Raw genomic sequence first — 72,089 nt, forward strand, 5'->3', positions numbered from 1 at the left:
TGGAACTAAGATCCTTTTAGAAAAAGTCATACAATAAAATTCTTTTAAATAAAGGAATGCAATTTAATACCTCTGTAGCTTTAACAGGGTTTAACTATGTATAGATTTAAGAGGGATCATCTTCTGTCTCTAATTTCCTCATAGATGGCATAACAAAATTTCACAGAATGGGTAGTTATCTGAAAAAACTCTTGTAACATTTGCAATACCTAGAGAAGTCTAAGGCGATGAAATTTGAAATTTGAAAGGCCTGAGAAGAGTATTATGACTTATTAAGCTATTTGGTTCAGCACTAAATTTCTGTGTAAAATGCAAGACTCTATTTCAGATTCCTCCTGCTATATTGGTTTACAGGACACTTCTTTACCATGAATACACTTTACTGCCTGATGAAGACTGTTATTCTATCCCTAGTTTCAAATACTTTTTAAGGAATAGCTGTGAGCCACTAAAATAAGTGATGAGGGATAACTGATAACTTGTAATAGGGTGTGTTTTTAATTTAACTGATTGAATATTAGTTTTTGCTTTTGCTCACTTTGTATTTCCTCCCCATTCTCTTTTGGGCAGCTGTAAGGTACCCTGGAATGGTCACCATGGAATGGTCACCACTGCCCATCATCTTCCCTCCTGGGGCTGCCACTGCAATGTGCTGGCTGAGGGTCCAGTCCCCAGGGCTTTTCTCAGCTCAGGCACCGGCAGGGAACATGATGCCAGGAGGGCCTTGGTCTCTTTCTTGCAGGTAATCATTGCTTGTTGCCCCTCAAAAAAATGCCCCAGCTACCCCCAAAGGAATGACTGTTCGCCATTGAAAAGCCAGTGCAGGAGTTCAGTCTCCAGCAGGTCAGAACCCCGCTCCAGTTTCTGCCCTGCCCACGCTCTCAGCTGGCTCTTCTCTTCTCCGGCTTGCTGACCAGAGTTCCCAAAGGATCAAGGTTTATGTGATTGCACAGCCCACAGCCTTCACCCTTATGGGTCAATCTATTTCCCAAATCAAGCAATTCCATAAATGAGCTGAGGTCCACGTGAGAGTGTTTCTTGTAAGACTGTAAAGCCACGCTGCTTGCCGGCGGACCCACGAAGTTAATCCAAGCTTGCCAGCGCCATCCAAACGCGTTTCGCTTGGCAGAGGCGCTGCCACGTAGCTCCGGAACGCGGGGGCGAGGCTTTGCCTTTTGTCTGCGCTTCGGGGGGAGAGGAGGTCTTCTCTGTGGGGTGGTGAGGGGACCGAGGAACGGGGCCGTAGCTGGAAGCACTAGAAATGTCGCGGCCAGAGAGGACGGAGAAAGGCGAGAGGCTGTATCCTCTCCCCTGCGGGCCCGCCATTCCCCGGGGGCCGGCCCGCGGCGCAGGCGGGTGCGCAGCGCGGCGGCGGCCGCTGGAGGGCAGCAGAGACCCGCCGGCCGAGCCCGGCCCCGCGGCCGCACCGACGGACGGACGGACGGACGGACGGACAGGGCGGTGTAAAACCACCCCGACAACCCTGGAACACTCTTCTCCACGGCCCCAGGGCCCTCCGTCCTCCAAAGCGGCAGCACGGAGAGATCTGCTCACCAGCAGCACCTGTATCTAAAGAAAGCTCTAGAACGCGTCATATGTAGGCACTTTGCTCAGCCATTGGAGAGGGAACGTATCAAACTGCATCAAGAGCAGCCGCAGACACGCAAAGCAACTCAGAACTCAGCTGGTTCCTTCAGTTTCCCAGTCCAAGTCTGCAATATGCGGGGCTGGGAAATTCAGAACTGAAACTTCTGTTCTTGCTGTTTTAGATCCTGACTGCTGTCAGTGTATGCACATTTTGAAAAACAAAGACTGTATTTCTCTTTTTTAAGTGCTCTGAATGCTTACAAAGTAGTATGTTTTTACCCTGGAAGCCAAAATGTTCTACCCAATAGTTTAGCTGTACAGAATGCATTCCCTGAGTTTAGCAGACTGTACTATTGCATTATTGCAGCCTATAGAGTGAAAAAACCCCACATCCACTTGTGGGTTAGTGGCTATAGTTTTATCAATATCCTGAAAGGGAACAGGAGAAGCTGGTATGTAAAGGTACTGCAATGGCTCAGAAAGAAATTCTGTTTGTCTCCAAAAAGTGCCCTTCTTCATTTTCAACTTGAATTATCACTGCTGGTTTTCCAGCACAGTGTATTTTTACTTTTCGGGGTGTGCGTGTTGGAAATTATATAACTTTCCTAATAACTTCCCCAATTAATTGTTTTAATTCATTTTTATAATTAATTGTTTAAAATAATAAGAAATCTCATTTTCCATTCTGTCATATGCCACTGTAGCTAGCATTTAGCAAGTGCTGGGAGGAAAGGGTTAAAACTGGAACATTTGGTGAGAAGGGAATAATTCTGCTCAGGATGTCAGTGTGGGATAAACCCATTTATTATGCCTAGTGTTGTTTATCCTCTACCTGTTTTGAGGAAGCAGGGGTCCTGTGTAGGGATAACACATTCCCACACACAGACTTGAGCCTCCTGCCGGGAGAGGGAGAGATCATGGAAAGCACAGCCTCGGGATGAACTGTGCATGCGTGAAGCCCTTTGATCTACTGGGGCAGACATTGAGCCCTTGCCCATCCTCATGGTCTGCCCGGCTGAACTGAGTCCGACAGACCCTGTGTCTTTGTGTGCCTCTATTTCCTAGGATGAACTAAGCCTGACAGAGCTTGTGTCTGTGTCACCTCGTGTTGTTAGTAAGGTAATGAAATAAATCCACTCTTTGCACTTGAGCTGGGGCTTGGTGATCACGCTGGTTACCTCTATGCATTGGTTTGCATAGGTTTGCCTACAAACATAGGTTGCCAACGAGGTTTGCCACAAGCTGCTCTAGTGGGAACACGGTTTGGGAAAATTACTGAAATTTCAAGTTTCACTAAAACAACTGTAATCAACCTTGATGTGCTTCAGCGATCTCAGAGCTGGGCGAGAGATATATTGCTGAAACTGGACACTAGGAATGCAGAACTGTTGAACCATAAGGACATTTTGCAGAACTCTGAGATAAAGATGAAACTAACAAAAACAACTCAGCAATTGTACTGAAACCCTCTGTACCCGGGAAAAAGATAATAAAAAGACTGAAAATGTGGGCTAATTAGCATGAGAAGAAACAAATCAATCAACAACCAATAGAAAATAGAATAATAATTCATGAAGAGAATTATATAAATTATAGCAAATTAACATTAATTTCTTTGTTTGCTAAAATGTACAAATATTTTGAAACAATTTTGAAAGTGCTTATGCATGTTCAGGGAAAGATCTGGCATGCATCCAGTGCTGTAACAAAGTAATGCCTGCCATCTAGTATTAAAAATAGTGTTAGAGAGTTTGATTTATGCCAACATTTTCAGTGACAGAAGGGCTTCTGAATTTAGTAAGACACAAAGCAAAACTGTTCCAAGAGAAGTACTTAGAGCACCTGATTTATCTTGTAGCTCATTTACTCATCCTCTTTATTTCCTTTTTTTGTGGACCTTCTCTAAATACAGCTGTTTTGTAGTTTTGTAGTTAAGCTTCAAAGCTGAAGGAGCTGGGCTTGTTCAGCCTCAAGAAGAGACAACTGGCAGGAGACCTCACCAATGTCTGTAAGTATCTGTAGGGAGGCTTCATGAAGAGGATGGAGCCACGCTCTTCCCAGTGGTGCCAAGCAACAGGAAAAGAGGCAATGGAGAGAAATTAATGCACAGGAAATTGCACCTGAATATCAAGAAAGAACTTCTTTACTTTGCAGGTGACTGAGCACTGGAACAGATTGTCCAGAGAGGTTGTGGAGTCTCCCTCATTGGAGATCTTCAAGAACCATCTGGACACAATCCTGTGCCATGCGGTCTGGCATGGCCTTGCTTCAGCAGGGAGGTTGGACCAGATGACCACTGTGATCCCCCCAGTCTCACCCATTCTGTGATTCTGTGATTATGTGATTCTGTCTACCTGTGGTTCTTGTGGATGTACAAGCAACAATCAGTATTTCATAACAGATAATTTTGTTAGAGGATGGAAAGGAATGCAGAATGGCAACAAGACAAGCAGTAGCAACAGAGGAGCCTGGTGACAGGACCAATTTCATGGACAGCAATGCTGCCAAAGATGCAGAAAGTTAAAGAGGCTTCTTGCTTGGCTGCTGCTTCTGTTTGCTAATGAGCAGCAGTGCTATCAGTGTTTCCTACTTGGATAACAAGTCTTGGCATTACCAAGTGCCTCCTCTCTTTAGGAGCCTCAGCAGGAAAGTTCAAAAACGCCTAACTGGCACTGCGGGTGGCTGAACCACAGGACAAATTGAGAGGGAACGAAAGACCAGCCAGGAGCTGGGAACTCAAAGGTCACCAAAGACAGCTTGCAGATGGCAAACCAAAGGCGGCAGATAAGGTGGAAACTGCAGGGAATTGCTCCGTTTGGTGTTCTAAGTCGGTTCAGGGCTGGAGCCTAAGTGAGAAAGAGGCGCTATGATCTGATCTGATCTGATCGGGTCCAACCCATGTCTGCAAAGAAGAGAGCGTTCACGTGACATGGAAGGGAATCGAGTCACTTTGAACACAAGGTTAGAAAATGCAGGGCAGGGACTGAATTAATGTGGCTGTAAAACTCTGAGGAAGATGCAAATTGTCTCCCAAGCATAACAAAGTTTTTTCTGGATTACATTGCTTCATTTGGCCATATTTTACATACTGAATAATCTATTTGCATTTGTGAGAGGAAATTGCCATTCTACCTCAGAGCTGGCTAGCTACATATATCTAAGAAAGCGGTAAAAGTGCTTAATCAGTGTTGAGTATCAGATACTAATCAGCCTACTGATATGAAGTATATTTATTGCAGTCTGGACTTTCCCAGATAGATGAGGTGAGAAAACCTGTTGGTTAGCAAACTATTTCTTGAATTACTGTGTAAAATATTATAATCTTGTATTTTAGGAATGTTCCTAATTTTTCTGGTTTTGAAAAAAAAAAAAAGATCTGCTAAGTGCAGTTCACTTTTATGAAAATTTGCAACAATTGGTGCAGACCAAGACAGGCCAGGAAACAAAGTATAGAATTAAAGAGTAAATATTTATTCATGTGCATGAGATGTCCTAGCCAAACTGGGTTACCGTGAATGTGGTTTTACACAGGGTCCTTATATCCTTCAACCACTCCAGTACAACATGTTTTGACTAATAACTAAGACCCACACTACTGATTTTTAATCATTGTAAAATTTTGCCAGGCAACTGTATTTCTGCAGCATTCTTGCTGCTTGTCTATTTATGTCCCTGGGGTCAGTTTTGCCAGATACACTGGAAGGGTTTCATAGACATATTAGAGTGGCTAGAATTCTGGCTTTATCTGGGTTGCCCATGGGTGTCCTTTATCTTTTGTGGACAGTTCCATGCTTCCAAGAAGCAAAGTCCTTATTTCCAGGACTGGGCTGGGCTAGCTAGTTTTACTTGAGTATGAACAAACCTCAAAGTCTCCAGTAAAATTCACAATCTCATTTCATTTCACTGTATTATGTGAACTAATACATAGTAACAAAGTGAGTACATGTTCATATTACAAAGGCTGACTGATTTAACAGTTAGGGAAGTAAACTTTCATAACACTACATAATCACCTTTGCAGAGTAGCTGACACCAGTCAGCAATTGCGAATTGTCCTTGGTGGCTTTCATAGGATCCACACACTCGACTTCCAACTGTAACTGCTCACAATTACAATGATCATGCATGATTTTTAGCCCTTTGTTATATCAAGAGACATTTTTTTCCAGATAGAAGTTTCCTTAGCTGTTCCTTTCGTGCAAGTTGAGAACAAAGTACCTTTGATCATCCTTTTCACCTTCCACTGAACCTTTTCCACTACTATTCTGCCTTTCCTGAGCTGAGGGAACTTAGAAACTCAAAGAGCTTTTAAAATGTGTTAAATCATGAATTTACACAGCAGCATTAAACTGCTTTGTTCTCTGTTCTTTTTCAAATCTCAACATAAGACTTATTTTTATCAACTCAGATAAGTTCACACTGAAGTGAGATTTTCACAGAAACTTTTTCTAAGGCCAAGATTTTGCTCCTGTACAGTACTAGTCAGCTTAGAGTTGATGATTTTTTATTTGAAGTCAGGATGTTTTTCCTCACTGTGTATCACCTTTGTCTATCCAAAATATAATCTGCCCTCTTAGTATCTAGTTAGTCAACTGCATAATGTCGTTCCACAGTTGTTTATTGCGTTTTTGTCCTCAGGTCCCTCAACAGCTTGGTACGAGCAGAAGGCTGTCACTTGAGTGCCCAGCTCCCTTTTCAAGTCACTTGTATGTTGAACAGGTCCAAGCAGAGATTGATACAGCAGTGCACCCATCATCTCTATGCTACGAGGACCACTCACTCCACCTTTAACCAGCTATTACCATGCAAAGGTATTTGGTCGTATGTCATTACAATTTAGTTTCTTTGACAATTTTTGTCAAAAGCCTTCTAGAAATCCCAACAGGCTCTATCAGCCAGAAAACTTTCTTTACAAGTTTAAAGACACTCAGTAAACTACAGTGTTCCAAACTGCCATTGAAAATGCTTTCTTACACTGCTGATCAAAACAGGTAACAAACTTGAAGGCAAGATCTCATTTTGGAACTTAAAATGTTATAACTGAGAGGATTTCCTCATCCAGACTTCCCTGTCTATAGTTTTCCCTTTTCTTTGTTGTGACCTGAAGAGCCTATCCCAAAACCCAAGATCCCTGAGGATGTATGTCCATGCTTAGACAAGATCAGGCACTGTCAAATGATCCCAGTAGAGAACAGATTGGAAAATACGTCACAGCAACACAGAGTTCAACTTTGAAGACACGTACGAAAAAGCTTCATTTCAAAGACCTCATCTTGCAAGACTTCGGGCCCTGTGGTTTGCTTTTCAAGTGGAGTGATATGATATCGCAGTGACATCAAGGGTACTTTAGAGGGCAACATGCAGTCAGTTAACGCCTCTTTTTCTCCCTTCAAATTTTGCTAAGAACATTTTACTTCAAAAGACATCTGGATTTCATAGGAAGGATATGAAAACACACAACAACGTCATTGTAGTACGTTATGCCCGTGAAAAGCCCACATCATGCCCTAGCAAAACACAACGGGATCGGGAGGGATGTAGAGCGGTTGTTGGGAAGCACAGCGCATCCTCTGGCCTTGTGTCGGCGCCGAGGGCCGGCCAGCGGGGAGCGGCCCGGCCTCGCAGCTCCAGCGGGCTCCGGCGGGCCGTGCCCCGCAGGCGGCGGGCAGGTGCCGGCTCGGTAGAGCTCTACGCGCGGCGGGCGGGGCGCTGAGGTCAGTTCCGCCGCCGCGGGGCGGGGGCCGGGCCGGGCCGCCGCCGAGGGGCTCGCTCGCCCTCCCTGCCGGGGTGAGCGCCGCAGGGCGGGGCGGCAGCGGCCGCGCAGGACGCGGGGCGGCGCTGCGTTCCTGCCGTGTCCGCAGACAACGGGAGCGGCGGCGGCCGGCGGGGTCAGCGCCGAGGGAGGCTGCCCTGCCTTCATCCCCCTCGTCCCGCTCCGAGCCAGGTAAGGCCCCGGGCCCGCGGCTCCCGCCGCCCTCCGTGCCCGCCCGCTGGGGGCCGGGGCGGGCCCGGCGCGGTGCTGCCCCCTGCGGGCCGGCGGCGGCAGTGCGCGGCGGGCGGAGGGTGCGCGGCCCGCGCAGCGCCCGCCCCGCGGCCCGGCCCAGCGCCGCCCGGGCCTGCCCGCGCCGGGGGCGGCAGCGCCGGGAGGGCGGGCTGGGTGCCCGGGAAAGGAGGGGTTTGGTGCCTGCTGTCTCGTGGACGCCATCAGGCCGCTTTGGACTCGTCTGGGCTGAAGCTGTTGTCCAGGTTTGTCGTCTTGGTCATCCTCCTGAAGAAAGGGAGCTCTCGGGTTAGTAATTGTCTTCATGAGCAAAATAGAACATCCTGTGTTTTGTGTGCAGATGAGGTTCTTTTGATTATTTGGGCACAAGATTGGTTTCATTGAATTCCATATTGGATTTTGTTGCAAGACAATCTATCATTGAAAAGTGTTACATTGGACACTTCAGTAATTTAGACGTATAAACCGATTTTCTTCTAAATAAATAATGCAGTGTTACTGTAGATGTAGCCAAAATGTCCTGCAATTGACACTTAATCTAAAAACTCTGTTTTATGTTTAAAAAGACTAATGGTGTTTTACAGGGTTTTTCTAGCAGTCTGTTGTGCATTGTTTCTGCAGTAGGTGGTTACAGTCAAGGCTCTTTTCTTGCACGTACAAACAGTATGTGGCTAATTTTAGCAGGAAAGAAATCTGTGGAAATCAATTTTAACATCTACATGAGTGCTTTGAGATCTGGGCATGGAGGGATATGTGCTTTTAATGGAACTCTTCCCCTCTTCTCCCATTTTCTTCAGTGCCATACTTCCTTGCTATATTTCCTACAGGCCTTAGAACTCAAGAGTAGGATAATGCTTTATACTAGTAAGAATGCTCTCGCTGTACAGAAAGACTTTGCAAATCATTGTAAATTGTGTGAAATGAAGAAATGAGCAGCACAGATTTAAAAAAAATTATCATACATGTAATGATAAACGACTCTATAAACGTCTCTGAGCACTCTCTAGAATACTACTTTTGATACAATAGTTATGTGGTAATGCCTCGTTTAGCTTATTGCAGGAAGACCACCAAGCAGTTGAATGATATGACAGAAGTGTATGTCTTTCAGCTACAAATAAAGCCAGACCTTGTTCCTAGAGCTGCAGGGAAGCAGACCTCCATTTCAGTAGAATGCTGCATGGTACATACATTTACCTGTGTCCATACAATGCCAAAAAACATTAGTAGATTGGACAATTTTTCACTTATGCATTCAAAAAATAGTGATTTCCTTTCGGTTGGTGTTTTGCATGACTTTATAAGTAATAAACATTTTAAGTGTAATTGATTTTTTTCTGTAGAGTGAAAGAACTATATATTTTTTAATAAAAATGAGCTCTAAAAACTTGATGCATGGTCCTTGCTCTTCTTAATTGTCTACATTGTCATTGCTCATTCATTTTGCTTTGAAAAACCTCAGGTAAATTTCAACTAAAAACCAAGAACTGTTACGATTATGATCAGCTGTTACTGTGAGACAAAATGGCTTTTTAAGAAGAAATACTTGTAGACAGAATTTCTTTGATGTTTTTGAATTGTTTATTTTTAATACAAAATTAATTAATTAATACAATATGAAATACTTGAGTGAAGCACTTTGGCTCTTTCCCAGTCATTAGGCCTAAAATTAGTGACTGGTAATTGGCAGCTGTGTAGTTGGGTCAGTAGAACAGTTAACTCTGCTGAACAGATAGTTGATGTTAAATGATCAATATATGTATATATAAAAATATATATAATTGTAAAAATACAGGCAAAATAATTTTAAGCATGCACAGAGATTTAAATTTTGCACAGTGGCTCAAATTTTATACCCTGCATCCTCTTGATGTGATGATGCACAGTGTCTTCCAATTCTGTTTAAACTTCTTTTTCTTAGGGATGACTTATATGGGCTTTTTAGTACCAAAGCACACCCTGATTATTGGCTGCAGTCTGTGACCTTTGTGCGTGAGAAGTGTGTGCTTTGCTGAATAAAAACTCATTTATTTGATCACATAGGCTGAATGCATCCTGCTCATCACACCCTTTTCCTTGATAGCAGCATATTGTTTGAACTAAAGGAAACTAAAGCCCTGCAATATATGTATTCTTCTTTGAAATGATGAACACATTTTCAATGCCTTTGAAGTAAATAAGAATTTCTAGTCTGACAGTGGCCACATCAGTGGTTTGTAACCTACTGCAGTGCAAACCCCCTTGTACTGGTTGAATTTGGCATAGTCAAGCTGCAGAGGATGTTTTGTCCTATTTTCCTTTGTTTTAATGGACCTTTGTTTCTTAACCTTTATTTACATGGGGTATCCACGGTTTGGAATGCCTTTTAATTCCCGTGGATCTGTTAATCTCTGTCTTGAGCAACAAAGTTCAAGATATGATAGTGTTGTGTGAAAGACAGAAGTTTGTTTCGTTGAATGCCTGACCTTTTAATGTCACTGAATTGCAGGTGTTTGGTAGGAGTGAATGGGAAAATTTGGTTTATCTTTCTTGTGATGTCTTTTTTCCATGTGCTTTTTTTTTTTTTCAAACTGGGTCTCTAATTTTTTTTATGTTTCCTAATTCAGGTACTTTGGTGTATTTCTGAATATTTTTATATTTTTTTTTCTGAATTTATTCAGGCAGTGACTGGAATTGATTTTGACACTCTTACTCTCTCTTTTTTCATTTTTCACCCATCCCATTCCTGTGTTAGTAGTTGAGACTCTGTGTAGACTTTGAGGTCTTTGGGTTGGTCTGTGTGCACTGCATATGATTCTAACTTGAAAAATCAACTATCTATCTTTTAATTAAATCATCTGAAGCATGTTTCTGCCAACCCTTCCAATACCAAAACAAATCTTTAGGGGAATTCCTCCCCCAGTGACAGAGTGGACCGAATGCATGTAATGTTCACTTCCCTGTGTACATTGATGATCTTAGCTTTTTGAAGTAATTTTTTTTTAATACAGGCATGAAATTACAATATAATTTTAGTCTTGTTTTATCCAAAATAAGGATAAATAGGAGCTGTTTGTATCAAAACCTGTGTTTTTAACTGGTCAGTGTTCAGGGTACATGATGAAAAACTAGCTAGGAATACAGCAGAGATGTTACTTTGACATCAGCTGGTTATTCAGTTTTTTTTATCTTTTACTGGGTCTGGCTGGGATGGAGTTGAATTTCTTGAAAGCAGCCTATACAGTGCTGTATTTTGGATCTGTGGCTAAAACAATCTTGGTTTTGGTTGTTGCGCCCTCCCACCTCACTCTAGTGAGTAGGCATGGAGTGGGCAAGAGACTGGGGGAGCACAAAGCTAGGCTAGCTGCCCAGAATTGGTCTGAGGGATAGTCCACGTCATACAATGTTATGCTCATGAAAACTGGAAGTAGAGGAAGAAGGGCAGAGGGGAGTTGCCTTCCAGGGTGCCTGCTGCTTGCAGACTGGCTGGGCTTTCTTGTGGAAGGTGGTGAGTGATTATGTCATCCTTATGTCACCTCCCTGCTTCTTTCCTTCTGTTAAACTGCCTGTGTCCTGACCAGTAAACTTTCCTGTGCTCCTTCTCTACTTCAGTCTCCTTGCTGCCCAGGGAGGGGAGGGTGGGACAGCAGCAAGTGGCTCTGTGGCTGCATGGCTGCTGCTGCATGGCTGCTGCTGCATGGCTGCTGCCTGGGATCAGTCTGGGCACAGATGGACACGGGCACACACCAGTGCTTGAAACTTGCATTCTAGCAACATGGTATTGTCACAGGTCTGCATGAAAGCGTGGTTTTGGGCTTGAACCATGGCAGACTTTCCTGCTTATAGCTGTTTGAATTAGGAAAATTTGGAAGGATTACTAACCTGTTCTTTGAATTGCCTCTGTTACATTTTTCTGGCATAGCCTTGGACTGAGAAGTCCAGAGCTGTTAAACTGAAAAGTTCTGAAAATATTGGATTATGTTTCTTGTACTTTCTTGCCCTTTAAAGGTTGTGGATTCTTTTTCAGGTTCTCCCATAAAGTGAAATCTACAGAGTTTAAAATTACAAGAAAATTCTCTGGGTTTATATTTTTTTTTTGTGCTCAAGAATGTTGATGGCATAAATTCTTTGTACTTAGCTTTCAGTTAGTTCACAGTAGTTTCAGTATTAATGGATAGATGTTAACAGCAGAAAAAGGCAAATACTGATATATCTTCCCCCTTTCCTTTCAAATACCATATGACTTCTTTCTTGAAGCTGTGTAGAAATGCATAAAGCATCTTTGGTCTGGATCTTGAGCTTATTAAGGTCTATCCTCTTTCTCCTGAAACAAAACATTGGATGTCCTGAACATAGGCCTACCACCACATTTGTGTGTCAGTGGGTTAATCTTAAGTCTAGAAAGTGGTAGTAACAAGGTAAGGATGTTCCATCTGAACTACTGCAAACGTTTTGCTTTTCTTTCCTCTTCAGAATCAGGGTAATAGAGTGTATAATGTCATCCACATTAGAATTGCTTGAAGAAAATTCTCCAGATCATGATACAGCAGTCAAGTCTCCCCCTTCCTGCAAAGCTGCTGTTGATTTGTTTTTCACGTTGTGTGTATTTTTACAGCTGTCTGCATTGCAATGAGATGAGATTACTGCAGTTCTAGAACTACCCACTAAGGAGTTTTAGTGTAACCCCATCCATCTGCTTCATCGAGAGTGAAAAGCTTGTTATGTTGTCCTTAACCAGTTTTCGAACTTATTTTTACTGTTGTTTGTGGTTACATCAGAATACTTTGAAGAGCCCCATCTTTAGGGCAGCGTTGCTGTAGCAGTTATGGATATTGGTGGAGTACAAGGAAGATCATGGAATCACTGGTTTGTATTGGAAGAGACCTAGTTCAACCTTCTGCCATGAGAAAGAGTGCTTTCCACTAGACCAGATTGCTCAGAGCTCCATCCAACCTGGCCTTGAAGACTGGCAGGGACAAGGCATCCACAACTTCTCCGTGCAGCCTCTTCCAGTGCCTCACCACCACCCTCACATAATGAATTTCTTCCTAATATCTAATTTAAATCTACCTTTCTTCAGCTGGAAGCTGTTTGAAGCTGTTCTGCCTTGTCCTATCACTGCATGCCCTTGTGAAAAGACCCTCTCCAGCCTTCTTGAAAAGAAAAAAAAAGCTCCATTTTGGTACTGGAAGGTGCATTAAGGTCTCTGTGAAGCCACCTCTTTTGCCTGAACAACCCCAGCTCTGTCAGCCTGTCCTCACAGAAGTGCTTCAGCCGTGTGATCAGCTTCAAATGGATCCAGAGGAGAGCCATTAAACATCTTCCTTGTGTTGAAGACCCTAAAACTGGATGCTGCAGCAGTCCAGGAGAGGTCTCATGAGAGCAGAGTGGGATAATCACCTCCCTCAGCCTACTGGCTCCTCTGCTTTTGATGCAGCACAGGGTATGATTTCTGGGTTGTGAGCACATAAAGTGCAGGAAAACCTTCTTGGATCAGATGTTTAGTCCTGTCAAGCCGTTGGGGAGATCACAGAATTGTTTAGGCTGGGAAAGACCTACAAGATCATCAAGTCCAACCTGTAACCTAGCACTGCCAAGCCAACCACTAAACCATATCCTTGAGTGCCCAATCTACATGTCTTTAATATCATCAGGGATAGTAACTCCACCACTTCCATAGGTAACTTGGTCCAATTCTTGACAACCATTTCAATGAAAAGCTTTCTTAATATTCAATCTAAACGTGCTCTGGTGCAACTTGAGGCAATTTCCTCTCTTTACTTGTTACGTGGGAGACGAGGCTGACACGCACCTGGCTACAGCCTCCTTTCTGGTAATTGTAGAGAGGTCAGGTCTCCCCTGAGCCCCTTTTTCTTCAGGCTTGACACCCCGGCTCCCTCAGCCAGTCTTTGTAAGATTTACTCTCTAGACCTTTCACTAGTTCTGTTGCCCTTCTCTGGACTCATGTGGGCACCTCAATGTCTTTCAGTACCATAGTTTAATTTCTTGATTAGCATATGATTATTGTGATGGGAAGCTGGTTAAGTGAACTCAGCATTGTGCTTTTGGAGTCCAAATCAGGCCCTGATCTCTGTAGGTAGACTTGGTGAGGATCTGGACTTCAGAAGCAGAAGCCTTTTGTAGGGTATTGAAAACCAGAAATAGCCTCATGCATTTAAGTCTGTTTGTGGTTGCAAGTGTGTGCAACAGCATGTCTATAACTAATGATGCTAGAATAAGAAAGGTGTTGATTGGACTTCATGTATGTCTCAAAAGCTTATTTTGATTGTTTATTTTCCAAATAATAGTGATCTCATAGTCTTGCCAAAAGCTTAGTGGCTGAGATCCTTTTCTTGTTAAATATAGTAGAGAGACAGAGTTCTGAAACCTGTGTGCCAAATATATTGTATGTGTTAATTTGGTGTTTCACATTGATATTACTGATCTCCCTCTGCCTTATGTTGTATTGTTTATTTTGCTTGAGAGATGTTCTGTTTTATTAGAATGAAGTGAATTATTTATATGCTTGTCCACGTATATAGAAGTGATTACATTGTAATATTAATAGAAGAGAAAGTAATTAATTTTGCAGCCACAGATTGTTTTGACTTCATTACTTTGTGACCATATGAAGCATAAATTACATGTTGTTATGAATTAGTTCTCAAAACTGTGTCTGAAGCGTTGGCACTGATTAGAAAAGAACTTCCTTCTGTATGTCAGGAATTTCCGTGCTAACTTAAAAATTCTTTTATTTAAAAATTAACTGATAGTTCTGTGTTTCTAGTAACCATCATAGCCACATTCTGTTTTCCTGCTCTTGACATATGAATGGCACTTGCAATGTTTCATGGTATCTTGTCCTGAGTGGAGGGCTATTTATGAACTGAAATCATACTCTGCTGCTCAGTTTTGTTATCAGGTATCTTGTTCAGCTGATAAATCTATTTCTTAAGTATAAAACTTTTCATGACATGGGAGAAATACCATGAACTCTTTAGGTTTTGATGCATTGCAGGTAATTATACAAATTTGGGAACATTTGGAATGAGAGTAAGTGTTAAAAGTTTATTTGATTTGGTTGTATGTGCAGAATGCAATTAGTGGTGTATTAACAGTAGACTTGCACTATGTAATTCAGCTGTAGTCCACTAACAGTTCAATTATTAGTTCGTTGTATTTCAGTGATCATTGAATCTTAATTGACTTAATCTTCTGCTTTTTATTCTTTAGTGCTGCAAGCTAATTGACTAAGAACATGGAATATAATATGGATGCCGTTGCTTGAACATCATTTCTTCCAAAGCTTGTATTCTGCGGATTGGTGGCCTGAAGGATTGATTGATAAGCAACATACACAAGACTAATACCAAGAAAACATTCTGTCTTTTGCTGCTGTGTTTAGTGAAAATGGTGCAGAGTTGCTTCTTCTGAAATGCAGTTGAAAAAAATGAGGGAAATTTTACCAAGATTGTACCCTGGCCAAATTAATGATAAAAATAATTCTTTAACTACATCCCCAAAGCAATCTGATGATAAAACAAATCTGTCAAAAGGGGCAGATGACCAAAACTGCTGCTACCAAGGAACTGAGGCTGAGAACAATAAGTTATCCCTGATAAGCTGTATAAAATGCAGAAATGTTCAGAAAATTTCAATGCAAGATGTAGAAAAGCATAAGAAGCTTGAGTGGACCGAAGACAAAAATTTCATCTGCAAGAAGTGCAGTCATATCAAACCACCAGCTTTTGATTTTATTCCTGAGGGTGCCAATGCTGCAGACTATGAAAAACATGAAAGAAAAACCCCAAGTAAAGCCCAGAAAACATTTAAAGTAAAAAATTTTCTGCCAGGTAAATACTACTGTGATAAATGCAGATTTTCAACAAAGGATCCTTTACAGTATAAAAAGCATATAGGGCAACATGAAGAAATTAAATTTCTTTGTTCCCACTGTAATTATGTATCCTACACCAAAGGAGAATTCCAGAGACATTTGGTGAAACACACTGGAACCTTTCCATATCAGTGTGAGTACTGTGAATATGGTGCTGTTAGACATGACTATATAGTTAAACATACGAGAAGAGTACATGAAACACCCAGAAAACGGCTGTCAAATGCTCTTATGAACCACAAGCAAAAGAAGCAGAGTCAAAGCACTTTATGTAAAAAGCAGAAATACAATAAAATTCCTTTCCAAAATGAACTTTCAAATTTGTCATCAAATATGGTTTATGAGATTCCAAGTAAAGCAACTCAAACAGTCTGCTCATCTCAAAATGTAGAATGTAGCATAAACACATCATCAGTCCAGGATAAGACAGTATTGGAGCCATCTGAAATGAGTGTATGTGAGAGTCAAAGTGTGGAGGTTGAGGTTTATTCTCCAAAAACAGAGCCTTTACAACCTGGGATGCCTTTAACAGTAATTGCACCGTCTGAACTTGTAGTTCCTTCCAACTGTTTAGCTCAGATAGTAGAGCTTAAAATAGTGAATGGAGCACAACAGCTGGTTCTTAAACTAATTCCCATGAAAGAAGCAGCTTACAAACCTGTGAACTGTGCTGAAGAGGAACTTGAGAATCAAGGTATAGAACGATCTGCAGAAGTAAAAAACCCATCTTCTGTGTGTCAAAATGAATTACTAACTATGGAAGTGAATGTAAACAAATTATCCAGTGTTAGTAACCAGCTTAATTCGGATAGTTCATATGACAAGAATTCTGAATGTTTTTGTTCTTCTGATTCTCAGCTCTCAGACTGTAGCTCTGTATCTATACAGAGGGAGGATACATCAAAATTATGCTTTCATTTGGTGAAAGGTATTGATGTCCATTCAGGTGTTATAGAACTTTGTTCTCAGTCTCTGGTGATGAACAGTACTGAAAAAAAAAGTGATCTTAAATCCTCAAGGGGGAAAGTAGATGGAAAAAATAGCTTGCATAGTGATCTGTATTGTTATGAGGAAGGTGAAGGTACATACCATCCCAAACACACTTCTGTTTCTGAAGGTAAAAGTTCAAAAAATGTTTCAGTAGAAGCTGCTCAGGAGGGCAAAAATTTTTCTGCTTTCCGTAAAGAAAAGGATACATTACCTATGAAGAGGATTGACAAAGAATGTAGTAGTCTACCAGTCAGCTCTACCGAAGCACATTTAGCTGGAAAGGGTTTTGATAAAAAATCTATTACATCTTCTGAAGCAGGAAAAAACTTCCACGTTACTAAAACTCCACCTTTTGAGGATATAACTTCTGGCTTGAGCAAAGTAAAGAGAACTGAAACCATGAGTCAAAAGAGTAGTCATCTTCCGGAATCACTAGAACTACAGAAGATGGAAAATAAAGGCAGTTCTTTTGAAGGACCTGTTATTTCATCTGTATTTTCTCTTAGCTCTGGGGCCGAAAATGTTCCAGAGGATGTCAGATGGGATAACACAACGCGCAGGAAGAAATCAGCAACATTGCTGTGTAGAAAGATTGCTCAGCTCATGTCTTCTGCTGAATCTAACATGAAATCCACGCCCTTGAGATGCCAGGCTTCTACTAAAAAGTTGCATTTGTCTCAGGAAAGCTCAGCAAGCTGTGAGGGAGCTATTTGTGCCACTGAAGTGGAACAACCTATGACGTTGTCTGAAGCGCATGGTGGAAGAAGTGTGATTAGCAGTGAAGAACACAGTGAAGATCAGCTCTTGACGTTTGCAAGAACTTCTAAAAATAGGGTAACTAAAAATTCCCATGTTGCTACCCCAGTGTTTATCCCCAAAGGGACAATGCTGAGAGTGCTGAATGCTACTAGCAGTCAAAGCTCATATGGAATAGAAGACAGGAATGAAACATCAGCTCTTGTGCATAGCAATGAAATGTTTCTGCCTCGCCCTGTCCCCATCAGTGTTTCTGAGACACCTAGCAGTAATTTCCCATGTTTGCCTAATCAGACTGAACCAAGTGCTGAGTCCCAAACTATATCACTCAGGCAAAGACCAAAGCGAGAGGCAAGTGCTAAAAATCAAAGCAAGCAAACTGGTGTACTGTTTCAAAAAAGCATTGAGGTGAGCAAGCAAAGCAAGCCGTATTCAAAAAGTCAGCAAGGTCCCAAAAATAAGGCAAAACAAGCAAGCTTCAGAGAACTTCCTAAGAGGAAAACAAGAGCTCAGCCAGAAACCACTTCAAGTTCTGATATGTCATACCTGTTGACAGCAAGACGTCTTCGACTTGTTCCTCTGAAAATGAACCAGTTGATAAAATGCCCTCGTCGTAATCAGCCAGTTGTGGTGCTAAACCATCCTGATGTTGATTCACCAGAGATAATTAATGTCATGAAGACTATCAACAAGTATAAAGGTCAAGTCCTGAAAGTAGTTCTGTCAGAAAGGACTAGTAGTTGTCTTGGTATCAAACGTTATCGAAAGCGTCTTACTCTTCAGAATGTTGAGACAGGAAACCAATCAAAAAAGCAGAGTATGCTAAAAATGAAACTAAAAAAAACGCACAAAAACAACTACCAAGTGGTGGAAACATCACCAGCTGAAGCACTTCAGTGTCTGTTTAAGTGTTGGTTTTGTGGAAGAGTATATATGGACCAAGAAGAATGGATAAGTCATGGACAGAGGCACTTAATAGAGGCAACCAAGGGTTGGGATGTTCTTTCTCTTCAAGCAAAAAAACATTGAGAGCCTAGGGGAGGTTTACCCTCTTGCTTTGATGAATGACACTAACTTGCTTGGAATGGAGGATGGAAATGACTTGCTTTATTTTGCCAAAAGTCCTCTACTGTTAGCAAACTGAGGAAGAGAGTAGAGGTACCGAGAGATAGAGAAGCTGATAGTGAGAATTAAGCACTACTTTGCACTCTTGTATTTGAAATTTGTATTGGAGGTCAACTTCATCTGTTCTATAGGAGAAATTTGAAGAAGATTTGCTATGCAAACATCTTTCTAGTTACCTTAGGATACTGTGCTGTATGTGGTTTGTGCTAGGTCTGTATGAATTAAAATCTTAGGTGATGAGATCTTTGTAAATTTAACAGGATTTAGTTTGCTTTATTACAGCATGGTGTTTCAGAGATCGAGCACATCTGTACGGAAATGCATCTTTGGTCCTCTGTGGACAGCGAGTGTATGTCATAGGTTTTAGTGCCAAATTAGGCGCTGTGCATAAAAAGTAAAATTTAAATGCAAGTGCCCTGTTTCAGTGAAATAAATACACTTCTGCTGACTTCAGAGGAGATACAAGGGTGTAAATGAAAAATCTATGGAAACAGTTACTCCTGCTAGATCAGATAGCACTAAAAAATTTAATTTTGTTTATTATTGAGTCTTTACCTAGACTGTATTGTGTAGATGCGAGGGAGCAGAACACTGTCAGGGTCCTGTACCATCAAGCCAGAGACATCATCAGGGCTGATAGTGAAAAGCACTTCTCTGTACGGCCTCAAGGCTGTTCTGAAATAGTATTAGCCAAACATAAACCCTCTACCACCTTGTGTGATAGAAGCATTTACAGACTTGGTATTTGGTTAGAACTCTAGTTGGTGAGGTTATTTACTGAGGAACTTGTTGAAGACTTTTCAAAATGAAAAGCCACGTTGCACAGCTTTTACATTGACAGTGTTGAACCAGATTTTCAGTGCAATCTTTCACTATGCTTAAGAATTTGGATGTTGTTACAATTTATTTTTTGTAGGCTTCAAATTCATACAAGCATGTGCCTAGTTACAGATTATGTCTGATGCATACTGACTTTGGTGCACTGTAAACATTGCTCAGTTGCTTAAACACTTCTCTAAATCAGGGCCAAATTACAGTTTTTAGTAAAAAAGAGGGATGGATGACACTGAAGTTACTGTTTCTGTACGTGAGCTGTGGATGTTTCTCTTCATCTTGCCAAATTAATTCATTTTAGAATCATATAGAATGAAGTATATTTAAGCACATACAATTAAAATAATATGTTACAGCTTTAGAAACATAAAAGTCAATACTGACTCCAATGCTGGATGTGTGTTCTGTGTTGAACTGGGACTTCTCTGATGAACTGGTTGTCCCTAACTCTTTTCACTGATGGTGCATTTTTGTAAACAGTTTAGCTGGGAATATTTTTTTATATACTCCAGCAGATTATACATTGTTTTGATAAAATATTTATCATATCTTTGTTGGAATGTAAATATTTTAAAACTACATCTGACTGAGGTTTATTTTCAAAATCAGTTATTGCTTTCCCATATTTTTGCAATACAGTGTTAAAATCCTTCAGATGGCTGGTGCTTTAAGTCAGATCTTTTTCGTCGTGTACACATGGAAAATTTTTCTATCATTTGTATCAGACTAACCTATTCCACAGAACAAACTTTGTTTTTCCTGTTTTGTCAATAATAAGGAAATGACAGTTCTCATTTTGTATTCAAATGGAATTATATTTTTTTAGATGGGTACACTAGAGGGGTTTTTTTTCCACTTCATATACTTTGATGCCAAACCTAACAGTGCTATTTGCATTTTCAATGGTGAAAATAGTTTCCATTTTAAAATTATAGCATATCATATACAATAAATATTGAGATGATTAGCACTAAAAACCCCATGGTTGGTTAGCCTTCCTCATTTGTTTTAATTCCTTCAGTCCAGGTTACTGGTTGAATTAATTTTCTTTCTGTAGAAGCTACCAAATAAATAGTTTTGAATTTGCTTTGTAAGAGTCGTCACTGGCAAAATCAGAACATTGCTCATGAAAGCTGTACTGGGGGGGATGGGGGAAGTGTTGCTGCTCAGCATTGTGAACCGGGTGGTTTAAGTGTACCAGTAATGCTTGTCTTCTGTAAGCAAGTTTACTTCAGTAAACATCTGCAAAGCTCTGTATGTCACTGCCATAATCTGTTATCTAAATTGTTAGGCCTTGGGGTTTTTATGGGTTTTAATTCAGATTTGTTTGTTTGTTTGTTTGTTTCAACATGGAAACCTTTTGTAAGTTAAATTGTATTGTGGTTATGAAATTCTTAAAGCAGATTATGTCATCTTCTTTTGTGAACTCTGCTAAACTCTATTTTCGCAGCTTCTGTTTTGTTACTTTTATTAGATAAAATTGTGTCAGAATAATTTCCTTCAAGTTTAACAGTTTCATCAGTTTGAGAGAAACAATATACAGTGGATGTTCTCTTCCCTTTTGATGCAGCATTGAGAAATAAAAAGGTCGCAAGAAAATAACAATCAACTGCTAAATTTTTTTAGAGCTAGTTTGTGCCACTACATAGTACGTCATAAATTCGGTTGGAATGTTGTGGTTTTGGGCTTGAGTGGTTTTGTTCTTCTTATTCCTATTCTATAAGGATAAAGTAACTGAAGTTCCTTTTTTGATATATTACAATAACCTAGTCAAACTTCTGAGTGTGGCTAGGAAGATTATCAGTGCTGTGCAGAAAAACCCCTTCATGTACATATGGAGTTGTAGTTTACCTTCATATACATACAGAATTTAGCTAGACTTCCAAAACTCAAATTGTATGAATAAATATTTCTGTATTTTTTTCTGGAAAAATAATCACATTCTCATATTCTTTGCTCATACACACTGGAGCACATTTTCTTGCTGATTTAGAAGTACATCTGCTCTTCCTACTTATGATTTTTATCTCTGCCTTTGCACATGGTATGAATTCAAAGTGACTGTATAATGGTCCTGCTACGTAAGTGTTTGAAGGCTCAGGTATGGAATACAAGTATCTGCTACTTAAAGCTAAAGAATAACTGCTCATTGAATAGTAGAATTTACATAATTACAGCTGGCTTTAAAATCTCCAATGCCTATAAGCATCAGCTGACGCTAACTTCGGTGGCAGCTGAGCACAGCTTGTTGTTGAGCAAACATATGCACACCACATGAAATTGTTAGACAGTGAGAACTCTGACACACAGTATTTCATTTGTATTTTTAAAGTCAAGAATATTTGTTTAATGACTGCGGTATACTTTATTAGGTTTTGCTACTTAGCGGAGTTTCAGTGACATTTAGGTAAGCAAGGGTGAGTTTCATTTTCATCTTAAGTTAGAGGGTAGAGTGCACGGTAAGCAAATTGATCAGTCGTCAAGATACCAGGAGTCAGTCTCAACACCTTCCTGTGAATTAATACATACTCTTGTATCCTCAAAGTGAAAATGCAACAATCAAAAAATGGAGTAGACTGTAGAATGCTTCATCGTATTATGGGGAGCTCCTTGCTCAAAAGGTGAATCTGATTCTTGGGACTTTTTAATGTGTGTGCTATTTATATCCACACAGATGAATCAGGGACAATAAGGCAGAAAACATCAGCATGACTTGAATGGATGTGTGAGGTAGCATTGTTCTCTGTGGTTTCCTGACTGATCCTTCCCGTCAATGAGTGTTATGGGAACGGATTTGTAGAAGTCAATGATCTCTTCCACGGAATTAAATTTCTGGAGGGGGGGAAAGATAGTAATCAGTGACTGAAAATGAAATTGCTAGATGGTTTAATCTATAACGTTAAAAGACTTGCAAATAACTATTAAAATAGGTAACATTTTGCATGGAATCGTGATTAGATGAAAGCAATTGAAAAGGAAAAGCACCATATTTTGATCCTCATATTTCTATGTGTCTGTCGTGTGCAGGACAAAGCAGCTAGATCCTTAGGGCAAAAAGGGAGCATGTCTAAGCCTAAGGGAGCATGTCTAATGCAATATAAAAGGTTGTGATGCCAGATGTGATGATAGATCTTGAAATGATGAAGCAACTATAAATTGTTACTAGCTTTTTCCTGCCACAAGTTACACTTAATTAGCAGTACATGATATTTTACACTGCAAGTATCAATGTACCATATTAAATGTATGCTTTGTTTTCCCATTCAGTTTATTGAGACAGTTGCTATAGAACCCCTTTGAAGTATGGAACAAGAAGCATCTTGTTCTCTAACACCCCAAAAAATCACATTCCCCAATCAACTCATAAAATGATAAAGGTATGGTTCAAGGTTGCTGACCTGATAAAACGGCAACAGAAAGCTACCCAAGGTGTTTATTCTCATCTACCCTAGTGGAAGAACCCCATCCCAATGATTAGCAGTCCTTTAGTTTAAATAGTTCTCTTCCCTGTGTATATCTTCTAAGCTCTCATCACACCTCAAAGCTCTTGTCATATTAGTGTTTTCCTCTTGAGCTGGTCTTTGTACTTACTGGTATCAAGCCACCAGAACTGCACACAGTAATGAAAGCTTACTTTGACATTAATACTTATCACCTACTTATATAACATTTAGTGTAAGCATGGCTCTTCATTGTACACCTGGTGGTGTCTCATGGTAGTGTCTCTCACCCCCACATGATTCACACCTAGTTCATAACAACAGCATAAGGATGTGATTTGGTGAAACTGTTTGTGTATTAAGATAAAAATTATTCAATCTCAAAGCCAGTATGGTAATTTTTTAAACTTTTGCTTTGATAATATTTACTTATAAGCTTTTGTTTTACTTTACTGTTTTGTTTTTGCTTACATTCAGTGTCATTGATGCTACCGAAAATTGGTGCAAAACTGTGGTCTGTATTTCATGCCTTACAAAAGTAATCCTTACTTTTTTAATTCTAAATTAACTCTTCCAGTAGCAGTTCTTTTCCTGTTTTTGAATGTTTTCTGTTCGTTGGAAAGTCAAAAGGTCTGCTATAATTGTTCATCTGCTTTGGAAATTTAATTAGGCCTCACTAGGTTAATGCCACATTGTTTATTTTTGTAGCTCTTGGGTGAAAAATGTCTCAGAATTTTATGTCCTTGGCTCTTTTAATGGAACTCCACATTTTGTTAGATGTAAGACACCTGAAGACATAAAGATGAAGAAAATTCAGTATTTGATTTGTTTCCCTTCACTCTCTGAAGAGCCTCAGCACATCTCTGCTGTTGTAGGAATTTCCTGTCTGCAGGTCTCCAGACTGTTCTGGGGAGATGGGAATAGGGTCTCAAGGGTTGCTTGTGAAAGGTGTAGTTCTGAATTGTGTTGGGAAGGGGGTATAACTCTGGGCTATGTTGCACATCCTGAATGAAACCCTTCATCCCTGAGCTGTCATTTAAGCTGTGGCCAAGATGCTTATCTTGTAGACATCTCTCAGCTGAAGGTACTGGCTGTTTGTTGTGCCTCCTTTCCTGGCAGTAGCTGCTGACATAACACTGTCAGTGGTGCTCCCTAATCTGCTTGGACGGGCCAGGCCAGTTTGGTGGCTGCTAATCCATTTGGCTCACGTGGAAATGAATCCAGTGAAATGGTGTGACTGCTATGACTGAAGGAGAAAAGGTAGCTGCAATTGCAGTGGTGAGGATGGAGAAAGTATCTGTGGCTGGATCAGGGAGATCCAGAGGTACACATCAGCCTCTGCTCTAAACTTCTTTGTAAAGCAGGCACCAAGTTGAAGAGGAGCCTACTCCTGCCTTTCATTTTTACATTTTTCACTGCTCTGGGAGTTGAGACTGATGCTATATGCATTTTGTGTGTGACAGATCTAGTTTTGAAAAGGAGATAAGAAAAATATGTAAATTTTGTGTCGTAATCAGCTTTAAATATGAACAAGGTTTGTATTTTGTCATTTTCAAAAGAACTATGCTCATGAAAAAAGGCAGTGTTACAGGGCTTTCTGGATGTTTAATAGTGACATTGTCTGGAGTAAAGGAAGGCAACAGCCAAGAAAAGGGTGCTCAGTGTAGCAGTTTTGAATGTAAATTCCTAAATTCCATGTATGTGTCATTTGGGGATCTGATCTTTATAGCTTTATGTAATTTGGCCTTCAGAAAGCTCAATATAGTATATTAAATATGTATATAGGTGTGAACATCTGGGGCTAAATAGCTAGCAAAAGATGTGCCTCCACTAAGAGAGATATTTTTTTTCTCTTTATTTATTATATTAGAGTTTGACACTAATTTAGCTGCATGGAACTTCAGTTACTTTTACCATAAAAATCTGATCTACTCCTTTTTTCCCCCCTTAAGACCTGATAGGGCTACATGGGAACTAATGATAAAAGCACTCAGGAGAATTAAATGAAATACATTTTAAAAGTAACTTAATTTAAAATCTTATTTGATGATACAATATGTTAACAACATGTAGGCTGTATAGTAAAAATCAAAAGTTGCAAGAAGATAGGGAAAACTTTGAATAATTATATTTATGTATAAGGAAAAATGTGTTTTTAATAGATGAAAGTAGACTAATTCAAAAGTGAAAACACACTGCAGAAAATCTGTTAAGACCAAACCTCTGAACAGAATCACCAGCTGGGGGAAAATGTAATAGGTCTGCACATGTTTGTTGGCATTTAGGTTTCTTTTCTCTTTGGCTGGTGAAGAGGGAATATTCAGCTAATCTAGATAGAGTAGCTAGGTCTGGCTGCACTGCAAAATGTGATGTAACAAAGGATATCCCTGGAGAGGGACAAAGCAGAGTGGTCTGGAAGGCATTTTAATGAGTACTAAAAATTACAGGCAATTCACAGCCTTACAAAGTGTTTTCACCTACTTTGGAAAATACCTTAGATGAGCTGCAAAAATTGAGGTGACAGGTTTCAAGAGAGAGCCTTTTTGGGGAACCCTTTGAGACTGCCTGAGATGGGAGAAGCTTTTCTGAGCAATGTTGGTGCCACTAATTGTTCATTACTGCATATGTGCTTTGTGTCCAGTTCTATTTTCATGTCTACTGCTGAGAATAATACATAGGAGTGGAAGATTGCCATGTTTATGATTCCCTGGTACAACACTTAGTTGACCAGCAAAGCAATTCTGATTTTTTCTGTTGTGATTGATCTATGGGAAGATTTGAGTTGAGGAGAAACAATCCTCAAAGCGGAAGGCATAAGGTAGGCAGTCATGATTACAGGTTTGGCCTTGTACAGCCAAGTTTGGATGCACTGTGTATTGTTAACTAGATGCTTGGAATCCTTATTTTGGGGTTGAACTTTGCAATTTGACTTGTCAATCCAGATCCACTATTTAAAATATGCACTGTCGGTGCAGAAGTTGGAACAAACAACAAAGTCATATATTTTAGTATTTCCTGAGATGGGAGGGATTGTGTTCTCCTTCCTTTTAGTTAAGTAAAAATTGTTCCTGTCCTGTTCAAGTAATTTTCCAGTTGCCTTAATTGTTAAAGCTGTTAACATAATGAGAATTAGTTTTGTGTCTTTATTCTCTAGTGAGAATACACGTATACTACATTATGCTGTAGCCTGCCTTATTTCTGTCGTTTCTCTTCTGAGCCTATTTGTGTTAGAGCCATTAGAGGAAGACTAAACAATGTCTGAACCATTGAAAACAAAACTTGCTTTCTCCTAAGTCATACTAAAATTCCAGGAAATCATCTGGGAGTTTCAGTTCAGAAATGCAGCCAGTGCATTACAGAAGACTGATGGTCACTACAGCAGCACCAGGATGATGGTACCTGCAGTACAGTCCTTGATTTGTACAACCATTCAGCTTCCAAACTGTTTCACTGTGACTGCATAATGAAGGATTCTTTCCCCCCTTTATTGATAAACCAATATCCCTGAAGAACAACTTGCCAGTAAACCTTGTTGCTCTTGCTCATGAATCCTATCCCATGTTTTCTAATAAAAATTCTAATATAAATTTTGCACCCATCGAATGCCTTAAGTCAGCTCTGGTAATTTGTGATTTCAGGCTTCTTATAGTCTGTCTGTACAAAAGGTAAGTTCTGAAAAGTAGTGATGTGCATGAAAAGGATATAATTGAAGATTCAGCTACAGTCTTTGCTGCTTCACCTGAGTTGGATTTGTGTCAGTGATTTACATGGCTAATAACCCAGAGGAGGTTGTTGCTTAACTTTTTTGCTCTGCAACTGAGCATTCTTTAAGTTTTACATTTTTAAATTTTTTAAAATTGTTATTATTTTAATTTTATTTTGTTTGTTTTTGGGTTTTTTTGTTTGTTTTGTTTTGCAAGTATCACATTTTTATAGGGTTGACTTTCAGTTTTTATGTTTTATTTTTTTCTTTTGTGAAAGACTTGCATATACAGTGTTTCTTATTTAACCATGTATGTAGAATAAGAATTAGACTCTTATCATGACTATAATTGAATTTAATTATGTAAAGAAGCATTGCTCGTCTAAAGGGATTTTCTAATTTAAATTTACCATATCTGAAAGACTGATTGCTGGAGACCCACATGATTTAATTGCCTCTGAATATCCATGACAACTGTTGTCCTATTGCTTCATAGCAACAAGTTCTGCTGTCAGATATGTAGAGCTGTATATATTTGAAAATGCCTGCTTAAATTATCACAAGTTTAAAAATATGCAAGAATAATACATGTACCAGAAAAGGTAGAACTTCTCTTTTGTTTTTACTTTTCAGGTGTTACAGTAGATAGAAGTATTGTAAATACTTAGGAATTTTTTACATTGATTTAAATCTGAATTTGAGCATGGTATGCAAAATTTGGTTTTAAATTATATTATATTGAAGCTGCTTGAAGCTTGAGACATACTTAAAATGAGGGTATTAGAAACTTTAATGAAACAGCAAGTTTGTTATGTGGGAGAGTTTGTAACTAATATTTGGTATTAAGAACTTGTGAAGTCCAACATAAAAGCTGTAGGCTGTAACAGCAGATGGGATTTTACTTACGCTCTCTCCTCTGAGCCCCGTCCCCAGGGCGTATTGTTGGCTGTCTTCCAGAAAACGTACTTTAATGTTGTATACTCTTCTTCGGTAATAAACAACCAAAACGTATGGTTCGGCCTTCGATTTCTTGGAGCAATCTCTAACCAAGAATGTCTCGTCCTAGATGATACAGATTTAAGTTGTGGGTTGTAGGCTTAGTTCTCAACAAAACTTGTAAGCCATTGTGGACAGCTTACAGAAAATTTTCCCCAGGAGTTTACTCCCAGGTTTTGAGAAAAATGGTACTTACAATGTTTTTCTGTAGCAGTATCTTCTCTGCTTTATGGCGATCGTATTCTCCAACGTACCATTCATATTTTTTTAAATCCTTAATTTTCAGATAACATAATCAGTGTATAGAAAATAACTGGCACAAGCAAAACCAGATTGTATCTAGTCTACATTTAAAGCACATTTAGCACAGTATATAATGGTAATGCATCTATATTGAGAAGTCCTGTTAGGAAGTGTTGATCAGATTAGACATTTAAATTCTTATCCATGCTTTCAGGAACTACTACTGGACTTTCTCAAGGGTGCTGAACACCCACAGCTTTCAGAGGGGGTCAGGGGTGGTGCCATATAATGTTAATCCTGTTTCCTAAAAACTTGTGGTTTTAGGTAGTCAAGCTGGTCTTTACCTTTTCAGTGGGTTGGGTAAGAGATTGCATTTCCTGATCTACCAACGAATGTTTTGGTTTATTTTTGCGTGCTGCATATGATGTCGGAGGTGGCGTCTTCTTCAACTTATCTACACATAATGTGGAACCTGTAAAAGTAAATTCAGAAGGAAAAAAAGTTGGTTTCCTAAAAGTTATAATTTAATTTTACATGATGTTTTACTTAGTAATTTTGCGAATAATACTTTTAATTTAGAGTATTGTTATATTAACCTTTAAAATTCAGAGCTGTCAGTTATGAGTGGTCTTGTGCTAATGCAGCATCAGTGATTTCAGATTAATGCCCCCAGAGATTTAACACATTAGTTTCCTGATGTTTTTTACTTGACTTCAATCTGACAGGCTATTGTGCACATAGCAAAATAATAAACTGTTAATAAAACAGCAAATGCTAAATAAAATACTAAATATGGGATACAAGGATAATGGTTCATTCTGTTGTGCTGTCACCTTTTCAGTCCCTTTTATTTGTATTGGATCCCAGTTGCTGTTACGTTGGATCATATTAAAACCCCTCATTATTCCATTGCCAGCTAGCATTGTTTTACCAAGCTGTTGAAACCTCAGATGATTCAGATATTCTGCTGTGCTGATGAATTTGTCTGCTCTGTGTCTTGTTTCAATGAACAAATTCAGGACTGAGGAGTGAGGTTGCTTTTGCATTAAGAAGGTGTTGGTCTTTGGCTGTGCCTGCTCCATGCAGTGCTGCTGGCACTGGGGCCTGGAACAGCTGAAATCCTTCTCCCAAAGCAAATGTGGTTCCCTCTCTGTAGGTTTAGGGCTGCCCTGTACTAGCTAGACCCAGATACCCAGGTCTCTGTGGGGCTAAGGAGGGGCAGGGGTTTGGTCAGGAACGCACAAAGCCATGTAAGGTGGGAAGCTCGGGCTGGCTCTGAGGATGCAGCAGAAACAGCCTGAGAAAAGCAAGGGCTTCCTTTCAATGTAAAGATCAAATTTTCAAACATGTGACATGGGGAAAAATAGATAATTGAAGATAAAAACCACCATATCCTGCTGTATAACAGAAAAGCTGCATAACAGAAAACAGTTCTGTGTGTTTCATGCAATGCTGGTGGGAGAAATGATCCAGTGTCCATTTTAAAAGTAAATGAGAATAATGTGGTTATCAATGGCTTCCATCTTTTCCTTCTGGTTCCTCTCACCAGAGACAGTGCTGTTTGTCAGGGTGGTATTTCATTGTGCTTTATCTGATCGTGCTTTATCAGCTTATTATTGTTATGCCAGTATGTAGCATAAGACAATATTAAATTTTACAAGGAAGACTTTTACAGAAGGGAAGCGGTTTTCACTGCATTTCACTGTTCCATTCATGTATGTACTGTGTTCTGATTTATAACTGTATTACTTTTTTTTTTTAAACAAGATACACTGATAGCAGTAGACAAAGAGCCATGGCCTTCAGCAGGCAATCAGTCTGTTCAAAGGGCCTGGCACCAGACATCAACCTTTTGTTTCTGCAATCACTTTGACTTGTCAAAATGAGGATTTTTTTTTACTGTTCAGCCTATTGGATTATGATTTTTGTTCACATTGCATTTTTAGTGGCTGTCCCCAGAATTTTTTTTTAAAGAGACCCCACTGCTTGGACCATAGTTGCTTTGTGACCTGTGCTGTGTATGTTTTCAGGCTTTTTTTTCTAGTGTGTCTTAAGGTGTGGGACAAGAAGGGTAAAATTCTCTTGAAATGCTTATGCACCAAGTGTGGCTGAGATTGAGCTAACAACAGCTTGTCAAGAAATTAGATTTAATAAAATTAATATTCTTAAAATATTTTTAAGCCAAATATAGACTTTAAAGGCAATTGTAGGGTAGCAGATGGAAGGCTACTTAATTGTTCTCTCCCTGTTGCTTCATGAGGGCAAGGAATTGACAGAGGAAAAAGGATACTCTGCTGTCCCAGAGAGCCTGAAGGGACAAAAGCCCTGTTAGGGATGGTAGGAAGTATCTGAAGTGGCAGCAGCAAGCAGACACCTAGATGAGCTTTATGGATTATGTAAAGAAGGATTTTTAGTAGGTATCCAGAGGAGAGTGTGTGGAATTGCACCCCAGCACAAGATGGAAGTGGCTCAATGGAGGGAGCCCACCAGAATCTGGGAGCTGGGCTCCCAAGGTGGGCTTGGTTAGCCTGGCAGTGACCAAAGTTAATTGGAATCCTACTTGATCTGAACAAGTAGTGCAGTCCATATGTTCTGCCTGGTGGTATTTGCTTTTACTCTAAGTTCATGCTATGTATTTATAGGTTCTTGGCACAGCTTAGGAGTTTGGTTTTTTGATAAAAAAGGGCATTTGCAGAGGCAGTTAAAGGAGAGCAGAAGTATGCTGTGTAGTCAAGGAGAGTAGGAAGTGCATTGAAATTCCTCAGTGCATACATACAAGCACAGCAACCTGAATCTGTACCTTACTCTTATTTTTCCATGTTTAGTTTGGCTTTCAAAGCAACCTCTGGTTCTTACCTGATCTGCAAATGTTTTTAGAGCTCCGTGTACATTGAGGGCTAGGAAAAAGCAATGAATAAAAGTAATGTTAGAAAAAATTCCTTTCAGTGGCGGTGTAAGAGGCAAATTAGAGAGCAGTGCATCCCCAGAACACCCCTTCCTCTTACTGATGGCAGCTTTGGGCCTTCCCAGGTTTTGGGTATTTAGTGTCTTCAGACAGATTTCCCTTATTTTCATAAGCCACTCTTTCCAGTTGCATAGAGTTCTGGTTTTTTTTACTCTTCATAAGAGTTCAACGTTTTAACTGCATGTACAGTGAAGCATAGTTTGCTTTTGTTCACTGCCAATTTCAGCTGATGTTCCCAGTGTCTCTGTAGGAAGACCCAGGGAAAAGTTCTTCCCTGCCTGTTCTGATTTTGTAGACCACACCTGAGTAGCCAGTTAGTATTTTGTTGTGTTACACTGGGAGGAATATTGACCAAATAAGTTCACATAAGATAAAAAAACCAGAATACTAGGGGTCGCAAATATGGTAATATTTACTCCGTACAATAATTTTATCCCAGAGAAATGCCATTATTGTAAACAATGCTACATGACAGATTCTATATTTGTCTAGGAAAGATGTTAAATAATTCATATACTTCCTATGCTGTCTCCTATATTTTTGAGTTTTGTTGCATATTTCAGGATAAAAGACATTTAGATAGGAAAGATTTGTGTAGGTTAGAAAAACAAAGTAGGTCTAACTGTGGAAGATTTCTATGGAAGAATAATCAGCCTTTGGAAAGCCAGGTGCGTATCCTTTGTAAATAAAAATAGAAAATGAGGGGGAGAGGAAATGCTGAGGCTGGAGGTAGCAGAGCTTCTTTAGACAATATATTTAACACCCTATCACAGAAATAGCAGCAGAAATGTATTGCAGCAGCATGCCATTAGAGATAAAAATTGGCTGTGCAATTACAATAGCTTGAAAGCAATTCCCAAAGATGGTTCTTGTCATACATCAGGGCAAAGCACAATATATCACTGCATGGCATCAGAAAGTGGTATCATGTTGCTGTTGTTGCAAAGAGAAGTATAATTTCCTAGGGCAGAATGTTTAGTCCTTGAGGCATCCAGTACAAACTCATGAAATTCTTTTATTCCTACCTGGCGTCAGGAGGATGCTGTTGTGCTTGAAAAGGTACTTCAGGTTTCTTCCCCAGACTTGTAACTATTAGTAAAAAGGATAAGAACTTAATGTTTCCTCTTTTGTATAACTGATAGCATCTAACAACTACTGTGAAATAAATTAAATGAATTCATACATGAGGTGAGGCACTTCAATAGAAAACCTTGGAGGGCTGTAATCAGTCTGGCTTGAGTGAGTCAGGTAATGGTTTCAGTGGGAAACATTTGGACTGGTGCTGAATGTTACATGGGGACATTACAGGGTTTGCTGATGCCAAATATGGCTTAACATAGTAGTAAATAATGTAGAATGTTGAACTAGGAGTATGTGGAGAGTTCATAATTCCTTTTTATAGGACAGGATAGACATTGAATTTATTAATACAGTCGATTCTATTTCGTGCTGAAATTCAGGAAATGGTGCCTTAATCCACAAAAGGAAATGCCTGAGGAAATGATGAACTCATTAAAATAAAGTAAACAGCATGAAAGCCATGTAACCTGTATCTATCTTCAGAGTATTTTGGAGTAACATTGTTTGCTGTGGACCTTTGTGCACATGGACATGGTAAGTGGTTTAAGCCATTTTTTCAAAGCAGTGTGTACATCTAAAGAATGGACATATTTTTAAAACGTTAGAGGTTTCAATTTTTTTTTTTTAATTTATCTTTAAAAGCCTAAAGCTTTTAAAAAAACTTTATTTCAAAATTCTCACCTTCAAATAATGGTAGAGCAGCAAGATTGAGAGAAGGGTGGTGTCTTCTGTGCAGATCTCTTTTGGATATCTTTTTCTTGGTATTTTAGGCACCAACAATCTTATTTTCCCCAAAACCTTATGACATTGGCTTAGGACAAATGTGATACCCTGGCTCCCCAAATAGCTATAGCTAAGGCCAAGTTAAGTTTCCTTTTTTTCTGCTGCTGATCAGCAACTCTTGAGGTCTCTCTAACTCCATTCTCAGCAGATGTCTACCTGGGGGATCTCTCTTGTTTCAGTTAAAATTTAAATTATTGAATATTTTAGTTTTTAAATATAAAGGAAAGACAACAAATTATTATTGTATTATTGAATACTGACCTTGCTCTCTTCCAGGTGCCTGTATAAAATGATAACATAGTAAATACTTTTCTTAGGATTCATAACTTGAATTTACCCCAACAGACCCAAATATCTGCCAGTTTTAAAATAATTTATAGACATTCAATCATTAATACCTGATCACTTTGTCAAAAACCTGGGCTGAATATTGATCTCAGTCTGCTAGCAACACTAAAGATTGAACGTTTTAGGGGTGTAACTGAACTTGTGGTTTACTGCAAAGATCACCATTTCATGATGACTATTGTTTATCAGTTTAACTTATAATATGGTTTTCCTTCCTTGATCTTGTATTAAATCAAGATTGATTATGGTTGACGGGAGAGACACTATCCAAAGATTAAACAGTCACTTCTTTTCAGGCTTCTTTCCTGACAGTACAATTATTTTTACTGTCATGGCAGATATTTCATTCAAAATCAGTATGTGGAGAGTCTTAACCTAGCATATTATGTTAAAAATAAGAATGATAGGTTTCTAAAGACTGGAGTTTGACTCCTAAACTTTCACTGTATTTCTGTATTACTTTGACTCACAAATTGATATTTGATAATATCAATTATTTTGTTTGTTAATTTGATGCATCTAAGACTATAATACGTAAATATTAAAGAGAAATATAATTTATTCTTTGTAGATGCTACATCTTGAGCCTTCCTTATAAGTTACTTCCCCACTAATCTTTACCTATTACATGGTAATTTCAAGTCTTATCCTAGCTGGACAAGTTAGGCAGGTTCTAACCCAAGCTCCTGCTTAAACCATGGAGAACTGTGAGATGAGACCTGGGCCCTCAGACCTTTAACCAGCTGGGTCTTGCAAACCTCCCAGAATGCAGATTGCACAGCCTCTCCTGAAAACCTCTTTCAATACCCTCATAATTATTTTTTCTTCCCTATTTCTGATTGAAACCTTCATTTCAAGATTGTTGCCTCTTACATCTCCACTGTGCACTCTGTAAAGCACCATGCTCTGCCCTTTTGATAAACATCTCTCAGACAGCAGCTGGCAGCTACTGGGATCCGCCAGGGCTGTCCCCTCCCTGGGCAAAGGCAGCCCAGTCCCACCAGACTCATTCACAGGGCAGGTACTGCATGTCCTGGCTGTCCTGGTGACCTTGTGCTGGCTCTCTCTGCTGTGTCAGCTTCAGCCTGGAGCAGCACTCCAGGTGTTGTCTGAGTGATGAGTAAAAGGGAATAGTCCCTTCCCTTGATCTCTTGGCAATGCTGCTGTTGACACAGCTTGATGCGCTCTTGGCCTTTATGGCTTTCAAGGATACACCAGTGGCTCATGTTCAGCCTTTGGGCCCCAGGTCCTTCTGAGCTGAGCAGAGGGTTTGGTTTTTCTTAGGTGACATTTTGCTTTTGTCCTTTCCAATTTCAAAAGGCTCCTCAGTACCCTCTCGTGCAGCCTGTCAGGGTTATGGTGAAGGGCAGTCCTTCTCTCAGACCTACAGACCTGCGCTTTGGTGTCTGAAACCCTGACAAGGCCACACTTCTCTCTTCTCCTCCTCCAGGTCACACTGAAACTGTTTAGGCCTGCATAGCTATATGAATGGGAAGTGATCAAAATTAAATTTTATCTTTTCCACGTCATGAGGCACACAATATTTCTCCTTAAGATGTAGCCAAACTAAGAGCCTGTTAATTGTGCAGCTGTACAGTGTCCAGCCAGAAATATTAATTACAGCTGTAAGATACTTATTTTTCTTGGGAGTGTTTTCATATGTGGTTTGTAATGAGTCAGTATCCAGGACAAGACAAAGCTTTTTTTTTTCTTAAAAAAAAAATACTAACTTTCTTGCCAGTATATCATTTTTTTAATCATTAAGTGTCGATTACAATATTGCTATCAAACCATGTTTTGGTCACAATCTTTCAAATTAAAGAAGCTTCTAACCAAGAGGATTTGGGTTTGGAGCAGCCTCCCAGTCAGAACTGTAGAGAAGGAAAACTCAATGGATTTAAAAGTTAGACAATTGTAGATTGGTGCTACAACCTGTGTGGAAGGGAACAGTTGGGATTAACTACTATAGATTCCTTTCTTCTGTTCCCTTTAATGAGAAAAAAACCCTAAAAACCAGTTCAGTAGGAACACATTAGTGCAGGAACTAAAACATTCAGTAAGAAGCACAAAATACTATAAATTATAACCTCTTTCCAGATTTTACAAACATCCTTTAACACTGCATGATTGTAGGGACTGTAACTTCAATACATAATTTAGTAATTTTTATAGGAAACCACTTGTCATAACTAAACTCCCTTATTGCTAAAACCATTTCCTCTGCTTTACTTCACTGGTCTGAGTAGAAAGTGAGGGGGAAAGGAGAGGCAAAAGGGAGCTGGGAGATAGCAGGCACTGTTAAAATTGGATTTAAAATGTGTCCATTTTTGTTTCGTGTTGAAATGGGTCATCTTCTGTTTGAAGAATTTATATTACATTAATGCTATTACACTCATCTATTGACCTTATAATTTCAGTTTTCTGCTTTTAAAAATGTATTTGGAATCTCTTTGTCTGAAGAAGAGTGTCTCCTGCTGCTGCCCCTTCACAGGCATCCACACCAGGCAGTTCTGAGAGATGCTTTGTGTGAGTAGTTGGACAGGTAGCTTTGCACTGTACCTGTGTTTTTATTTCTGCAAACAAATTCAGAAACTTGCCCCATTCAGGAAGTAGCAGTGTTGAATTTGCAACACACATTAAAGATGGACACTTTTATGACACAAAGCTCATATGACTCTTATAGTATTTTTTTAACCTAATAGGCTAAAATGCTATTACAAGAGAAGCTGTGTAGCTATGGAATGTATTTGGCTTTTATGCTCCTAATACATACAAAGATGAATACTTACATTATTTGATTCCTTAACAGATGAATGTCTGGAAAAGAAAGAATAATATACAAAACATTTAATTATGATAAAATAAAAATCACTTTGAGTATGTCATCACTGATGATTACATCATCACTGAAAACTAACAGCCCTTGACAAGGGAAGGATTTTGTTACTGGTAGAGAAATTCAGAGGCTGGTTGTTGTTTTTCATTAATTATTTTCCAGAGAAGTATCTTGAACTTCCTGAAAAAAAAGGATAGCATCCACTGAATTCATTATGGTAAAAGATAACTTGGTTAAGGATTTATATTGGGAGAAGGAGAGTATCAAAAGAGGATCAACTTTTCATCTCATACTAAAAGGTCTTATTACTTTTGTAAGTATACTTACCAGCTATAAATGTAAGAAAGTTCCTTGAAGACTGAAGAATTTAAAAAATGAAACACTCACAGAGCTGAAATGGAAAGTGTAGAGGAAAGGAGGTACAAATCAGGGAAAGATGAGTGGATAATGTTCCCCATGGCCCTGATTAAGTAGGTGTTAAGGTATTTTTCTGCCTTCTCCTGATATGCCTGATCAACATGAGTATCATCCTTTCCTGGGAAGGAAATACTCTCCCTCCAAAAAAAAAAAAAAAAAAGAAAGGACAAGGTATTGAGTCTGACATTTTTGTTAAATGTTTTGGTTATGATGAAAATTTATGCTTTTTAGCAGTGTGTATCTCCTAATAAAAGAGACAGAGGACCAGATTTTACAAGCTATTTGGCAGCATAAGGTGTGAATAAGCATGTAGTAGTTTTTGGAAGGCTCTGAGATTTAGTCCCTGTTTAGCCTATCTCTGAAAAAGATATGACTGAAAAAATATGACAGTGAGATATTTTGCTAAATCAGTCAGAAGGTGAAAGGAAGATCTGGTACAGGAAACCCTGGGAGCTATTTTTCAACAGTGACAAGGGTTCTCTTCCTCATGTCTGTGTTGAAAACATCAATCAGCATGGAGGCCTGAGGCAAGAAATTTGGAAATTATCTGTATCATTCAAGAAGGCTAGGAGAAAGGAGAGGAACTGTTTTGGTTTAGATAGTTGTTTTTGTGTTAGTGTCTTCAATTTATTCGTTTGGTCTCCAGGGCCATTATTTAATGTGTGAAAGCCCATATTCAGGACATTGGGTGCGTGGTAAAGTTCTGTAACATTAAAGATGTGCTTGCAGGGCTGGCCTGCACCTCCAAGGGACATGGCCCTTGCATGGCCTGCTTTCCACGGGCACATCAAAGTTCCAATCACACCACAGCTTCTAAGATACATTCCAGCACCCTGCACTTGCCTATTTTTTTTTTATGAAGCTGTTTTTTAGACTGTATAAATAATGATGTGTTAAATTTTATAAGTCTTCCAAATTTTGTTGGAAAACAAGACTTGCACTCCTAAATCACATTGGTGGTTGGACAGCTTTGCTTACAGTCTAGCAAAGGATTTTAAGCTGTAGTGCCATATTTCTTCCCTCTGCAGCTCATATGTATGTTTCCTCCTTACAAAGCTGGACTGAGGATGGGTGGGAAATATTTTGAGTGAAGTGCTTGTGGGAAATTTGTCGAGAGCCTTCCTCAGATATTGTGTGGTGTTATTCTGTGCCACTTCTGTCTTACTCATGTGATAAAACCTCGTAATACAATAGGCATGACATGTATTTCTATTATAGAATTTGGCTTTTAAATCCAAATGCTCTGCATACTGATACCTGCAGGCAACATGGATTATAACATTTCTCACAAAGCTTTCAATCTGTGCTGCCCTACCAAGGGGGGGGATCAGTCGTGGGATTTGGAACTTCGCAGTACCATGTCAGGCCTTGCATCTGAATGTGAAGCTACTTCATATTAATAAAATGTCTTAGCAACCAACAGCTTTCAGAACATAATTAATGAAAAAATTTAAGCAGCATTCAGGGAAAAAAACCCACCCCGACAACCCATAATTAGAGCTCACTCATTAAATATACACTTAACTTTAAGCAAAAAATTATTTCCTTGATTTGTAAGCTTATTTCCCCCCAAAGGGATTTGAAGTGACCTCTGTAAAATGAAGCAAATTCCATCCTGATGAGCTGAAATTGAAATCATTTAAGGAAGGATGGTCAAGATTGACACAGCTTCTGGCTGCTGTAGTTTTTTGTCAAGAGTCATTTGCGCATCATACCCCGTGGCCCCTGGATTTGTGTCATTCCTCTTCCCAGCCTGGAAACCAACCCTGTCCCCGTTATGAATGTGAATTTTGGTCAGACAGGAGGAGCATGTGCACATCTGCTTGTGTGGCAGTGAGCAGGGTGTGTTTGTGCTCATCTGACCAGGTATGTGCCGTGTAGAAAACCAGACTCAACCTGCTGTAAGCGTGTGCTGGGTCATACAGCTGGGCACAAGGGGTTTGTGTCTCAGCTGGTGCCTCCTCACTGCTGTGTCCTGTGAGGATGCTGAATGACCAAGGGCGTTACGAGGCTGGGGAGTGCAACACAGAAAGGGCAAGAAATGATTTGTAGTCTGGATTCATTGGTCTCATGGGCTGAAGCCAGACTTCTGCCTCCAGATGAGTCATTTCTTTTGCTGCATGTAATGTCTTTGGGATGTGGAGTGTGTTTCTGTATCTCTGGTGCAGTCAGTGTGTTTCCCCATCACTTGATTTACTAACTGTGATGAGTACATAGCATTTTTGTACTTAAAAGTGGCTGCAAGGCCTTTAAATATCATTAAGGAAAAAAATAGGACAAATCTTAAACAAAGTGTTCATGGAAGTTCTACTGTCTACTGTCTGTCTATTTTTCTACTCCTTTACTTCTTTACCATTAATTTGTCAGTTCTTCTTTAAAAAGAAAGTGCTAGGGTCACATTACGCTAAATACCGCTTCTCTCAATTACTCACAGCTGTCTAAAGAATAAGTTAAGTAAAAGCAGAGGTGTGATAGAAGTAAAATTTTGTGGTTTGAGCAGAGAGAGTGTTTTGATTCTCAGGGAACGAAGATGAGGAATGCACTGTACCTTGTGACTTTTGCTGATACTGGAAAGGTGGGATCTTGGCTGAGTGTGTTCCTCTTGTGAAAGATCTGGCTGCTTATTCTTGGCTCTGGAGGAAGGGGCTGATACTGCTTTGGCAGCATCTTCAGAGGCCTAGAGAAGTCAAAGAAGAACTTGAAGAGCTATTAGGGAGTAAAGGAGGTGCAAGGACTGTGTTTTAAGCACAAGTTCTAGAAGTAAAAGAGTGGAATTTTCTGAGAGTATTTCAATGTATTTGTGCTGAGTCAAGCTCAGATCCAGGAGCTCTTCAGGTGCCTTCAATAGCAATAGTAATATTGGATAATATTCTATATTTGCAAGACATTACTGCACTGTGTTGTGTGCCACTAAATCGTGCTTTTGAGTGCCTCACGGTGTGTGCCAAGTACAGCTCTGCAGTGTGGATATTTCCGGGTGGGTAAGCTGTGTATATGGTCCAGCCAGGAAACACACGGCAGCTTCAGACAGAGGAAAAAACGTTCTTCATCCCAAAAAGCTCCCAGGTAACACGGGCCTGGTGTTGTCTGAATGATGTGGGCACTCCCTGTCTGTGCTCTGGGACCAGGCTGTAGCATGGAGAGGTTGGCTGGACAAAACTGGAGGTGCATCCCAGGTGCCTGGCAGAACTGCCTCCAGTGGAGAGCTCCTGGGGAGGGAACCTGGTGTGCTTGCACACTACGTACCCAAATTAAGTCAAGTGAGAGAACTAAGAAACATTCTGGCCACCATAATGCAAATAGAAACAAATAGTTTTGATAGTTCCATTATTTGTAGAATAATGGATTGAGAATGTTCTTATTCCTGCACATTACAGTTTTGAATTTGTGAAATTTTACTACCCTTTTATGCTATTTCATATTTTTTAGAGTCAAATCTAGATTATGTAATGCTAATCATATTTTAAAATTCTTTATGTCTTGTAGAGCAATCAGTGTAGGCAGGGAGGAATAAACTTGTCATTCCTACATGACCTTTTAGAAGGATTTTTTAAAATTCTAGCAATGGTTATTTGAGGTTGACCAAATCAAGAAGTGATTAATTTTTTATTTGTTAGCCTATAATTGAAAAATTTGTGGAATAGATCTTGGCCTATCTTCTGTGGGAGTAAGTGGAAACATTTCAGCTGATTTCTATATGTGATTTAGGTGTGTAGCAAAAAGCATTGGCAAATAGATTTGAGTGAGAATGAAGTCAATATTATCACAGTGAACAGAGCCTAAGGCACCAATAAAATTGGAATTTTTTTGCCTCAGCAATTTATATCTGGGTTGAACCAGATTCAATATTTCTAGGCTTTTGACTTGTCGTAGGCACAGCCAAGTTGCTTTTGAAGATGCAGGCCTGAGCTCCTGCCATGAATACTTAGAGCTCATGCTTTGTTCTCCCTAATTCCACATCAGAACCTGTGAGCCCAAAGAGAGGCAGCAGTAAAAGGCTGCTGGCTCCCTTCCAGCCTCCTCATTACCATGAGCAGCACAGATGGATGTGAGCATTCATTAGCACTGAGTTCCCCGGGGACCACAGGTAAGTGATCTCTGATGTGATCTTACCGTGGGGGAGGTGCAGGCTCCTGGAAAAGAGAGGAAACAAAAATCTCGGTAAGCTTTCTGCCCCCCACTTGGTTTACTAGAGAGAAAGGTGAAGAATTTAGATTTAAGTAGACATGCCTGTGTCAAGAGTCAAAGGGTTTGTGTGCTCTACAGCACAAAATATCATGGTATGACATGCTATTTTAAAATCACTGAGGAACAGAAGACATCCTAATGTGAAATAATGTAGGACTGCAGATAGGAGTTCTCTCTTCCTCTAGCTAGTGCTAGCAAAATGGCAGCTTGCTTTTAAAAATCTGTTACATGGCAAAATAACCAGTGAAAATTTTAACTGCTGAGAGATTCTGCTTACCTGGTATCCATGTATTTTCATTCTTCCTCCTAAAAATAATTACAAATAATTTTTAGTAGTGTGCTACCCATATAATTCACAAATGAAGTTACACCTTTATTCTGGTATTGTTGTTATTATTATGGGCAGTCCAAGCCCATTCCTTGCCTTCCCCTGGCTCTACCTCCAGAACTCTGCTCTCGCTTTCAGAATGAAACACTTGAGGGTGATATTTATTCAGGTATTGTAAATTTAAATATTTTTCAGAGACCTTATATATATATATATATGCTTATCGAGTTAGAGATGCATTTTTGTCTTTTTATTTTTGTATAGAAATTTATAAAAATACTGAAAACCAAGGAAATCAGTTCTATTTATTTTCAAATACACCAAATATGACTGATTATTTAAATTAACATCTTACTAATAAAAAAATAATCTTACTTTATTTTTGCTATATCGAAATTACTTTCCTAAGTTCTACGTGCTGAAATGCTGACTAATGCAAAGGACATGCAACAGAGCTCAAGATCTTCTTCAACTAAACTATAACAAATTGCTCTGGATAATACAGTGATACCTTAAATGTTTAACATTTCTAGAAAATACTGCTGAAAAAGTCTTCTGTGCTATTCATGCCATCTTGTGGCAAGGCAACTTAATAGCACTGGGCATGAGAAAAAATGTTAGGATATGTTTGAAAACAGTGTGGCTATTATCTAAAAATAATAGTGAGCTCTGTAAGTACTATTCACTGAGGAAGTATGAAAAATATGTATCAGTTGCATTCTCAAACACCAGAGTTTAATTTACCTAATTCCTGCACTGGCTTTGATTCATCTTAACATCAGCACAGATCTCCTGTGGACATGTAAATCCAGCCTACTGAATCCTGGTGGAATTCGAAGCTTTAGGTAAACTGGCACACTGTCCTTGCCTGCTGATTTCTGCAGATTTTGAAGCTGGCTTACTCAAATTTATCTCAATTCAGCTTTTTTCCAGGCTACATGGGGATTTGCTCACAAGAATCAATCTAACCTTTCATTTTCAAACTATATAGTGCTTACTTTCTCATCATCTGTAGGAATTTATTCTCTCTACATTTTGAATTATAGTGTGAAATAAGAGGGGGAAAAAAGTAAATGCTGTTTTACATGGAATTCTTTGAGTTATTTTTCTGGCTGATCAAATTATAATACTTTCTAAAAATCAGCTGTTACAGCAAACATAAAAGGGGTCACATTTTCTTGTCTTGGCAATTTCAATCTTTTTGACCATATTACCTTATTCTTCAAAGATTTGAAAATGGTAAAATAAAAAATACCATATATTTTCAAAGATAATCAGATATTTAATCCTTCAGTGGGTGACTTCATGATGTTTTGCTACATCCAAAGTAAATTAAATATAAAAAAGTGTATAGAAACCTACTTTTAAAACAGTCTTACAGTTGGGTAAAACTGTCAATCAGAGGATTTAGTATTTGGGTACTTCATTAGGTTCTTGTCTCTGATTTCATCACAAGAAACAAAACAAAAATTAAAGGCCCATTTTTTGTTTCAAAATTAAAGGATTTTGAAGCAAATTTAGGGTTAAAGGTGAAGCAGCAGAGAAAAAAATAGGTGATGTACCACACAATTATCATATTCTGAGTTGGTGAACATTGTCAGACAGCCTTTGTAAATAGTCTCCGTAGGATATAAATCCCTAGTGGGAATTGCTGAATTTGGTATTACTAGTTAAAAATAGTTATTAGATTATGTTTTACAATATGTTAATGAAAAAAACCTGAGAGGGATAGGGAGTGAGAAGAATTACATTATGAGAAGTAAAGCACAGCAGGGATCTTCCAGCCTTTAGTGGAAGAGTTCAGGAGACATTGGCTTTTCCCTGCCCCTTATGTCCTTTCAATGTAGTGAAAAGGAACATCTGATTTTTAAACTGAAGGGCTTTTTTCCCCTCCCTGTAGGAACAGGGAACTCCTGAGATAAAATGTATCTCCTTCTTTAAATAATTACTTCAGTGTTCTATAGTTGAAAGAGTATTGTAAAACTTGCAGGATGATTGTTTTGGAAAGCAGATGCTGTTCTGAAAACCATGTCTAGTCTATCACTGTAATCTCTGCTGTATGTACAAAAGGTATATGGAAGTAGCAATTACTATTTCTGTTTGCAGAAATGGGTAGATTTTTTTTTTTTTTTAATTATACCTCTTACATTTGGCACTGTCGTCCCCTCCGGATCAAATGTGCAAATCTGTTAATAAACCAAAATAAAGATGTGATGTTAGCCATCATTCTTGAAGCCATGGCCTGTAGAAAACGTGCTGTTCCTGAGCCTCTAAGACTTGGTAGAACCCCAGCAGTCAACGAGAGAAAGCAAGAGGCAAGGGCATCTGTGAAACAGGAACGGCTCGCAGGAACTTGGAACTTTCATTTGCTCACAGGAACTGCTGCAAATGAAAGTGATGTGGCTAAACCTTAAACAGACTGCACTGCAGGGGATTTTACAGAAAAGGAGAAATGTGTTTGTGAATCAGGTTTGGTATCTTTACTCACAGCTGAGTATTGAAGGGGTTGAGATGGGTTCTCGTTCGTTGGAGAAGTGGTACTTGAAGGCCTTAGGCAACGTTTATCTGTGGAAGAGGAAGCAAAACCAAACCTGAGTAATTCAGTAATATGTTTGAAGAAGGAGGGGTTTTAATGTTCAAAATGTGGTTTTCAGGTCAGGTCTTGCCATTTTCTTAACTTTTTAAAAAATTATTTTTATTTTATTTTATTTTTTCTTTCTCCCAGAACTTAGCAACCATTTTAGCAGCTGTATAGAGGACATAAGCATGACCTTGCTAATAGCTTTATGGTTAACATCCCAACTGTGGTTATAAATAAAAAGCTTCATAAGCTGGTAAACAGTTAAGGCAGACACTTGACCTTACCTGTGGTTAGATTACTGAATTTGTTTTTCATTTGAAACTTTGCTCTTGGCAATGCCATCATGTTGTTCTAGTTTTGTGAGGGTTGGAGGGGTTTTATTCTCTAGGAAGTGTTTTAATTTTCACTTCAGCTTTCAATAAAAACTGCCCAGTAACTATAATGTGGCAAAATATACAGGCAAAAAGCAGCTTTTTTGTTTATTGTGTTTTACCTAAAATCACAAAATAAAAACTCTGTCTTTTGGCTATTTCAGGACAACCTTACATAAAAAACAAAAGATGCTGACTGCTAAAGAAAGTTTTTACTACTAACCAAGATAAAAACTGTATTTGGAATTCACTTCAGGTTTTCAAATAAAATGGACAAATCTTGGAACATAATGTAGAATATCTGGTTGATCAGACTTATTGTGATCCTTTCACACACTGATAAATTTACTCACTTTAAAAACCATCTTTTTGTTTGGATGTCTAACAAACTCCCACAAAAAATGCGTAGAAAATGTCTTTACTGACTTTGGTGTGAACTGGAGCAAGCTATCTGGTTTATGGTTTCCAGTCTTTCTCATCTAGGATTCCCTCCCCACGTCTTTTAACTTTTTAAAATCTCTAGAGTGTTTATATTGTGTTGGAGCAATGCACAGCTAGGATGACATTCACTTCCAGAAATGGGATATTAATTGGCTCTGTATGTTTAGGCATTAAATGTGACTTAGAATAGCTTTAGTAAACCAAAAGGTGATTAATGCAGCTACCTTACAAGGTTAAGAATACTTGAGAAACACACTCAAAGTAATTGCTTATTACTGCTATTTAAAGCATTAAAGAACACCTTTAGAAAGAGTACTATGTTATCATCTGGAGGAAAGTTTAGTGCGTTTCTTAATATGCTTTCCATCTTAAAAGTTTCTATGCTTAAATAGCAGTGAGATTTTCTGAAATGAGTTTGGGTTTGATCAGCCAGTTTTTTGCACATTCCATGTGCAATGGAATAATAGAATTTATCCCATGAAGGTATTATTAAAATTAAAAAAGCAGTGTGTAATTATATAATTTAGCACAATCTAATGAAAATCAGGATAACTGTTGAATATGAAGAAGCAGAGTAAACTCTTCTCATGTTTCTACCTACCAGTATAATTTTCCAGTTGAACCATTTAACTAAAAAAAAAAAAAATCTGGACTGAAAACTCCAAGTCTGTACTGTTTGTATATAACTCTAGGTTGTGCTCAGTCTCCACAGACAGAAAAGGTTACCTGCATATTCAGATTCTTGTAGAGGTTTGGCAGGAAGGATTCTCAAAGAATGAATGGCCTCCAGCATTGAAGAACTTACAGTCTCATACACATTTTCTTCCTCCTCTGACAGCTTGGAGGAAACCTGTAAGTCACTCCTGCCCTTCATTGTCAAGTATTTGCTCTGGATAGAAGAAGAGATATACAGATAGTACAAATAAATTTAAGTTCAAGATTGATTTCAGTGTAGAAATATATGATTGCCATAACCAGACATTTTGGTGCATGGGAAATTTTCTGATGGAAACTGAAGGGTTCAAAAGTAGTTGAGGAAGCAGTTTGAGTACCTAAATTTTTAATGTAGATTCATGAAATAGCCATTTGGGAGACAGTTTAAATGTCCCTCTGAATTTTGCCTCTCTGCTCTTGAAAATATAATGAGAGTGTTTAATTTATGATCATTGCAGACATTTGAAACTATCTTTTATTGTAATATTATCCATGTGGTATTTGTATTATACTGACTGTTTACAGATGTTACTTGCATAGGAATATATCAAATAGCTCATCACAAATGTCATGCTTCAAAATAAAAACATACAGTGTTTTGGGGAATTAGTGTGAACAAGTGTTCACTCCAAGTGGATATGATGGTGAGTAGGTGTTGAACAGTGGAGTCCAGGGAAATGTAGTGCTAAGAGTGACTCAGGATATCTCTGGGTATGTCTATACATTTATTTGTTCAAGGTTGTGTTCTGGAGTGCTGCTCCACCCTTCATCCTCACTGTTTACTCACTGAAACATAACTGCTGGTGTCCTTCAGCACAGAACCAACATTGCTGCTGAGGAAACTCAGCTGAAGTACCCCCATGCCTCTAGAAGTCATATTTTGTTACCATGCACTTGAATCTTCTTTGATGTTTCTTTTATTGTCAGATTTATTTTATTCTCAAATTTATTCCCTGATGTTTGCTTTATTCTCATTAGTAATGAGGAATCAATTGCTTCCTGACATATCATTTTCTACCAGTTAACTGCCCTTTCAGTCATGCTTTTTCTCTTGAGTGTTAAAATTTAAACCAGTTTGTTTTACTCTCCAAGGACACTAAAAAAATTGATTACTATCCACTTTATTTCAAGCTTTATTATGCTAATGCTTATAATTATATATTTTTTATTCTTCTGACTAAGCAAAAATTTCTTTAAATCTTTCCTGGATGTCAACCAACTTAAAACCAAGACTTTGAATCTTCATACCCTCAGTGTTACTTTCCTGTGAGCTCACACCAGGTTGTACACATCTTTGTTACAACATGAGGCAGACCTCCAAGAAGTGTTCTTTACAGTACATTGCAGGGTGAGGTTTTTTATGAAAGTACATAAAAATGTCACCACGCCCTAGACAGAGCCCTGCAGGGTATCTGGGGTTTCAGGCTCTTCTCTGCACAACTCTTTCCAGTTCAATAGCAGGCCACTGTCTGCTGAGAGTGGCTATTTTTTCAATCAGGTGTGCAAGCACTTTCATCTAAATAAAATGCATTTTCATCTAGACCAGGCATGTACTTATGGGACTGTCTCCTGGGAAATAGCAGAGGCCTAATAAAAATCAATATATATCACATTTACGGTTTTCTTTCTCATTATTGTAGTCATATTTCTGCTGAAAAGGAAATTACTTCTAGTTTGAGGAGTTGATGAGATGTTCTTCATGTTCACATTAACAATTCTTTACATAATCAGACCTATTTCTAAAAGATGCATTCAGGTTGACTTTGTTTAATAATCTCTCCAGAAGAAATTCCAGTTACCACTATTCTTTTCCACAATTTTAGGAACTCAGGACTCTGGAGAATTCCCAAAGATAATAAATTAATATCTCAGAAATTTCGTAAATAATTCGTTAAGTGTCTTAGCATAAATTAATAATCTCCTGACCATTCTTTCCCCATTCTACTCCGTTCTGTTTTTGCCTCCTATTTGGTGTTAATCCCATATAGGATCTGATTGTTATTAACCATTCTGTGAAATCTAAAGGAGTCAAAGTATTGATTGCATCAAACTTCTTTAGTCATCCTTTGTTCGTCCAACTTGCTTTTTAAAACATAGACCTGTGCTTTATTTTCATCTTTCTGTGATTTAAAAGGTATTTGCACTGTTTTCTTATACGCCTGAAGTGAAACTCAAACCCAGATTTCAGATACAAATGGAAAGACTTTGAAATGTGCACTGTTTGCTTTTCAACTTTCATTTGTATTGCTTACATATTTAATCCTGAGATTTATTACTTGCATCCTTGTTCAGCTTGACTCCTGTTATTTTTACCTGATCTTATGATAAAGGTGTATTTTAGATTCACCCATAAATAGAGGATTGGTGAGTGAGTGAGTCACTTCTCTAGTCTAAATCCCACTAAAAAAAAGTAGAAGTTCTCATCTATATTTCACAATTCTCATGCCTTATTTTGAATTAAAAAACAGTGATGATTGCATTTTTGTTAGTATTATAGCCCAGATGATAATAAAATACATCAGGAAGTGAAAGAAAAGTGAAGTTTTAGGAAGAACACATGGTACTTACAGAGTGATAGGTGTTAGCAGGAATAGTTCTCTTTTCTGTATGAAATGGAGAAAATCTGTCAGCAGGTCCCATTCTGTAGTAGATTATACAGTAGCTAATAACTTATATAAAGGAATAAAAGTCTGGCAGCCCCAGATTTTAGAGCATTCATTTACAGTATTTTAGAGATACTGAAATAAAGGCTGTGAAGCAGGTCCACCATGAGTTTGTGGACCTATACAATGCATGAGGAAGTAGCTGTGTGGAAATGGGATTGTAGACCATGAGCATGTCTAAGCCCGCCCACCAAAAACACCCAAAGAAGGATGTGCTTGAACTCCTCTCTCCTGAGTTTTGCTTCTTGGTGCAGACCTTGGAGAGCTGTGGGACTCCTGGTCTGCAAATCCCTTTGTGAATAGAAACGTGTTTTGTTCTCTTCACAGCAGAAGAAAATCCCTAATCTGAGCACACTCCAGCCGCCAGGCTATAAACTGTTCTTGGTGTGTTTGTCTGCCGTGAAGCTGTCTCATGGTATAGCCAGGAGAGCATGAGCTACAGGGCCAAAGAGCTGGTGAACAGAGACTCCCAACTTCTGCACTTAACCTGATTTACACATTGAATCCAGTGACCCTTTAATGCAAAACAGCCACGATATGACCTTGCCCAGTATCTGCTCTTGTTCTGGACTGTTTCAGTCCTTTCTTAGGCTGCCTGTAAACTCACAAATCTTGCATCTCTGGCTACATTGTGGCCTGATTTCCAAAGTAGAACATGATGGTCCTCCTATCAAGACCAACAAATAACAAATAATTATAGCATGTTGTACCGCTTAGAAAAAAAGAGATAATTGTGCACTGAAATACTTTTATGCTAAGGAGAGAGTTAAAACCAGAACTACTTCTTTTCCAGGGGTTTTACCCTATGGCTGAAGGGCATTAAGGACAGCCAACATCCTACAGCCCTCCCTTATTGCTGTGTTTTGGAAGAAGCAAGTTTCTGCCTGAACACCCTCTTTGCATTTGTCGCTCTCTCGTTCTGTGAGCTTGGTAGTGCATATTTTTGTATACCCCAGCAGATGGCATTGAATGTTCATTTATTCAATATATGTGGTGCCTGAATCTCTGCTTAGAGGATCATTCATGGGCAATAGGGAAGGTGATTTGTTCATGCAAGCTACTTCTTTGATTTTCTGTTTAGTTATACTGGTGCTTGTCAGAAGTAAGCCCAGTTAAAGGTGGTACCAGGATAATAATAAAAAAGGCAGTGTCTTAATTTGCAGCCTTTGTACTTCTGTTCATAAAAAAATATGGTTGTTTTATCCTCAACAATAAAAATGAATAACAGTGGTAAATGTCAATGCTATTGCCCATGCATTTCATGGCTGGAAGGGGACTGTTTGACACAAGCCTTTGGGGTGATGTATTGCTATCCAATATCAGTTTACCACTTGATATTTGATGTTCAGGTCAGTTTATCATCTCTTCTGTTATGCATGAATCACCCGAGTTGGGATTCTCCATCTGCCTTCTTTCTTAGGCCTCCTTTGCACTGGACCAGTGAAGGGATCAGCACTGGTGGGTCCAGTAGAGGGGGGTCCCCCCTCTGTGTAAGTTAACTGCCCTAATATTTGCTCTGTGCTAGCTGAGGAGTGCAAACCAGTGAGAAACCCCTCTTCCTGTCATTTAAGAATATAATTCCCATAATGAAGATGAATATTTCACTCTGCCAGCCTCGCTGTACATATCAGGCCTTCAGAATGAGAAGTGCTGCACACTGTCCAGCTGTTAGATGAGGTGCTGTCATAGAAGCTAAACACCTAAGGGGAGACCATTTCAGCTGTTTACTGACTGTCTGTCTGTCTATCTATTTATCTATTTCTCTCTCTCTCGCTGGAACATCCAATTTATTATAGAACCATAGGCTAGTTTGTGTTGGTAAGGACCTTTCAAGGTCATCTAGCCCAACCCACCAATCTGCCCAGCAATGGGCAGAAACATCTTCAAATTTTCTGGCTTTTGCTGCACTGGCTGTTGAACAGGGATGAAAGAGAACAGAATCTTTGTGCCAGGTAGCTGCAATCAGCTGGACCTTCTGGCATAATTTTTTTTCACTACAAGCTAAGGATTTAAAACTGGCACAGGCTAGAGCCTCCTCAAGCTACAGGGACTCATCATGTTTTATTCAGTCTGAAAATTTTTCGTTGCTTTGCTGCATAGCTTGTGAAAATGACAAATAGAGTCTATCACTTATGATAATAGTAAGGTGTTATATTTCTGTGCCATACATGTGGGTGTATTTCCGCCAGTTGACAGAGAATGCTTGATGTCAAAGGACAAAATTGAAAAAACATCTTCTCTTTAATTTGCAACAGAATAAAAGTGTGTGAATTTTGTGGCAACCTTGACTTTTCATGGGGACCTAAAAAAGTTTTGTTTAAAAGGGTGATAGGTTAGGAATATGTCCATGAAAATCCAACGTCAGAACCATAGCCCTTTAAATGGGAGAGCAGAAGGTAAATCTGTTCCCATTGGCTTCTCTGAATCTATGAATACACAGTGTTTTTTTAATTACTGTGGTGTTTCAGCCAGTGGCAAAAAGTGATAAAGAATTGTGGGCTGTGATTTAATAAACCCTGTGATCTTGACAGGGATCAGTAGAAAAACACCCTGAAGCTGTAAATGCTGAAAGGAAGAACTCTGTAGACATTTTCAGAGTCACATTTTTACTGTCTCGCCCAAAATTATGATGCAAAACCTTGTCCTGTTCAGGTATACAGGCTTCCTTAAGCCCACAGAGGGGCTAGATAAACAAGCTTCCTGAATAATACAGGTTTAGTAAGAGTACTAAGTAAAAGACTATTCAGGTTTCATTTCGGAGATGTGAAAAAGGCATGTGAATAGATACCAGTTATGGTGGGCATTTGGGCTAAGGCCAGCTATCCTTGGGCTAAGGCCAGCTATCCACAGACAATAAAAGATTTGAAATTAAATGATAGATTGCTAGGTTTTATTTTTCCTAGAACTGCTTTTTCCAGCCCTAAATCGAAATCTTCTATATTATATGGATATTTCATGCATTTAAGAATACTTCACATAACACTATAAACATACGGTACATCAAATAAATTTATCTGGCTAGTTGTGCCACTTTTGAGTTAGATAATTTTGTATGCTTTGCATTAAATGTCTCAACTCAGCTACAGTGGTGAACTGCAGTGTCATTTATGAGTAATTTAAGTAAGTGTAGTGTTTTACATTTGAAATTAATGTAGTTTAAACACATGATTGCTACTGACCATAATCTGTCATGGAAACATTTAGAGATCCTGTGTCATTGTCTTGTTGTTTTGGAACAGCAAACAGCAAAAAGAGGGGATACCTTCAAAGGTAGCAACAGAGGGAAAAAGAAAGTTCCCTCAGTTGCTTTCTAGAAGCCACCAGCCAAAGTAATGTTTTCAGTCTGCATCAAGAGAATAACTTATTCCTGGCTTTTTATAGTATATACCATCATGAAGGCAAACATTTTTTGGGGCACAGTGGGAGTAAACACCTTTTTGTTGTCTGCATTAGTGGGTATCCCCTCAGTGGGTATCCATTACTTTTCATTTTTTCTACCAATTCATTTTAATTTTTGTGATATTAAAATGTTCAGGTCTGCCACAGATTTTACTGACTCTGAGTAAGAAGTAGGCTACATAGACATGCTATAGTACTTCCTTTTTTTGCAATGAAAGAATTTTACCTTTCCGATGTATATTCGGATTCATTACTTCATGTAGGTTTGGGCAAGATCTAAATATATAAAAAAAGAAAAAAAATCCACTTAATTAAATATTAGAAATTGCCATTGTTCTATGAAACTTCTCAAAGAGTCCACTTGAAATTAGTGAGTGAAAGTTGCAAGGATAATAAATACATTTGAGAAATGACTTGGCAGATTTGAAAATTCAACAGTCTTGGGTCAAACCTTACATTTTTGTTCACTTGCAGCTTTAAGTTTGTTGCAGAGAGCTCTACACATTTTGGAAACATTCATTTTAGACATAAATATTGTAACAGCCTTATTGATGGTTTAGCATATTCAGTGTGTTGTTGGAGTGATGAGTTTCCTTAGGGAGACAGGAGCTAAAGCTCTCTTTCCACAGGCAGCTGTGCCACTCCACATGGCTCCCTTCCCATTCTGCCAAATAAATATAACACTTCCCCTAGTCCTGATGTGTATTCTTCCATCCTGCTGTTACTCTGCCATGGAGAGTGCATGATTGGGGGTGGAAGAACCACATAAGCCTTACTTTGGTGTTGGTTCTCTCACCATGACCCTCTTTACCCACAGGATGGTAGCTCTGTGTCAGCCTGTCCAGCAACATTTGTGGATCATTGCAGTACTTAGTATTCAGAAGAAACATCAAAAGTTATTTTGCATTTAAGATTTGGCCAGGGATCACATTAAGACTGCATTAATGCACATATTTTATCTATATCTAAGCACCCACCCTTGGAATTGCCTAAAGTTTGGGAAATACCACCACAAACCTCTGAGTTTCAACTAATGCACTCTTACAATTACAAAATAATTTAGGTTAGCAGCAGCTTTTGAGCACGGGGTGAAGCTGAGTGGTTTCCTGTTCAGTGAGCAAGCTGTAAAGCACACAAGAGTGTGCTAGAGTGTGTGATAATAGCATGGACATATCAATATTAAAACTTTTATTTATCTTACTTATCAATGATTTAAAAAGTAATTTATTTACTTACTTATTTTTTGGCAAAGCTGTTTTCCTGCTGTTTGAATCTGCTGGGTGATATTCTGCTGTTTTTCTGTTGGCTCTGACAGAATTGAACAAAGTTTACTGTTAGAAACCGGTAATAAATGGGGAAGAAATACAAGTGCAAGCAGAGCTCCAAAACTAATTTTCAAAACTTTTCAATGCACATATGTAAATGATTAGCCTTTTCTCTACCTAAAACATTTTCATTTTCTGAATATATCCCTGATTTTTTGTTTTGTTTTGTTTTCAGCTATTTGGAAGAAGAACAACGGTTTCCTGCTGAGGGAATGAAAAGCTGGAAACCGAATTCCTGCGTCCGCTGTTTTGGTTACATTAGAATAGGGTACTTATTGAATTCAACTGAATAGGAATTATAACCCAGGGGCACCTATCCAAGATCTCTATTGCTGGTAAAATAGTTGCTAAACACCAGTGGTGTAGCTACCAAAACAACAGAGCTCAGTCCTCTTGGCCTCTCTACTTCTGATTGCTCTTGAGAGTTCAAACAGAACTCCTTGTTTTATTCAGGCAAAATCATACTGATTTATAAGTCCTTGAAACAAAAACAGAGATGATTTCTACTTTTACCTTTTGATTACTGTGCATTTCAGTGTTTTCAGCAAAAAGAGTTAGGATTATCTCACAAATAATTCTTACAAATGAAAAGATGGTCATGTCCCTTTGGACCTATCAAAACCCATGAAAATTCATAGATCCTATAATCAGTGTTGCCAAATAAGGTTTCAGTTTTTCTTTACAAACATGCCCCAAAACTTATTTGAAAAAACAAACAACCAAAGGAACAACTAAACAAAACCCACCCACCCACCCACCCACACTTTAATCAATATTTAGATGCACACATTGCTAATGAATTTTTCTAACCAACATGTTAGACAGTTTATGATGGAAATACTAAAGGGCATAAATGCACATTTTAGAAGAATGAGAAGATATGTTTATTTTCAGGTGTGGATTTAGCAGGAGAGGTATGCTTGAGCAGTCACTGTAGCTATAGAGAATTTTGGTTAAGTGGTTAAATCTGTACTGCAGTGATATGTCTCTGGAGCATGTGGAATATGAACAGGTAACTGATTTCTGTCATCTCAATGCTCTTTATCATCCATGTATAATTTTTTTGTCTTTTAAAAGAACGATTTAATTCCTTGCAAATCTCTTCCTCCAGCTGCCCCAAGGCAGTCTGTATTACAAAGGCAAAAGGCTGTTGCATGAGTATTATACATACAGTGAACATAATTTCTGTGTATTTGAATTTGCTTCATTCCCCCCTGCCCCTTCCTGTGGCAAATTTCCCAACATGGCCCTGCAGAGTGACCCTCTGCTGGTTCTCCTGTGCCTGCAGCAGGGATCTACTTTAATCTGCTTGGTAGATTGTGTCTCCACGTGAGTTGCAGCACTGAGGTTTTACTGGTTATGACTCCACCAGGACTACATACACGTTACTGGCAATTAGTAGCATAAATTGCTCAGGATTAATCAGAAACTTGTCATGGCTGAAGCCATGAGGACATTCAGGACCTTTTAGAATGTTCTGTGTTAATAAAATATTGACCTTGCTTAAAAAGAAGTTTTTTTCACCATTTCTTCTTTAAAAAATACTGCTATGTTATTTTTTAAAATCCCCATGTCTAATTATAGTGCCAAAACATCTTTCCTTTACCGAATTTTCTTTGTTCTCTGGTCAACACTACAGCAACATTGTTTCCTCAAGCAAAAATGTGGGATTTTTTTTTAATGCAATTTAGGACACTTTCACCTCTTTTTACTTAAACAAAATGTAGAATTTCATTTAGCTGGGTATGTTCTATAAGTTTTTCCATTTATGGTACTCATACCAGACTGACCCAGATGCAAAATCCTAAGTTGTGTGTTTGTGATAGTACAGGCTAGTGGCACAGACAGAGGAGCAATACCCATGCCTCTCAAGATTAATACATTGTATTATGTATGATTAAATACATTATGTATGGCCAGAGGAGATATCGGGGGGAAAAAGTGAGTGTAGACTTCATTTTAGGTGATGATTGACTGATATTAATGCAGACCAATTGTAATGGAGAACCTACCAATATAGAAATTACATTTATATTAAAGTCAACTGAATTCATCTTGATTGTTTTTTTGTGATGTTATGATTAATTTATGATGAATTGGTTATATAAAAGTGTCTGTTTCAAAGATCTTATAATTTCCGAGAGCAATGAAATTATTAGGTAAATTTTGAGACGCTCCATTTGAAAGTTTATTTATTTCATAGCATTTAAGGAGATTATTACCAGAGTAAATTTTACTTGTTAGGAATAAAAGTTGGCTAAGTACAGATGATTAAAAGAGGCAAAAGTCCATTTCCTCTTATTTTGATTGTTTCTCTTTTCTTCTGTTTCAACAGTGAAACAAGAAGAAAAGTAATGACCATATTTACTAGCTCTCCTCTGACTGCAATACTTTGCATGTAACACTGAAATATTGCCTGATGTTTTGTTCAATCAGTTACTACATTGCAAAGGCCCTGTTGTATTCGTGTCAAATCCTTCTTCATGACAGACTGTAAATTGTCTAATCTGGCCCAAAATATCCAGAAGCAATTCCTTAATGCTTAAACATTATTTTGGTTATTTGGTTTTGCTGTTACTTATTTTTACAGTTATTTGCATATTTATTTGGTTTTGCAGATATGTTTGAGAGCTCCTATCATAGAACAGTCCTCCTGTGACAGATGACTCACAGTTGTAAAATTAGTCCCTGTCCAAAGGATGCATAAACCAAGGGAAAATAGGTGGATGCAACAGAAAAATGGGGATAAAACAACAAGCTGAAGGTAAAATGAGTTTTTCTAGAAGGGAAGGAGTAAAACATGGAGCATGCAGCTCTGTGCTGATTGTAGACATTTAAAATAGACATCATCATTTCCCCAGTTTGGAAAACAGGCACCTCTCAGGTCTGTGGAGAGAGAAAACCACGTTTATATTTCATATTTGCATTTCAATTACTACTATTGAAAGAGGTCAGTATTACATTTTATGGGCTACTTAATACAACAAAAGGATCATACTGTTTAGCACTCTATATCAATCCATGGCTTAAAGCTATTTTCTAAATAAATTTTTGCCAGAGTGACTATTAGGGGATGCTCTCCTTCAGAAACCATCCTGTTTTCCAAAACAGCTACTAAAGGTGGTGTGTGCACCACACACGTCAGTGTCATTGGACTTTGGGGCACTTGGCAATCACAAGGTCCTTCAGTTACATGGTGATTTGAAGGTGCATTGCACTGCTCATTTTGTCTTCTGGTCCCATCTATGTCTGTAGATGCTTTTACTTGAAAGCAGGGTTTGGGTTGGGAGGAGTTTTAGCCACCTCTGCTGGCCCAGGTGAAGCAAAACTGCAGTCAGGAGGGCAGAGGTAACTTTGAAATAATTTTATTGTAGCAACAGTTAACATAGTCAAAACCTTCTAAGGAAGTGCATGGAAGGGAGTTCACTTTTGAAAAGGATACCTGCAAGTAAGAGAGATTATGAACCTGGCTTGGTTGGAGCTAGGTCACTCTTGAAGCTAAGCTTGGATTTCAAAATTGGCTGAACACGTGTGCCCTTCTGGTTTGGGTGCCTGTGTATATCCCACCTGGCCTGAGATGCTGCTCAAGAGGGCTCTAAGTCTTTTTCAGATCTTGGATTGAACTTTGGCTGGTGCCTGTTGAGTTTGACACCTCAGAGCAGGGTCTGAAATCTCGAGCTTGCTGAACAGGGATCTGCCTCGAGCTAGCAAAGAGCAGCTGACTGAAACGAATCTTGGTGGCTGCTCAGGCTGCAGAGGAGGTGCAGCCACTGCACTGCACAAACTGGGAGCAAACTGTGCTGGGAGCAGATCGGGAAGACACTTTCCTCTGAGGAAAAGTGACGGATAGCTATCTACAAATCTTTTGTATGAAATAATCTGGTAGTCACAGAAGATATGTAGCTTTTTACTATGACCATTACTGTGTCTTGCTTAGATACTTGTTCCCCAACTGAAAATAGATGCAGGAACCCCGGGTGGGCTTCTGTGCCCCAGCTGAGCACCTGCACCCCTTGGATCTTCCCTTGCAGTTTGCTTATGTTGATGAAGGAGGGGAGGTTTTCTGCAGGTGCCTGGGCAGCTGATGAAAGCTTCTCACCAGAAAACCCTGCAGTCCTCATCCTGTGGGTGCTAGGCACAAAGAGGGCTTGAATCTCCCAGAAGGTGAACCCAAATATTCCTGTTCCTGAACGCTGTAACTGTATGCAGAAGGACAGTGTGAGAGTTTTGGAGAGGCATAGTTCCCTCCCTATGCATGTGAGATATTTTTGGTGTACTGGTTCTGGCTGGGATGGAGTTAACTGTGCTGAGAGCACTCTGTTGGGTGCTGCGCTGTGGATCTGTGACCAGAGCAGTGTTGACAGCACACGGTGTTTTGGCTGTCATTAGCAGTGCTTGCACAGCACCAAGGCTCTCTCTTTTTCTGTTCTGCCCTCGCAGTGAGTAGGCTGGGGGTGGGCAGAGGCTGGAATTGAACAGAACTGGCACAGCCGACCCCAGCTAACCCCAGGGATACCCCACACTGCACAGCATGTGCTCAGCAAAAAAACTCCAAGTTAGGGGTTTTTTTCTTTTCAGAAAACAATCACTGCTCTGTGATTGCCTTCACACCACTAGTTTTGTTTCAGATTTTTTTCTTTTTCTTTTCTTCGTTTACTAAACGGTGTCAGTCTCAACCCACAAGTTTCCTTACTTGCTTTCCATCTTTCCCCAGCCAGGGGTAGCCTGCTGCAGGCACATCAGCAGGTAGGAATTACAGCAAAGAAGGGAAGAGCCATTTGACCTTTCAGCTGATCACAGGGGGTTCAGGATCACAGTTTTGACACTGGCATATAAATATCATCCAGGTCCAAGGCAAAGGCCTGACCACTTTTATGTAATCCCAACTACTGCCCTGAAATGGAGCTTTTTTGTTCTTTTAATTTTTAAAGGTCATTTTTATGAATCAGTAATAAGATCATCCATGGCAACATTGTACTCACTATTGTGACTTACAATAAATACTCCATAAAACAGATGCTCTTCTGATTACCACATTTAAACTACTATAGTCCTTCAAGTGTGCCATGGTGGAGGACACATTTTCTGTTCTTTTTACCTAAAGTAAATGCTAGGAACATCATAATAAATGTTGAAGAGTCTATTACCTTTGCAAAATTATGTAACTGACCACTTGCAAAGCTACTTAGAATTTGTGATTGGCACAATTAATTTGCATTCTCTTTTTCCTAAAAGAGTGCTCTAGGTTTCCCTGGCAACCTGTAAAATGATGTGTAAACACAGAAACCAATCAGCATGTTATCAGTTCAGATAACCCCTCAGAAATACGTGCATTTTGAACAGCAATTAATTATTGTACTGCTTAAATTCAGATTTTAGAAATGTCAGTTAGAAACAAGACTTTGCACTGGATGAGGGAAAAAGAGAACAAATGGTAAGCCACAGTGGATGCAGTAAAGGTTGACACTCTGCTAAGGCATGTTTCAAGCCAAAAGCTTGCAATCTTTCAGGAGGGGAAAATATTTCACTCAGTCTCAGCTGCAAATACTGACAAACTTTTTTTAAGCCATTGCTGTTCTGAAACTGATATTTGGTCTTTGTTGCTGTGCATGACTCCACGCCTTGCAAAGAAATGCCAGGAAAAGATTCAGTGTTTGGCATGGTTTTCTTCTCATAATTTTTGTACTGAATCAGATAAAACATATTCACACAGCAACAGAGTTGTATGGGTCACTTCAAGCCAAATGCTGCAATATAATCCAAACCACATGGCAAAGATCTCCTGGGGAGGTGTGTCATGAAAACTTTGCCTCTGAATAAAGTGGTAGGAACAATGAGCCTGCCTGCCCCTTTCTTGCATTACCCTTCCTATATGTTTCCCTAATGGTGTGCATTGCACAAGGCAATATCATAGCTTAATTATTAGTATGTACTTGTTTAAGCATAGCATCATCTCTCACCTCAAGTCTATGCATTAGAGACCAACCTGCTTTTACAGAATCCACAGCACATTGGAAGAGACTAACAAGAGTGATCCAGTTAAACTCCTGGACCACAGGACAACCCAGATTTAGTCAGGTTCCTGTAGTCTGAACTAGTGATAAATTGTCAGGCAGGGGCTGGCTGGCTGAAGTGATGCCAGGCAAGACAGGGGCTGTGGGTACCTGAAAGGTAACAACAAATATTTGGCACTTGGAAGAATGCTGCTGGGAGGCCTGGGTACCTGTAATTACTTTCATGTTACTGTGCTTGCTTATGCCAAACATTTTCTTATCTAAAATAGCAGCTCTGTCATGGCACAGTATAGAGCAGAGAGATTAGGCAAGCAGTGGATTGAAATAGAAATGCTTATTAAGAATGAATAAAAATTATCTCTCAGTAAGTTTTGCTAAACTCACCGAAAATCATATATTCTATGAGAAGATCAGTAAGACTACAAAAGAACCAAATCTATCATGTGGACAGTGTTTTCACATTTTCCAGTCCAAGCAGGTAAATACTAAACTGAGTGGACATGAGAGAGGGAATTCTTTATGCACATAAAGTGGTTTATAGTAAGATAATAACAGTAAAAAAAGATGCTTTTGAAGGACTGGTGGTTTGTGAGCATAGAAACAGAAGTCACTGAATTATAATGCTTCATCTGAATTTGTTCCTGGGATGATATTAACACTTTGTGGGAGTTTAGGGTTGCATCACTATGACTATGCTAATTTTTGCATTCCCTGTCTTCTATGCAAACCCTTGAGATATTTCACATCTAAATCATAGAGGATTCCTTCTGGAATGGAGAGCAAAGGTGTGAATGGGCAACAAATATGTTTTAATTTTCATGAAGATTCTTGTAACAAAAGCAGTCTCAGAGGACACACAGGATTTGAAAACATGCCATCTGAAGATAATTCTGCCTACAGTGTGTGTCTTTCTGAATGTTCATGTATATATTTTAAATTATTTTCTCTTTTGTCCCTCTCATAAGCAGCACAGTTTTCAGACTTTTTCTGTGTTGGTACCTACTAAGTTATTTTTACTCTTTAAGTTTGTACAGCAGAATATATTGCTTATCTCTGCCCCTGCATCTTGTAAAGAAAGTTGCAAATCCCTATTCACCTGGGGAAGTCAGAGGGAAAAATATTTAACTTCCTAAATCTCTCACTAGTCCTTGAGATCTTGGAGTTACCACCTGCCAGACATTTTGGGGACTGCCTCATGTGAAAAAGGAAGCTAAAGCCTTCTAGTTTTCCACTATTTCCATTCACCTAGGGAATACCTAGGATCCCAGCCTCAGTAGTCAGAGGAGCTGAAGGTTTATTATGTCCTTTTTCCATGGATGAGCAACATCCCGGGAGCAAACAAGAAGCCAGGCAGAGGATATTGGATCGGTGTGGGGCCAGAGGACCCCGGGGTGCTGTGGGACTCAGCACTGCCCGGGGTGCTGTCATTACAGGTGTAGCTCTTCCTAGCACATTCCAGAGGCCAGAGTCTGGCAATCTGCCCCACAGGCCCAGGCAAACCCACTGTTTCAGCAGACATTTGACTTAGAGTTAAGTGCCTGGATCAAAACCCCCTCCTTATTCCTATTGTGCCGATGGTTTGCTACTTCTCTACAACAGCAAATCATCAAACAACCTGAGCCTAGTACTGTGTGTGACAGGCAAGTAACAAGGTAGAAGAAAATGCCATTTCTGTTCTTCCTTGCTACCTGCTGTCAGGAAGGAGCTAGCAGGTAAGCAGCTTTTAATTTAATTTCACTCCATCTGAGTCAAGGTGGACTAATCTGCATATAAATGTAATAATGTAAGTCCTTGATCCCTCCCTCACAGACAGAGAATATGGCCTAAAATATGGCTCTTAGTATCCAGGGAGAATAAAACTACCCTGCCCAAGGTTGGAGAGAAATGTGTGTCTAGTGAAAAGAGCAGGGTACACTGAAGCACTCCACAGCTGCTCTGCTCTAGACCTATATCCACATCCTTAGTATCTGTGAATCCAACAGTGCCATACTGTATTTACGGGTTGCCAATGAAATCCAGTTTATGGGAGGATAAAAATGATTGTTCCAAGTGTTATCACAGGAATGGTTTCCATGCTGCATTAGAGGCAAGTATAGTGGTAATCCTTCCAAGTAAAAATGAAAGCAAGCAAGTACCTTCATGGCTGTTTCTTTTGTTTATAAGCATACTGATGAAGTTTTTGAATCATCAGCAAAACAGAAACAAAAATAATAAATTTTATTATTATATATAGTTTTTAAGGAAAATAGCTGCTGGCATTTCCTAAACACAAAGTTCTTCAGGGAGAACAACAAATCATAAACCAATGGTTTCTGCAGGGGATTTCTGACTGGAATACTGTATTTATTAATTATATGTAAATTTCCTAATGTTTTGATGTCTTGATTTAGCAATCTGTAGAACTCACACTGAAAAATCCAAAGTAAGAAATGATTAATTTGGAAGAAAGTGAAGAGAATTTGCTGAATAGATTATATTTACTTATTTCAACATTCATCACTCAGATTGGAGTCCTGGAATATAAATTACATAGCTGAATTAACCTGCTGTTGACTCAGTATCAGCACTCATGTTTGAGAAGAGTAGCTTTTCTCTAGCTCTAGCTGAGTGCCTCTGAAAATAATAAAAAAACCAAAACAGTAAAAGTCCTCCACTTCAGGAGAATTTTCCCTTCCTCCCTCTTGAATATCCATTTTGAAGTGAAAGCTCATGTTCTTGACCTGTGCAGCATTGCAATTGGTGTCTGTTCCTGCCTAGTCCCAGACTAACCCTCTTCTCACATTTGACCACGTTTGTGACCCACTCTGGAGGTGTAAATTCTCCAGAAGCCACGGCTGGATTCCTGCTCATGCTGCTGGCTTCCCCCTCTCGTGTTTTCCTGGGATTTCATTCACCTGCCTGGCAGCAGCAGGCGGTGCCTCTGTGAGTGTCTGCGTGTCCGCATGCAGAGCTCACTGAAGGAGGGGACTGCAGGGGAATTGACCTTGCTGTTTTGGGAGCCTTTGTGAGTAAATGCCTGACTCTGGTAGCTGGCAAAGATGAAAACCAGACACGTTTCACAAGCAGCACGATGTTACTTTTAGGAAAGATTTCTTAAATCGTCTTTCAGCTGCAGCCTGATGTTTAATCTTTGTTGTTCTCTTCTTGAAGGCCATTCAACAGAAACAGAGTTTAGAAGCCACAAACAAACTGTTTTGTAAATAACTGGATTTTCATAAAGGATCAGCACAAATTTGTTAAAAACAAATAGTTTGTCTGTGATGCCTGGGGATTTGAAGATGATAAAACTTGAACAGTCCTCAAATTGTCCATCCTTTGTGCATGAAGTAGTCTTGGAATTAAACTGGGAATGGGGCTTGACTCCACTAGTTAATATCTTCCAGTTAACTGCAATAATTTATTTTTTATTTTTTGTATTTATTTCTTGCATCTTTAGTTGCTGTCATATATTGCTTAGAGGAGCAGAGGACAAACATGTTGCTTTTTTATCTGGGGAGAGTACAGTGATTAGACTACTTGGTAAAAACCAATAGTGCTAATTTTATGTCATAACTTTCTCAAAAAATCTGTTTCATCTCTACTAGTTCTGCAGTTCATGGCAGAAGAGTAGTATTACATCATTCCATCATCAATTTCATTCATAATCTAATAAATTAGATTATTAAATGAATAATTTAATAAATTATATAAATCAAAATAAACCAAATAAGTTTATGGGAAAATTCCCACCGACTTTCAAAAGTTTAATTAGGTTCCTAGAATTATTTTCTTTGCAATAGAATACTGTCAAAAAGCAGGACTGTAAAGAAACTGCTTTTCCAACTTTCCTTTTACAATAGTTGGTACCATTAATGCATGCCCTTATTCTTCATGCTGGAGAATACTTTAGTACAGACGTGTTAATGTGTAGGTGTACATTCCAAACAAATTAAGGAATTCAGCAAAATGAACTAAAGATTGAAAATGTAAACAGAAGACATTTAAAACAAAGCTATCCCTAGCCTCCACTGTTCAGATTATGTAGCAAAACCCAGCTCTGACCTCCAAATTAAACAATACAAGGTTAAATGTCAAGAAAGTGTGTGAAAAATATCTGCAAATAGAAACTTATTGGAAAAGTCAATCAAATGAGACTCCACTGCAGGAAAAAAGATGTCTTTGGTGAAAGCTGAAAAGAGTTATGCTGGGTTTTAAGCCAAACTTAATCCATTTACCAGAAATGAAAGTTTCATTCAGCATACACCCAAAATTACCATTGTTGGTATTCTTTCTCCCATCACAGTATGGGATGGAACCCAGAGAGAGGCATCCAGGAGAGTCAAAAGGAAGGCACCATTTATCCTCTGCTGCCTTGGCTATTACTACATCAGACACAGAGTTTCTTCACTGTCCATATAATGCCCTCATATTTTCAGCTAACCCACTGGCACAGTGTAAGTGCAGACTCTGCTGCTTGTCCCTGGGGGTGTTCAAAATGCTACCAGCTGATTTCCTCTCAAGGCCAGGATCAGTGGTCCTGTACCCAGACAGCTTTACTATGATCATGTGCCCAAAGGGGTCACTTCAGAAAAGTCCTGTGAAAGACTGGATGATTTTCCATCTAGTTCAACAGATTTTCTGAAGCTGTTACTTTGATCTCAGCTTCAAACATAGCATTAGTAATATCTAACACTCAATAATATCAGTTACAACCAAAACCTCTTTGGAAGGGGGATCCACATTCAGTATTTTCCCATGCTAAATTGACCATTGGCACATATACAAAACACCATCTATTTTTCTGAAGGAAGAATATTAGGTAAGCCCTTTGGTCCTTGCTTTAGGTCAATCTGCAGCTTATTCCTGTTCATGCCCAGAAGTAAAAAAGCAAAAAACTCAAGAAATCAATCTTTTTTTTTTTTTTTTTGCTATTGCTGTGCCTTAACTCATCAGACAGCTAAATTCATTGACAGCTCTTATTCTAGCCTGATCTAGAAATAAACTGTGCCTTTTACTGTATTTATTTATTCCCTGAATGGAACTTAGCCTCAACTGTACTTGAGTGAAACCTTTTGTAGACCTAACCACCATGCTGCTGTCATCAGCCCACATCCTAATTCTGTGGGGTTTATCTGACACAGTTTAAAGCTATCTCATAAATCTATGCCTTTAGCCCCAACCCCAATTCTGAACCTAGCAGTTCAGAGGCTCTTGTCACGACTCATCATTTGCTGCCAGGGCCCTGAGAGCACTGACAGTCCTTAAAGGTTCTGACCAGCCAACCCTGGGGCCACTGGCCCAGCCTGTCCCCCTGGCCCAGGGTCCCCATTTCAGTCCAGCAGGGCTCCCAGACCCTACACAATGAACTCACAGACATTCCAGGCTCCAGCCCAGCCACGGCCATGCCAATGCCTGTCCTGGACCCTGCTGATAGATACCCCAACCCACAGAGGACTTCCCAGCATGATTTTGATCCTGCCCAGCAAGCATGGCACTATGTCTAACCCTTACTACCCCCATCAGATAAGGCCAGACCCTGACCAGCAGACCGACTTCCCATGTTGGCCTTGCCCTTGCCTTACTGCCAGGAGTTTGATCTGGACCCTGGGCTGAATCTGGCTATCACTGCCTGGCAAAGCTCTTGCTCTGATAGTTTTATCAATTCCCATGACTCCTGGCTCTGCATCCCTTGGGACAGTTTTTATCTGAGCTCCACCAGTCCAATGAAATCTACCATGACATTTAATTCACTTCATGCTCATTTGATTCCCTCTACCCCAGACACTAATGTGTCTCAACAAACCATATCCATTTGTAAAGTCACCTTTGGTAATGTGCATTTGTTGTCCCTGTGGGTCACTCATTCATCAACACAACTATCTTCTCACTGCTTGCTCTCTGAGAAATTTACACCAACTCTGATTCTAGTTCTAATTACAATACAGCCTCAAACCAACAGAAATTCTTGTCCATAGCAGCAGCAGCATTCACTTAACCTCAAATACCTTTCAGAGACCTGTAATAAGCAAGCTCTGGTTACTTTGGTCTCAAACTCCAGTCTTAGATCTGATTGTGTCCCAAATTTAAACAGTGCTCCGTAACTCCATCTCCACACCCCACCCATCAAGTGGATTCACCCTTCTATTGACTGTTTTCAACTCAGCCTCCAGTTCTTTCCACACAGCTACAGTGGCCTGCAGGGCCTCAGGGATCTGTATTGAGATATTTGGCCAGACTACTGATAAAGGGAAGGGGTAAAGTTCACCTTGCCCAGCTTCCTTTGGGTTATTAGCTCCTTGTGACACATTTAATACTTTTAATAATTTGTCATGAAAATTATTTGATTTCTAAAAACAGAATTAGAGTGATATTGCATATAATAAGGGAAGCAGCAAAAAAATAATACAGAAAATTCCATTTCTCTGCCAAAAACCTGAGGATTGATGGCTGCCAAATCTCTGCTCTCCCAGCCATTGTTCCTGTCTTGCTTTCCCAGAAGCCAGAGATGGCATATGCACCTTAAAAACTTTTAAATTTAAAAGGTGAAATTCTAGGCACACAGTTTTTGAAATATAAATGTTTAGCAAGTAAAGGAAAGCAGATAGGAAGGAAATCATGAGTGTGATGTCATGAGTGTCATGAGTGATCAAAACCATGGGAGCATCAGATGCTCTACTAGTTGCTGGAATGTTGACCTTAATGAAGCTATGACAACTTGCACAAGCCTAGCTCTGCACTACACTGCAGGGAGAGTCATAATGGCTTTAACTCTATGTTTTCCACTCCTCCCTAAGGCAGGCTACAGTTATGTCAGATGTACATAAATTACTCAGAATGAAGAATTCAAATGAAAAGGAATATGGTATTGTAGAGGAAAATAAGGATAATAAGAATTACAAGCATGTATTCGCTCTAAATTCACTAAACTAAAACCTAATATTTAGTACAAATGTATTATAATTTTTGCCTACTCCCCCAGTCATGGACCATCTAGAAAAGCATTTTGCAACATCTCATAGAGAGGCATTACTTTAAAACTTTGCCCATAAACTGGAAAATCCAATGTATTTTGATAATAACAGATGGTTATGAAGTGAATATGGAGCTGTATGTCACTCCTGGGGCTTTATGGCTATTCAGAAGCCACTTGAATTATACGCTCATGGTTAATAACATCAGCAGAGCCACTACAGTTAATTACAGCATTATAGTTACTCTATGGTTCTCTATTATACTTTAAGTTGCTTTAAGAATAGGGCAACCATATAATCCCTCCAAAGACATTGTACTGCCCTTGTTAAAAAGACTGAAAAAGCCTCATAGCTGCAGACAAAATGTAAACCCCAGTATGGAACAAGAGATGCTCTTTAATGTCTCTTGCACAGAGCAGATGAATTGACAGTAATTCCAGCCTGGCCAGATAACAAACATTGTATTGCTTCTCATCATGGCCTAATAAAATGGAGTGTTGCCTCTTGCCTAGAGAAAGGAGGGAGGAAATGGGAGGTGTAATGAGTATGCAGAAAGGATTCTCAGGAAGCTTTGAGCTATCTCCAGTTTAATTTAGCTTTTTCTCCTGATTTCATCGCATTGCTTACATTTTTGTCCCTTTTAATTTCATTTTGAAGGAAAAGAAACGTATAAACAAAACTAAATACACTAGAATGCTTTGTTTATGAAATAATTCAGACAAAGCAAAATAAAGCTATTTCACCTAGGAAATCTTAAGGATTTTTAAAAGAGACCTTTTTGTCAGCAAGGCTGTAAATTATTGACTTAGATTTTTCATTAAAAATAAAAGGGAAAATTCTTCAAAGTAGTCTTCCATTCAGATGAAATTCCCCCCATGACTAAAAATGGAGTTGATAGCCTCCAAAAAGACTGTTCTTAATATTTTTTTTCAGTCCTATTGGCTCAATACATCCTGTAGACAATGGACCAGCAGGAGTTTTCTTTGTGTGTCCCTTGCCCACCTCTAGGTCCTTCCTTTAGGCTCCAAACTCAGGAGAAGGAGAATGGCAGAACCACATTATCCGTGGGTCAAGGATAAGAGGAGAGGGGATAGTCCTGTGAATTAATTAGGAAATACTATTTAAACATGTATGAGTGGGATATTTTTTAAGCAATATTATGAAATCTGTGCTCTACCCCAGCGTGAGCCATCCTTCCCCTGCATGCAGTATGTCTGTGATGAGGAGCCTGTTCTCACCTGCTTTGCCACACTTACAGGGTGGCAAAAGCTGCTGTCTCACTCTTGTCTCTCCCTTCACACGCCAAGCTGTGTCCTTGAGGTGTTTTAGTTATTTCAGAACGAAGTCTGGGAAATAATGCCATCTTTCTATAAAGTAGCACTGGCCTTTTTGCAGCTTGAATGTTGTACTTGGCTAGGCTATGGAGTCATTCCTCAGTATACAGCATAAATATTTCAGAGGCCTTGATTGATCATAGGAAAGTTCTACCTAGATATGCTAATAAAGGCAAGTCTTACTTTCAGCGCCTTTCCAAACTACAGGAGGTATATGTCTGATCCTTTGAAAGGATAACCTCTGAAAAATGTAAATAATTCACAAGTTCTAAAATGTCTCCTTCATCTAAATAATATTTTAGAGTGTAGCTGTATTTAAAATTGCAAATTAGTGTTATAGATGACTTCTAATTTATAAAAATGTCTACACTGCCAAAACTGATGATGAAAAACTTTGGATCATAAAATCTAACATATGTTGAAGCTGACATCTTAATTCTAGCTCTAGTACCAGCTGTGGAATCTGTGCCTTTGAAGCACTCACAGCTGGAGTTGAAGCTCCTCTCTGCAGACAAAGAACTACACTGTCTTAAAACACTGGCTTGAAATTTGCTGTTGCTTGGTTGGAACTTGACTTGAAGTGTTGTTTCTCAATTCAGAGAGATATCTCTGCATCTACTTTAGAGGCAGGTGATGCCACATCTTCAGTCTCAGATGTAGTTAAAACCCACTCTGACAGCTAAAGTAAGCCACCAGCTTTAAAACACAGGTTGAAATTCAGTTTATAGCTATGTTGCACTTAAGCACAAAGACCCTGACTTAAATTTGAGCTCCTTTCCCATGCAAAATGTCATTTAATCAATTGCAATATTTCTAACGTACCTATAGCCCTCCTATTTGAATTCGTATGCCTGCAGCTCAGCAGGATTTTTTTCCAGAACAAGCAGAAAATAGGATCTCTGGGTTCAAGCTCCTTGGTTTAGCACAGCAGGGCATTCTCTGCTGAGCTGCCCCTACCTGCAAGCACTTCAAAGGAGCAGTCACAGCAGGGGCTGTGGCTGACACCACAAGTGGTGGTTTGATCTAACACGGGAGATTTCACCACTCTTAAGCCTCGAGGACAACTTGTTCATTTAAAAAATGTATTTTAAAGTGATATATTGCATGGCTGTTATTAGACCTTGAAGAGAGTAATCGCAGCTGTGTGTTCCTTCCCTCTGGTCAGCTTTGTGAGAAAATGAAATGAAAAAACAGAAAGGAGGATGAGTGCACTGTTCCAGAAACTCTGCATTAACCCCATTTCTGTGCTGCACTGCAAGAGCGAGAGTATGAGGAAGGGTGAACCACAAAGGCTGTTTGTGCTCTTTGATATTACTTTATGATGTACAGAGAGAGTTCCATTTGAGATATTATTTTCATTCGTGGTCTTCGTTAAAAACATCAGGAATAATGGGTTGTGTCTGCTTTTTGTACCAGAAGACTGACTGCAGCAAGGTTGTCAGAGATTATATAAAAATATCTTTTTATTTTTCTTATGATAGGAGAGAAAACTTGCATCACTTATTTTGTATTATTTTACTGACTATAACTCTGATTTGATAAATGCTAAGTGACTTTGCACATATGGGATTTTTCCACCAAAGTTATCCTGGGCAGGTCCCCAGCCATGTGTTTTGCTGCCAGCTGAAGGAACTAGAGTAGTTCATTCAGTGATTAACACATTTCTGTATTTACAGAATGTGTGTCGTGGTGTAAATTAACACATGACCATTCTTTCGGATTTTGTTAAGCATTCAAAATTATAAACTTACACTGGGTGAGTCCTGCCACTGATCAGTCATGGAATCATAGAACATCCTAAGTTAGAAGGGATCCACAAGGATCACAGTTTAAAAAAACTAGGATAAGCTAGGATAGAGAGCTGTCTAGCTAGGTATTTGACACCTATAAAAGCTGTAACAAAGTATATATAAACCTGCCAGTACGTCAGAAATTGTTCTTAATTTTCTAATTTGTGTTTGCCTCTTCTTGTTCGTAAGTCCAGTGTCCCACGAAAGTCTAACTTCCTTAAATATGAAGTGTGTTTTTTGTGATAACATATAAAATGATTATTAATGAAGCCTTCTCATTTAGCTAAACCTGACCACTCTCTTTCCCCATCTGAAGCAGAAAAATATCTGCAAGTACAGCATAGGTATGATTTTTCAGACAGAATTACCTGATATTGGGTATTATACACAGCCCTTTTTTTGTTTTGCTCTAAGGAGCAGATCAGCTGATAACCCTGTTACCTACCAGAACACAGATTTGTACTAGGTTTTATGTCAGTGCTCCTACACAAATTTGGCTTCATGCATAAAACCTGCCTCCATATCTTTAATTTAGTTACCAGAGGACTTCAGTCAAGGTGAATGTGCTAGAGTTAGTTTAGAACTGAGAGCCTTTCCTGCTCATGGAGGCAAATCCTCCACGATTGCTTTCACCAAGCAGTGAGCTGCTCTTGGAATGTTACTCTCAGTAGTGAGCTGACCAGTTTAAGCTGAGTTACCTGTTTCTTTACAAGTCATGGTAGCTGTTGGATGTTTCTGCAGTGACATTTTCTTGGTGCCAGGGGTGCCTAAAAATAACCTCAAGATAAAATGAAGTAGAGGCTGAACTTTTCTACAGAAAAAAACAATTTTTTCACAGATTCTTATAATTCCCATTAGGATGGTAGGCAGAAGCTGCAGGTCCCCTGCTCTCTGTGGAAATGTTGTGAGGTGATTCTGGCTGGTGGATCCAAGTCTACATGAAAGAGTGCCATACCTTAAAAGAATCTCACTAACCCCACCCTTTCCCCAAACTATGACCTCTTGCTGTTGCCAAAAATAACATCTTCTGAAGTATGGCTTCTGTTGTAGCCCCTGTGACACACAAAACCTGAGGGTTTTGCAAACCTTCAAACAGGAAATTACATGGCCTCCTTTATGTTCCCTGTGAATTTGAGTTCTTCCCTGAAGCCAGCAGATGAAAAAAGTGAAATGTGGTTGTGCCCCTGGAAGAAAACTACAAATTAGCAAAATTCAATACTTGAAGCAAAATTACTGTTCCCCAAACTGCACAGTCCCTACACCAATCACAGGGTGCATTGCTCCATCAAGCCCCACTCTGGGAATGTCAGGGACATTAAAGTAAGTACAGGATGTGATAACATCCCTTTTAACATGATGTCAGAATAAGGCGAAAAGAATAGGAAAAAAGAGCTACAGCTAATAGAATGTGCTTATACATGTATGATTCACCCTCAAGGACAAGCTGAATGTGAGTTAGGCACGTGGTCAGTAAAGAGCATTAAAAACTGTCTGAACATCCAGGCCTGAAGGATTGTGATCAGTGGCACCGATTCCACAGGAGGGCAGTCACTAGTGGTGTACCACAGGGATTGATACTGGGGCCAGTTCTGTTTAATATTCTCATTGCTGGCCCATGTGACAGAGTGCAGCCTCAGCAGGCTTTCAGGAGATGGGAAACTGGGAGGAGCTGTTGGTACAGCAGCCAGTTGTGCTGCCATTCAGAGGGACCTCGACAGGATGGAGAAAGGGGTAGAGGGGAAGCTCACAAAGCTCAGGAAAGGGAAATGCAAACTCCTGCATATGGGAAGAAACAACTCCATTCACCAATCTGTGCTGAGGCTGGAAAACAGCTTGGCAAAGGACCCAAGTTGAGCATGAGGCAGCAGGGAGGGCAGGATGCATCCTCAGTGTTCCCAGCAAGGCTAAGGATGGTGTCTGCACCAGTGAAGCCCCACCTTGAGTATGGAATTTGGGGCTAACTGGTAAAAGAAAAAATGGACTTGCTGGAGTGGGTCCAGTAAGGGACCATGAAGATGATCAGTTTCTTCCATGTAAAGAGAGCCTGAGAGAGCTGGTACTCTTCCCTCTGGAAGAAACAATGGCTTGGGGGGATCTTCTCAGTGTTCATAAATACCTGACAGGAAGGAGTAAAGAGGAAGCCAAGCTTTTCTCTGTAGCATGCAGTGACAGAACCAGAGGCAATGTACACAGACAAAAATACAGGAAGTTCTGCTTAAATACAAGAAAAACTTTCCTTGCTCTGAGGGTGGTCAAGCACTGGCTCGGTTTTCTCATAGTCTCTATCCATGAGGTTATTCAGAACTCAACTGGAAAAGACCCAGGACAAGCTGTTCTAGCTGATCCTGCTTGAGCAGGGAGGCTGGACGAGGTAACCTTCAGAGATTACAACCTCAACAATTATATGATTTGTTCACTTACATTATATATCAAATTAAAGCTTTCCAGCTGTCAAAAACATATTTTTGTGTTAGTAATCAGAGGATCTGTTAAAGGAATGAAATAGTGTTTAAAGGAAGGTCTTGTGTAGTGGGCTCCCATCATTTGGGAGCACTGAAGAAAATGTGAAAAAACCCATGGAGAAGAGGCAGTGTGGAAAGACAGGCAAAGGGTAGAGCATGAGAAATATTAAGGAGAATGAAGGTAAAGCTTTAAATTCTGAGACACAAGGATCTAAAACAAAAGACTGATTTGGGGAGTTATTTCCCTTTGTCAATTTTAGTAATTGCTCTCAATTACCTAAGACATGTTTTGAAATAAAACACACATTCCTGGCAGCATATGAATTGCTCTGTTCCTTATAACTGAATTCATTTGCAGCAAAGGGAATATATTTCAGTGCTGAATATTTCCTTTCTGTGTGTGCTGTTGAAGCCTGATGCAACACACACACTCCCAGGCAGCTAGTATGAGTCAACGTGCTTTAGATGTTTGCTACAGAGGAGAGGAGGGTGGGGATGGATAAGTGCAGCAAATGGACAGTAATTTTGGGATGCTACCCAGAAGCAAAGCCACCCCAAAATGAAGATAAAGGGATTGCATCCATGGTATAATGTTGCAACAGCAGTGTAAGCAGTGAAAGTGAGGTAACCTGAGCAGAAGTTCAGGTACTTGTTATGGGTAAAAGACAAGGTGCCTCAGAGTAGAAGAAAGATGAGTCGCCTTGTTGGACAATTAGATTTCCTTTGGGGAAAGTATCTTAAAAGCAAACAGAGATGTCCCTTTTAATCTTTGCCTCTCATTTCTGTCCTAATATTTTTGCAAGAAGCAGACATAAATTTGGAGAAGTATGCAAGAGAAAAAATAAAAACACATAAAGAAAGTGAAAAGTTATTGAGTCCATCTCCCAGATGAGTGGTTAATTTTGGATACTTACACAAGAGAAGTATTTTTAGGGGTAATGTGACACAATAATAATTTTAAAGTCCATTTATTACACATGGAAAAAATCCATTGGCTCCAGATTATTAAAAACATATTCTTAAGATATCCACTAATACATGACTCTGGAACTGTTTTGAAAATCTTTGTGTTCAAAGTCCCCAGTTGAAAAGAAACACAGGAGGCAGTGTTTCACAGTGAAGGACATCCTAGTGAGATTTGGAAATCTTCCATTCCTTGCTAGGACGTGCTACTGAATCTCTGTATGAGCTTGGGTCTGGTCATGAATTCAATGTATTTTAACCGGCTTCAAAACCAAACCTCACCTTTGTGCCCTACTAGAGCTTCCTACAAGCTGAGTCTAGAGTGCTACACCTGTTTTTCCCAGCTATTGGAAGATCCTTAGTTGGATTTGTGAAATTTGTTTCTGATTTCACTTCCTCCCATGCATCCCCTCAGTGCATGACCTGCATAGGGCTGATGGCTCTTTAGCCTTCTTTAAAAACCCTGAAATGCTCTCCTAGAAAGACAGATGAGGTTAATTTACTTGATATTTAGAGGTTTATACTCCATTTATATAGAGGCAAGTGTAGTGGAATTAAAATCACCCTTCAAAAATCATCCTGAGGG

At 39.3% G+C, this 72,089-nt stretch overlaps 2 protein-coding genes across 4 annotated transcripts; one reads left to right on the plus strand and one right to left on the minus strand.

Moving 5' to 3' along the window:
• The first annotated feature begins 7,391 nt into the window (after nucleotides 1–7,391).
• On the plus strand, nucleotides 7,392–20,573 carry ZNF518B (zinc finger protein 518B). 3 transcript variants are annotated; one of them, XM_063401620.1, is made up of 2 exons: nucleotides 7,392–7,531; nucleotides 14,801–20,573. In XM_063401620.1, the coding sequence occupies exon 2, from the start codon at nucleotides 15,003–15,005 to the stop codon at nucleotides 18,237–18,239; it is 3,237 nt and encodes a 1,078-aa protein (XP_063257690.1). In that variant the 5' UTR covers nucleotides 7,392–7,531; nucleotides 14,801–15,002; the 3' UTR covers nucleotides 18,240–20,573. The 3 variants fall into 3 exon arrangements, with proteins under 3 accessions (XP_063257690.1, XP_063257692.1, XP_063257691.1); XM_063401622.1 differs by lacking the exon at nucleotides 7,392–7,531 and adding an exon at nucleotides 7,696–7,833; XM_063401621.1 differs by lacking the exon at nucleotides 7,392–7,531 and adding an exon at nucleotides 7,740–7,876.
• A 145-nt stretch (nucleotides 20,574–20,718) lies between these two features.
• CLNK (cytokine dependent hematopoietic cell linker) lies at nucleotides 20,719–48,622 on the minus strand. The gene is made up of 15 exons (XM_063401623.1): nucleotides 47,172–48,622; nucleotides 44,616–44,778; nucleotides 42,985–43,061; nucleotides 42,637–42,682; nucleotides 40,446–40,474; nucleotides 40,094–40,113; nucleotides 38,529–38,657; nucleotides 35,517–35,544; nucleotides 32,641–32,659; nucleotides 31,542–31,605; nucleotides 30,408–30,448; nucleotides 27,896–28,023; nucleotides 27,505–27,582; nucleotides 27,219–27,374; nucleotides 20,719–22,001 (listed from the first exon to the last, which is right to left on the minus strand). The coding sequence occupies exons 1-15, from the start codon at nucleotides 47,241–47,243 to the stop codon at nucleotides 21,873–21,875; spliced, it is 1,179 nt and encodes a 392-aa protein (XP_063257693.1). The 5' UTR covers nucleotides 47,244–48,622; the 3' UTR covers nucleotides 20,719–21,872.
• Between the last annotated feature and the right edge of the window lie 23,467 nt (nucleotides 48,623–72,089).

The sequence above is a fragment of the Prinia subflava genome, chromosome 7 (genome assembly GCF_021018805.1).
Source record: "Prinia subflava isolate CZ2003 ecotype Zambia chromosome 7, Cam_Psub_1.2, whole genome shotgun sequence".
In the NCBI taxonomy this organism is placed as follows: Eukaryota; Metazoa; Chordata; class Aves; order Passeriformes; family Cisticolidae; genus Prinia; species Prinia subflava.

What these genes read in the sequence shown, in the direction of transcription:
- ZNF518B (XM_063401620.1), top strand. Translation starts at nt 15,003, where the DNA reads ATGCAGTTGAAAAAAATGAGGGAAATTTTACCAAGATTGTACCCTGGC.
- CLNK (XM_063401623.1), bottom strand. Translation starts at nt 47,243, where the DNA reads ATGGGACCTGCTGACAGATTTTCTCCATTTCATACAGAAAAGAGAACT. An exon ending in CTGCTAACACCTATCACTCT is followed by an intron (nt 44,779 to 47,171) that starts GTAAGTACCATG and finishes TCTTCTATCCAG; the next exon opens with AGCAAATACTTGACAATGAA. An exon ending in TTACCCAACCCACTGAAAAG is followed by an intron (nt 27,583 to 27,895) that starts GTAAAGACCAGC and finishes CTGAAAATTAAG; the next exon opens with GATTTAAAAAAATATGAATG.